The following is a 68593-nucleotide window of genomic DNA, read 5'->3' on the forward strand; positions in this document are numbered from 1 at the left end:
CGCCCCTCCGGCAGTAAATCTAAGTTGGTTCCTCATCTCACAACCTGGACAACGGCACATGGCCACCACCCAGGGGTCCCGGAAACAAACTTCCTCGTCGACTGAGGACGGGAGCCGTGTGCCCTGACCGGGCTCAAGCACGCCTCTTCTGCTCCGCCTGGCTGTGCACACACACCCACGCTCGGGCAGAACCCAGTGCACACCTGTCCTCCCCCGGTAAGGCGACCGTGCAGGAAGGAGGGTGGGAGCTGGCAGGAGCCAGGCTGAAAGAGCACTGGGGCAGGAGAGCGGGAGGGGGGTGTAACCCAGGGGACACCCACGGGTGCGGGCTCGAACATGGCTGCGGGGTGCACCGTGAGGTGGGAACCCCCGGGCGCCCGGTGCACCGGCCAGCACCACGGCCAGCAGCACTCCCTGGGGGCGGCCTGGGCACTTCCACTAAATGGCCATTTTCGGGGCCCCCCGTGGCTGTTCCCGTGGACCCGACGGCTCTGTGGTGTGAACACGCACCCTGGCCCGGGTCGGTCTGCACGGCTCGGATCTTCTTGAAGCGATGCCCACGTGGCCCGTGGGTGCGTGGACACCAGGCCACCTGAGGAACCTGAGGTCACCGGGATGCCCAGCCTGTGTGTGGCTGCATTCAGGGGCGGGGACACGGCAGTCCTCGCCTTAGAGTGAGGTGAGGGATGCGGAGACCCAGGGAGCGGCCACGGTGGGGGCTTCGGCTGAGGGAGCGGGGACGCTCACTGTCCTCGCCAGGATGGGGATGCCAGGATTCAGGCGTCTGCTGAGGGTCTCCTGGCTGAGGGCTTCCCGGGAGTGGCGGGGGTAGGGAGAGACCCCGCAAGTGTAACCCCGCCACCGGCCCTGACCCCCTGAAGACCTCACGCTTCCGGCCAGACTTGAAATACCTGGGTGCAAGTCTGTGCCTTTCTGTCAGCTGCTACCCTGCCCCTTGGTCCGACCCTGAGCGGGCCCGTCCCCCCGGCCCTCCCTCGTGCTGTGTCCCCAAGGCGCTCTCCCCCGGCACCAGGTCCCCCAGCTCCGGACAGTGATTTCTCAAGGGCTACTTTTAAATTACTTTTCCACTGAAACTTTGCGGCTGGTTTCATCAGGTAGAGGCAGAGAAACCCGAAGCCGGGAAGTTGTCATTGAAATGCAAATGACGGAGCCTGTGGCACATCCAATCAACTCTGTCGCTAATAGGAAATGGAGATGGGGCCACAAGCGGAAAGCAGGACTCCAGCCTCCTTCCGGGCTTCCGGGTTCCGCTCTGGCCACTCTGCACAATCCCCAGGCCACGGGTCGACTGGTTCCAGCCTGGCTGCCGGAGGGGGGGCCCCTCCCCGAGAGCTCACCCCATGCCTGCCCCCCTCAGCGGTGCCCCCCCCCAGACTCCGAGCCAGGTCTGGCCCCGGCGCTGGGGCAAAGCTCAGGAGCCCGGGAAGCAGCCCTCTGCTCAGATCCCCCGGGGGTGGGTCCGGGGCCCGGGGGGGCCACACGGAGGCGGGGAGGCAGGCACAGCCCCGAAGGGGGCCCTCTCCCTGTCTCCTGTGACCTGCATCAGACCCCAACAGGCCTGTCTGCTCAGTTCTCTCCAGAGCCCCACGCTGTGTGCCTGCCCCACAGACCCAGCCCCCACCTGCTCCAGCCCCTTGTCCCCAGGCTCCCGCGGCCCCTCCCAGGCCCCTGACCAACCATCCCGGCCACTTCCAGGGTCCAGGAGCCCCCTGCCGTCTCTCCCCGTGCAGAGCGGGACACCAGGTCACTGCTTGCAGCCCTGCCCCCTATGATGCTCCTGTGCCCATCGGGGACCCCTCCGGGACCCAGGCCCGTGTTTTCCTCCGTCATCAGCTAATCATCGAGGACCCCCCACCACGATGCCCCCAGTCTGAGTTGAGGGAGTGTTGTCGAGGTGACGGAGGCTAACGGGTCTGGGCCACCCATCCGTGTGACCTACGGGCGCCCTCCGGCTCTCGCAGGCCCGCCTGTAACTCCCAGTGTGGTGTCTCCTGGGTGCCAGGGCCACCAGGGCGACTTTACAAACAGGGAAGTTCCCCACCCGGGAGGCGTGTGCTGCCCAGGTGCTCCCGTGGAGCCTGCTGGAGACCCCCTGGCCACGGACGGCATCCACCGCGGGTACCTCGGCCGAGCCACCCGGCCCACGTGCGGGACGGCCGGCCCTGCAGCTGTCGCCCTAGCCCACAGATGACTTCCCAGGAGACCTCCAGGTCCGTTTGGCTTTTGCGGGGGCCGCAGGGTGAACCGAGCGGGGACAGGGTGGGGACCACCAGCCCTGCATCCCCCGAGTCTTCGGGGACCTTGCCTGTCCGTAACCACCCTGGGGTCTGGAACGGCTCCCGGCCAGGGTGGGCGGTTTTAGAAGCTCCCGCTGGTTTGTTTGGGGTTCACTCCACCAAAATGGCTTTTCCTGCACACGCCAGGGAACCCGTGAGCGCGCAACGCCAGCGGTAACATGCGGCCCAGGCGCATGCCAGGAGCTGGGGCTCTAACCTCACGGCAGGACGCACGTCCCTGGGCCTGCCGTCAGGAGGGCTTGTGGCCGGATGCACTTGTCCCGGCCCCCCTAAGCCTCACTGACCAAGGCAATGTCCGGTGCCCCTGAGATCGAGGCCCACCCGGGCCCTTTATCCGACAGACAGACAGGCTCTCCCCGCCGACCAGCCTGGGGAGGCTCTCGCCTGCACGCGGCGCCACCGGGGAGGGCAGCGCCCAGTGACGAGCACGCCCGGGCCGGGCGGGTGGTGGGCACCTCAGCCACTGCGCCCACCCGGCCAGCCCCGCCTGGTGCCCCAGCAGCCCCTGCAGGGGAGGGGTCAGCGGCTCTCTGACTGGCAGTGACTGGCCCCAGGTCACGCAGCCAGGAGAAGGGGGACGGGGGCGCCCCGGCCCTCTGGCCCCAGGGCCAGCTCTTTCTAACGTTCCGCACCAGATGTCCAGGCAGCGATGCAGCCTTGGCTGCGAGGGAGGTGCCGGCGGGCCCGCTACAAACCTTCACCCTGAGCTGCCTCCTCAGGCTCCCGTGCGGGGCAGTCTCCCTGCAAAGCCCAAGTCCTCGTCAGCCAGGGGGGCCAACCCTGGCTCCTACCCACCGGGCTCGGCGAAGGTCGACGGGGGCTCAGCTACGGGAGGGCTCAGCGAGGACGCGCCGCGAAGGTGCCCACACACGAGTGACGCGGAAGGCAGATCACGTGCAAAGACATCGGGGCACGTGTCACGGGTGTGAATACTCGGCCCCGGGGCCAGCCAGGGCCACGTGCCTGCAGTGGGCTCTCAGGGCCCCAAGACCGAGGACCAGAAGCCAGCCAGCGGCACCCCCAGGGCAGGAGCCAGGCCCACACCGGATGGCTCTGCGCCGGAAGCCCGCGCCCTGGGGCCGTGCGGTGCCCCCACAGCAGCCCGAACACAGCCCCTCGGCAGGCTGGGCCAGCGGCGAGGCCCCCCCACCTCCGCTCGCTGCCCCCGCCTCTGCAGCCAGCCCCGAGACCTTGCCGGAAAGCCAGCTGTGACAGGCAGATTTCCACGGCCCCTATCTCGGTTATGGCTTATGTACCGCCCCCCAGGCAGCTGGCTCGCGGGAGGGACCGGCTTTATAAATAAAATTTATCATTGTAATTATGGCTCCTGGAGAGAGCTGAGGACTTTTACAGCCTCTTGGAGGTCATGAATAATTTAGGAGATGGGAAAAGGGACCTCTTTTGTTAGTGCACAACGGGGCCCAGAGCCTCCCGTTATCACAGCTGTGGAGACAGATGACTGGGGCCCCACGTCCCACGGTTCCGACTGGAGCGGACCAGCCGCACGGTGACCCAGGGCCCCGCCAGGCTGGGGTGGGAGCACCACCCGGGCAGCCTGTCCTCCGAACAAGGGCTCCGGCTGGGTGGTAGGGTGGGCACGTGTGGCCCTAACCTCCCGAGCGTCCGTTTCCGTCCGAGAATGACAAGCCGTGGGCTCCAGAGGAAGGGGCGCTGACCTTGCACGGGGGCCTGTGACCCCACCAACATCTGCACTGGAAGAGAAGTCTTTCGCCGGCAGCTGTGCGTCAAGAGCGCCCTGGCGGGCACACGGGCCACAGGCTCACCGCTGCCCCCCTCCCTCCCTTGGTGCTGTCCCCACCCCAAGTGTCGTAGTGGAGTAGTGGACTCGTGCCGAGTCCTGGAGAGTCCCCAGAGGCACAAATCACCCTTTGCTTTCCTCCAGTAATGGGGGACTCACTACCTCACGGTCAGCTGTTCCTCCCTTGAACAGAACCCCCCCCCGCCCCACCCCACTGCCTCCCGCGAGGGGCAGCCTGTGCCCGGGGACCCCAGCCTGGTTCTTACCCAGAGCGCACACCAGCCCCTCCAGTGTGAAGCCTGTACTGCCCCCGCCCCCACCACCCCTCCGTTCTTTGCCCCTGAGCCCTCCCACTCTGGCTCTGCTCTCTCCAATCCACGGAAGAGCTCCGGCAAGTTCAGGGGGCTCTTCCCACTCCCCTCCTGGCCCTGCGGTGGCGCGGGGAGCCCTCTGCCTTCTCCCCACTGCCCAGCCCAGCCCCAGGCCCCCCAGGCCCCACACTCCTCTGAGCACCCGACTTCTCACACTGGAGGGGCCCGGGGCTCACCCTCGGGCTCGTCTCTGTGCCTCCGTCCTGGGTGCCCGGGGTCACTCCTCCAGCCCCGGGGCTTCGGCGCCCGCGCTGAGGCGTCCGGTCATTCGCTGCAGTTGCCATAACAAAGTGCCACAAACAGGATAGTCGAGCGGCAGGAAGCAACAGGAATGTATTCACTTACTCCCCGCAGGGGACGCAGCCCCGTGACCAAGGACGCCCGTGGGCTGTGCAGGGGTGAGTGGGGCAGTCTTCGGGCCAGTCTCCCCACGAGCCCGGCTGGGTGGCCTGCCCACGCTGGACCTGGCCCTGAGGCTGGGCCAAGGTGGGGGACCACACACGGGCCTCGGCTCCCACCTGCCCACCGCAGGGTCCCTCATCCAGCAGGACCTTGGTCCCAGGATGGCCCAGTAGTCGGAGTCAGTGCTGGGCCACAGGCAGGCGCCCGGGCGCTTGACAAAAGACGGAGGCCATCGCGACGCTCCCAGGCCATGCCGAGTCGCCGCGGTGGCTGCATTTCAGAGCCTCTGCGGTCCCCCCAGAACTCCAGGTGGAAACCAGCCCTGCGATGGCTCGTCTTACGCGTCAGCGTGGCTGTGCCGCAGGGGCCCGGCTATTTGGTGGAACGTTACGCCCGGCGTTTCTGGGTGAGACGGACATCTGACTCGGCGAACTGAGGGAAACGGAGGCCGCCCCGGTGTGGGTGGGCCTCGTCTGACCAGTTGGGGCCTGAAGACGAAGGCGGAGGGGGAGAACCCGTCCTCTCTGCCCGTCTTCCAGCTGGGACACGGGTCTCCTCCCGCCTTTGGGCTCAGAGCGGGACCCACGGCCAGCTCTCCTGGGTCTGGTCGTGGGGCCTTGTGGCCAGCACGAGCACGGGAGGACCTGTCCCTAGAGCGACAGCATGAGCACGGAGGGACCCGTCCCTAGAGTGACAGCACGAGCACGGGGGGACCTGTCCCTAGAGCGACAGCATGAGCACGGAGGGACCCGTCCCTAGAGTGACAGCACGAGCACGGGGGGACCTGTCCCTAGAGCGACAGCACGAGCATGGAGGGACCCGTCCCTAGAGTGACAGCACAAGCAGGGGGGGACCCATCTCTGAGAGTGACAGCACGAGCACGGGGGGACAAGCCCTGACAGTGAAAGCACAGGCACAGGGGGACCCGTCCCTAGAGTGACAGCACGAGCACGGGGGCACCCGTCCCTGAGAGTGACAGCATGAGCATGGGGGACAGGCCCTGAGAGTGACAGCACGAGCAGGGGGGGACCCGTCCCTAGAGTGAATCTCTTTCCACACGCACATGCTGTCGCTTCTGTTTCTCTGGAGAACCCCACTGATAAAGACACCTGTTCTCTCCCGGGCCTCACAGCTCTTGGGACCATAGGTACTGGGACATCCCGCCTTCCTGGGAAACGACAGGCAAAGGAGGGCACGGGGCCCGGCACGGGGCGAGGCTGCCGCGAAAGTCTGTGGAGGGAAAGCCGGCGGGTGTTCTGGTCCCAGTCGCTTGCAGCTCACGGGACGGTCTGGAGGCGTGTTGCCTCCCGTCCCCCGGCCACACCCGGGGCTCCGGGTCCCCCACAGCGCCTCCCCAGGGACACAGGGACCGAGGCCCCTCGAGGACTCCCCTAGCCTTAGCTCGCCCTGCAGACCCCAGGCAGGTACGAAACTCAGTCGGTGAAGGCACGTGGGGAGCGCGCAGCGTGTTGGATCAGATGAGACCAGGAAATACTACCAGGCTAGAGCGGAGCTCGGGCAGACCTCGTGCCGCGGGGCTTGGGCGCAGAAATCACCGGGGCGGTCTGCCGCAGAGACGTCGGCTTCCAGGACAGCCGGCTGGGCCAGCCCTGTCCCCGTCGGCAAGGGGCACGGAAGCAGCTGTCCCGGAGCCCGGGTCTGGGGGTGCAGCCCCGCCTCCCATGGATGGGGGCAGGCACCTGGGCAGGGGTGGGTGTCACCCGGCCACGCACAGCGGGAGGGGTCTCGTCTGGCTTCAGGACCTCAGGAGGCCAAGCGGAAGGCGGGACACCCTCTGCCCCCGGCCCTCTGCGGTGCTGTCCCTAGAGCAGTGGCCGCCCAGCTGCCTCCCTGGGCCGACCGGCCCAGCTGACTTTTACAAATGAGGGTGAAAAGGGCTTTACTGGAACAGAGCCATGCTCGACCACCGTCCGTCCCATCCACCGTCCGTCCCGACCACTGTCCGTCCCATCCACCGTCCGTCCCGACCACTGTCCGTCCCATCCACCGTCCGTCCCGACCATCATCCGTCCCGTCCACCGTCCGTCCCATCCAACCTCCATCCCGTCCACCGTCCATGCCCATCCACGGTCCATCCTGTGCACGGCTGCTTTGCCCTCTGAGGCAGAGCTGAGCATGACCAGAGACCCGAGTGCGTCTGCCATCAGACCCTTTGCAAGGACAGTCTGCTGCAGAGCGCGGAGATCGCCCACGGGCCCACCCCACACACACAGCACCTCACTGGCCTCTGTATACAGTGTGCACGAATGCTGCTTTCCAGGCCCCGTGGCTTGCGTGGCCCTCAGGGGACCCTGGGACATTCCTCGGCCCACACTGCCCCTCCCAGCCCCCATCCTCCCTGGACACCCTGGGGGCCCCGAAGCTTTGCCTGAGTTCCCGACAGAGACAGGAGGTGGGGGTGGTCTCTCCTCGGGCCTCACCCCTTCCGGGCGGCCATATGTGCCCGCAGATCAGGAGCCAGCTGGGGCGAGCTGGGGCGGCGGCGGGGGGGGAGGGGGGCGGCACTGAGACCCCGCCCGGCTGCCACCCCTGGGCTGTGTGGCTTTGGGCAAGTTGCCTCCCCTCCCTGAGTGGCACTTCCTCATCTGCTAATGTGGGACGGCTGCCGCTCAGACACAAGGAGCCCCCAGCCCAGAAGGACCCTGGGAAATGCAGGTGCCTTCACCCCTGCTGCCCCCCTCTGACCTGAACACCAGCCCCTCCTGCTGGGCCAATATGGGGCTCAGCCAGTGCACCCCAATGGCAGCATGGGGCCCATGCTTTGCCTGCTCTTCCCGGGACCCCAGAGCAGGATGCAGGGGCGCAGGGGTGAGAAGCAGGGTGGGCGCCCTCCGCCTCGGGGCCCCACTCTGGGGCAGGGTCAGGCAGGGGCCGGACTCTGTTCACCCCACCCTCCTGCCGTCCCCACCCCCACTCCGCCTCCGAGTCCAATCCACGTTCCCCAAGGGTTGCCAGGCTGGAGCCCGCATGTGGGCCAGCAGGGCAGGGCCGGGGCACCGACCCCATATCTTGTCCGTAGGCCTGTGTTCAGGGCCTGGGACACCAGTCCCTCCTCTTCTGCCAGCGGCCTATCCGCAGGGTCACTGCTATTCCTGCCAAAGGGGAGAGGTAATTATAGCTCAGGCGGCCTGACGCAGGCCGGCCACAGACCGCCCCGCAGCGGACCAGCAGCGGCACCAGGCCAGAGCGGCAAGAGGCTGGAGGGACTGGGTCTCTCTGGGGGAAGGTGGCGGGTGGGGGGGTGGGGGTGGGGGGGCGCTACGGCCAGGCCCGGGCCGGGACCACACTGACATCCCGTCACTGGAGACGTCACAGAGCCTGGCTTCACGGCCCCAGGGGGAGCCAGGTGAGATCCCAGCTCCGGGGGTGAGTAGAGGCTCACTTCCCATCTGGGAACGATGCTACTAGAGAAGATTCCCAACCAGAGAAGCAGGGGAGAACCTGCCGCGGGCAGGCGGGCAGGCGGGCAGGCGGGCAGGCGGGGAGGTGGACCAGCCCCCTCTGAGCCCCAAGTCTTGTCTGAAAAGTGCGGGCGGTGGGTGCTCTCACTCCCTGGCGCTCTGAGCCCCCCTCCTCCGTGGCCTGGCCTGACCCGAGGACCCCGGCCAGCCCTCCCTCTACACTCCTGCTTGAGGTGCAGCCGTCTGTGGGTCAAGTGGGGGACTTGGCCAGTTCCCACCACAAAGCTGGGGCACGGGGTCTCGATGAATCTCCCCCGGTGATGAGCCAAGCACAGTCCCTTCAGAAGCCACCCGTGGCCAGGAATCTTGTCATTTTGCAGGGGCAGCAGGCTCAGGCACAGACGCCTGCCCCAAAGGCCCCCGAGGGTGCTGCTGAGGGTAGGTCAACGTGGGCACAGCCAAGCTGAGCAGGGAATGGTCTCTTACTCGGGTCATCGAGCCCCAGCCCCAGCATTCGGGACCCTCAGGGAACCGGCCCTTTTCTGAGCTGATCCGATCAGAGGAAGTCCCCATCCTGGCCCACTGTGCACGTGGGTCACCCTCCAGCTCAGAACATGCCGTTCACTGGGCACCTACCCTGTGCAGGCATGTTATCTCCACCTTTACAACATGCTGGATGGCTTGCAAACGCCCACCATTGTACGGGGGCCTGGAACTCGGGCTGGGTGACCCCCCTGGGTCTCACTGTGGCCAGGGCTGGGGTCCACCTGCTCCCATGTGCCTGGGGCTCTCCAAGCCAAGGTCAGCCATTCCAGAGCACCCCACTGCACCCGGCAGGCACCCGGCCATCACCCTGAGCTGCTGTTGCCCCACGTCCTAATGTGCAGAGACTTGGGGGAGGGTCCTTGGGGACTGTCAGGACAGCTCCCGCTCCCCGTGCCCCCGACCCCAGGCAGGAGAGCCCAGTGAGCGAGAGGCCGGCCCAGGGGGCGTCCCCAGGGGTTCTCCCCTTGATCACATCAGAAGTGTGTGTTATCTGGGGATCTGCCAGACTGTTCCGCCCTGTGAGTGCTGGGCTGGGGGCGGCCGGCCGGGCCCGGGAGCCCCCGCCCTGCCGCGGGGAGGCCGGCCTCGGGGTGTCCGTGGCCTCCTGTCCGCTTCTCCGGCCGGAAGAAGGTGCAGCTCGCATCTTGTGCGCTCAGCCCCCCGCCCCCGCCGTTTGGCCACGCCGCTCGGGTGAGGGGGAGGGCACACGGCACCCACGGCCACCGAGCCCCGCTGTGATGGCCTCCTCGGCGGCCAGACCCTCCAGAGGCCACTGCCTGCTGCTGTAATGGAAACTTCTCAGCGGGCTCGTGAGCCGCGACAGCTCGGGTTCCCGCTCGGCTCCAGGCTCCGATCGGCCGCGGGTGGGGGGCCAGGCAGGTGGGCGAGTCACCCGGAGGTGCGGCGCCTGCAGGAGCCCAGGTGGGCATGTGTACGCGGTGTGGGCACGCACGGGGGTGTGGGGAGCTGTGCGTGTATGTGGTGTGCGAACGGGCGGGGGGGGGCTCGTGGCTCCGGCTTCTGCGCGGTGATGTCCTGCCACGGTTCTCCCACCTGCGCCAACCCCGGGGGCCCCTGGAGGAGGTGTCTGTCACCAGCCCCAGGTGAGCGGGGGAGCCCAGGCCTCTCACTGGAGATGGACCGGGGCACGAGGAGACCCTCGGCTTCCCCAGGGCTACGGGACCCGGCCAGGTCCTCCGTGGCCTGAACCCCAGGGTCCAGCATGTGGACAGGCACGGCGCGGGGTGGGAGCGGTGACAGGGAGCCGGCGTGGCTGCTGACCTGGCCGCCCGCCACAAGGTCAGAGCTGAGGAAGGCCCCTTCCCCACGCAGGACTGCACTACATGGGGGGTCTCAGAGGGACCCCCGGCGAGGACGGAGACCTCCTGCAGGCAGTGGGTGGTCAGTGGGCGTGGGGAGGAGTGGGGCACAGAGTGGGGCGCACGGCCCGGGCCCGGGTTGTGGGGGGAGGGAGTGACAAGCCTACCGGGTGGTCACAGAGCCACGGCAGGTCAGGTGGCCCAGCCCGGGGGGGCTCGGTGCCGTCGGAGGCGTTGGGCCAGGCTGGAGCTGGCCCGGCCCGCCTCACACACGCCCGGAGGTCGGCGGGAAAGGCGAGCCGGGGCCGGGTGCAGAGGCTCAGCCCCTGTGGGCCAACCCCCACCCTCTGCGGGACTTGATGCACAGCCTCGGCCAGACCTGCGCTCCTGCAAGGGAGGGTGGGAGGGCCTGAGGCTCCCGGCTCAGCACCCCGGGCCCACCTGGCCTGGAGCAGGAGATCTGGGGACTCAGCAGGAGATCAGAGACCTGCGGCCCACCTGTGCCCAGCCAGGCAGGCCCCCACCAGAGACAAGGCTCCAGCCACCGGCAGACCCCGTCCCAGTGGGGCTCTGAGACCTGGCAGGCCTCAGTTTCCCCACCCCCAGGGAGAAGCAAGTGTGGCCTCAAGAAGGTCAGAGGCTGTTGCCCGAGAAGGCCCGCCCTGAGGGGGGGGGAGGGGAGCGGCGGTGACACACTGCAGGCCCCAGGCCTGAGCTATTTTCCACCCTTTATCACCCATCTGTCACGAGCGGCCTCAGAGTGGAGAGCACTCGTGTTACACACTGTCGCTGCCAGAGGCCCGAGGGTGGGGGCCTGCCGGGCGGCTGGAGGAGGCCCGCGGGGGGGCAGGAGGGGGTACCAAGAGCAGTCTTCGCCTCCCCCTGTGCTACGGGGTAGGGAAACTGAGGCCCAGGGCAGTCACGCTGTTGAACGAGGTCACCGGGCCAAAGAAGGACAGAGCCCAGGACTCCCGCAAAGGCCCCCGCTTCCTCTCGGAGGAAATGACATTTAAGGGGGAGCCGGAGCCGGAACAAGACCACCCGTGGAGCGAGGCCGGCGGGGCAGGGGCAGCAGGCAGCCGGAGGGCAGGGGGACCGCCCAGCGGCAGACGGCGGCCCAGGCAAAGGCACTTGGCCAGAGAAGGCCCAGCGCCACCCCCCCCCCCCCCGAGAGCCACAGGGAAAGGGCACATCCCCCAGAAAGTCCTCACTGCCCTTGTGGGGGTGGGACGGCCCCGGAGGCAGGGACCCCCACCCCCGGTGTCCGCGTGGCCAGGGAAGCCCCGCGTCCATTTCCCCATATGTGCAATGAGGGGTGGGCCCGCCCCCGCCCCCGCCCCCGCCCCCAGCTCCCAGCTCCCTCAAAGGACTAATGCTCGATGCCCGGCTTCACCTGCACGGGTGCCTGGCGGGGTCTGTGCCCAGAGAAGGGCTGGGGAAGGTCTCAAAAGTCAAGAGCCCTTCAAAGTCTGCGAAAGAAAATCCACGCGAGAAGGGCCACAGGTAGGGACGACAGGTGCTTAGCAATCACAGGCTCACAGGTGGGAGCGGGGAGGCTCCCACCTGACACCTGATAAGTAAGTGAGTTAAACCTGGGACAGAGAGGGAGGGACAGAGAGGGAGGGAGACGGAGACAGAGTCTGTGCAGAACCAAGGGGCCGTCCCACCAGCCCGAACCCCTCAAGGAGGACGGGACCCTCCGGAGCAGCGCCCCCAGCCCCGCGGAACCCCAACAGTGCCGGCCCTTCGCTCACCCCCAGAGTCTCCCCCGTGAAAGGGGGAAGCAAGAGGTTTATTGCAACTTTACCCGAGGCCTCCGAACAGTGTGACAAGAATAAAATGCAAACTTCCTACCCACCCAGTATCCGAGGCCGGCTGTAAATTACGGACGGCAGCCTGTGGGACGTTAGGCAGCCGTGAAAACTGACGATGAGGGACCCTGTGGCCACCGGGGAGGGTGCAGCCGGTCTCCTTGTGGGCGGGGCTGACAGGAGGATCCCCTCCGGAATTCTACCCCTACCAGGGTCCCTTGTACAATAAGCAACGTCTTCGCTTGTCTTAGGACCATGCTCCGATAGATGAGGACTGCAGGGCAGACCTTGAGCCCCGACTCCCGGCCAGAGACGCGACATCAGACCAGAAAGAATGAAGAGGCCGCTCCGAGCTCGCCGCAGCCCGGGGCAGGGAGGGTAAGGCAGGGTCCCGGACAAGCCCCCATCCCAGGCTCAGCGGTCTGGGCTTCTGCTGGGGTGGGAAGGGGGAGCAGGGGCGGGAGGCTCGGTCCCTGCCCTTGCCCTGAGCTGTCCCCGGCGCCAGGGGAGGAATCACCGGGGTGGGGAGTTCTCCAAAGGTGTGGTCTGGCAGAGAGGGCTGGAGCCTCGCAGGGTGGGACACGGCAGAGGTGCACGGCCAGGGCGGAGGGCCGGCGTGCAGTCTGCAAGGGCAGGGAGGGCGGGCCGGGAGGTCTGCACCAGGAGAGACAGCGGAGGAGGCAGAGGAAGCAGGAGCCACGGAGAGCTCTGGAGCGAGGCAGCAGCAAGTCTGGATGCTTCCCTGGCAAGGTCCCCTCGCAGCCCAGGGAGGAAGGTGTACGAGTAGGGGAGGAGGGGGTGGAGAGAGGAGGGCCAGGGTGTCCTGTGAGGGTGCAGGTGCGGAAGCCCAGGCCAGGGCAAAGTGGGAACCAACTTCAGACCCGGGTCCTGACCTAATGTCGGTGCTCACCGCCAGGCCGGGAAGGCCGCAGGCACAGGCGTCCCAACCGAGGAGAGGGGACAGCCACGAGCTGGGCCAAACCCCAGGACTAGTGTGCCCCCCAGAAGGCCGGCAGCAGGCTCTGTGCCGCCAGGGCCCCCCAGCCGGGAGCCACTGAGCAAGGGGCCTGCCTGGGCTCAGAACGGCCCGTTGTGGCCAGTTTACAGATGGAAACACTGAGGCTCAGAGCAGTCCGGTAACTCTACTTTCCAAACTCATTGTGGGTGGGAGGGTGGCCCCTGGGCGGGCCCCTGTGTCCAGGCTCCGTCCGTCCCCAGCCCCCGTCTCATGCTCAGATCCGTCACCCCGTCCACGGGGGAGTGACAGAGGCCCGCTGTGTGACCCACGCCAGGTACTGACCTCGAACAGGCCCGGCTCGGGGCAGGGGGACAGCGGCGGGCATGAGCGTGCTGGGACTCAGGGAGGTTTTGTGTGGGCGGCTCGGCCGTGAAGACAGGCCTCGGTGGATATTCAGTTACCGTCGTCCTCATCACGACCGACCCGTAAAAGTTGTTACAGACACCATCGGGACTGGTGACCAGGGGACACGGGCCTGTGCGGCCACGGACCGCAGCCGTGGCACCGCTAAAGCCGCCGTCCTTTGGGCCGGCCCCGATGGCTTTGTTCCAGGCCCCACCAGTCACCCGGGGGGCTGGGGCTGGGGCTGCAGGTGGGGCGGTCCACGGGGGGCACCTCGTCTCCCGCGCCCCGGGGGCTCACGGCTCCCCTCTGCGTCCCCCCCCAGGAGGGCTACAAGAGGTGTCCCCCCTCCATCCTGAGGCAGAGCCGGCCGGAGCGCCGCAGCCGCGGGGCCGAGCCACAGAAGACCGCCAGGCACGTGCGGTTCCGGGAGCCCCCGGAGGTGGCCGTCCACTGTAAGGGCAGAACGCGGCCGGCAGGCCCGGGGACAGGTGGGGCAGGGGGACACGTGTCCTGGGACCCGCAGGAGGCCCTCTGAAGGGACCCCGATGACCCCAACGAAACCCGGGCCCACGGGTCAGTCTGCACACAGAGTAACAGTCAACAGATCAGCAACCGGCAGGAAAACAGTAAATCCACAGCTGCCCAAATCGCCACCGTCCTCCCGAGGGAAGGCCGGCGGGCGGGCGTCCCCGGCGGCCCGCCCACTCCTCCCTGCAGCGCCCCTCAGCTGCTCCCACCACCGTCCACCTCCCGGCCCCAGCCCCAGAGCCCCTCACCGCCGCCGCCCTCCCCGCCCCCGGCCCACCTCACGCCTGCTCCGGCCCTTCCCTTGGGACCGGCCCCTGTATCCGCTGGCTACACCGGGTGACCACGGACTTAGAGGCTTCGAGCAAGCCACAGTGATCATTGCAGTGACCCCACGGGTCAGGGGCGTGGACCCGGTGCAGCCTGTGCTCTGCTCAGGCCTGGCTCTCCAGGCTGCCGTCCAGGTGTGGCCCGGGACTGCCTCTCACCTGAGGCCTGCGTCCGTTCCAAGCTCCCTTGCCGTTTGCAGAAGTCAGTTCCTGGCAGCTCTACAAGTCAGCAGCTGCACCTCTGAGAGCAGCAGCAGGCCCTCCCTCCGCTCCTGATTAGGTCGGGCCCACCCAAGATCATCTCCCTTTGGAGGGGACTCCAAGTCAGCTGACCGGGGCCTGCATCTCAGCTGCAGAATCCTTTCCCCTTCGCTGTATTCTCTTGGGTAGAAGCAAGTCACGGGCCCCACACCGGGGAGGGGACGACACAAAAACGGGGACACTAGGGAGCTAGGAATCACGGGGGCGTCTTACGTTCTGCCCACCACAGCCCCCCCGGCAAGACCTCACTTCCTGAGACCTGCCGAGCTGCGGATGAAACTCTCTGCCCAACACGTGTTAGGGTCTCCCTGGATGGCCCGTCACGAGCATCCCGGCCCGGTCCCACTCCTCTCCCGATGCCGGCGGGGGGGGGGGGGGGGGGGGGGCTCTTGCAAGACTCCTCCTGCCTGCTCTTCGCGCCCAGCCCCCTGGCCTCCGCGCTCACCCCCAGGAGCCTCCCAACAGCTCTCTATGGATGGGGCACCGGGGCGCAGGCGGTCCGGGGGTGGTCGGGGCCCCCCCAGGAGACTGTGCAGGATGGGAGTGAGGGTCCTCTACAGGCTCCCCCCCCAGGTACCCGTGGGGTCACCACACCCCACACCGCACAGGCCATGAGAACAGCGCCCAGCCTCTCGGGGTCCCCAATCCCGGCAGCTTGAACCTGGGGCAGCGAGGCTGGGACAGACCCTGGAGGGCCCTGCACCTTCCTCTTGTGAAACGGGGTGGCTGTGTCCGACCCGGCCCTTCTCGGGCTCCTTTGGGGGGTGGGCGTGGCACACGAGGCCCTGAGGGCGCGGGGCAGGCTGAGGTCGGGTGCGCCCCCAAGCCGGGGCCTGCCCGCCCAACCGCGTCTCCATTCTCCTCCGCAGACATCGCCAGCAGGGAGTCCACCACGGCCACCAAGGGTGAGTCTGAGCCCCCCCACACCCCCACACCCCGTGCCCAGGCCACGCTCACCACACCCCCGGTGGCTCCAGCAGGTCCCCCCACCTCAGCCCCTGACACACACGGTTGGCAACAGCACCCCTCTGGGGTCCTGCCCCCTTACTCCTGTCCCAAGGGAGGGTGCCAGAGGCAGGCCCAACAGAGGCCCCAGGCAGGGGTGGGAGACGGACGGCAGGGGAAGGGGGGGGCTCCACGCCCCATGGGGACCACGGGGGGCACCCGGGGACCCACCACCCTCCCTGCAGCCTCCCCGCCAGCCCCGCAGGAGCAGGGAGCCCCAGGCTCACCCGGGGCCCCCTCCGCCCCCAGCGCTCGGCCGGCCCAGGTCCCGCGGCGGCTCCCTGCTCCTGCGGCTGTCCGTATGTCTCCTGCTGGTGCTCATGCTGGGTCTGTACTGCGGCCGGGCGGAGCGGGTGACACTGGCCCTCGAGGACCTCCGGGCCCGGCTCCTCGCGCTTGCCCTGCGCCTGAGGCACACGGCCGTCACCTGCTGGCACAGCCTGCTGCAGCTGTGACCGCGGCCGGATGCTCGCCCCCACCCCCCACGGCCCCCGTCGTGCAGGGCGGGAGCCCCCGCTGGGGTCTGGGGGCTCCCGGGGCGGGGGGAGGGGCCCGGAGCCCTGGCTCTGGAGCAGCAGGCGGCCCACCCATCCAGTCAGGGCCCTGCTTGTATGTGTGGGGGTCCACCGTGAGGTTCTACCAGAAAACCGATTCCTCTGCCTGCTTCGGGCCCCGGAGAGCCCTCACCCCAGTGGGAACTCTCCGTATCCTTGGGCCAGGCCCGGAGGCGGACGCGTGGGGCCCCTTGAAGACAGGGACACCGGCCCTGTGCCCGCGAGACCCCTCGGAAGTAAAACTGGACCTTGCTGCTTGGGGCTTGCGGGGCCTGGACCTCAAAACCCCGCGGAGGCACACGGGTCTGGCTGTTGGCGTGGGGCCCTCCCCACTGCGGCCGCGAGCGTGCAGGGCGGGGCCTGGCATCTCCCCTTGGTGCTGGTGGTGGGGCCCCAGCCTCTGGGCCCAGGTCTGACCCCGAGGCCTCAGGGGCCCTCTCGTGCCCCGGGGGAAACATGTGCCTCCCGCGACCTCCGCTGTCCACCCGGAGCGGCCGAGAGGCAGCCCGCTCTGCCCGGACCCCCACCGCCCCCGGAGCACGGCGCGTGCGCCCGGACCCCAGGTGGTGCCACACGCCAGCCACAGTGCCTCCGAGTCCCGTGACCCCGTGCAGACACCGTGCCATCGCCGGTGCTGCAAGGCCATGGGGACCCGTGTGGTCCGGACCCCTGCCTGGAGGGGGGCCTGGAAAAAAGCGGGGAGGCCCGTGGTCAGACACCAGGAGGGACTGCCAGGAAGACGCCATCTCCCGCAGCAACCCGCAGACAAGCGTCCACGGGACGGCCAGTGCCGTGCTGCTCCTTCCCGGGGTGACGCTCTACGTGCCTGTCCCCATTACCAAAGTGGGGACACACTGGTTTTCTATTAAAACGCACTGCCACCTCTTTTATTAGTCTGGGGGTTTTTACCCAAAGGAGCGAAACAGGGTCCATTTGCTACGGAATTGGCTTCATCGGCTAAAGCAGACGTGGGGGCAGCGGGGAAGCCTTTTCTGCCGGGCCTCAGGGGCTGGGGCGGTGGTTACAGGGTTCGGGATTCAGGGGGCCCGGGGGGAGAGGAGGGGCCGGTCTCCAGAAGCAGGAGCCGACAGGGGCCGTGGTGGGGGGAGGACCCCAGCCCTCAGGGACCATCCAGGGTCACAGCTGGTTCTAGCATGACCAGGGTGGTTACCACCTCCCGCAGCAGCCCAGCCCTCCTCCCAGGACCCCACCTCGCCTCACCCCACCCCCCGAAGAGGACGGGCAGATTACTACCCATATTCCAGATGGGGAAACTGAGGCTCAGAGAGGTAGGTCACATGTCCAAGCCCGTGGGGCCGGCACAAGCCTCAGGCTCAACCCCTCCAGCCCTGGTCCCGCCCTGGGGCAGTCCCGCCATGAGGTGTGAGGCAGCCCCCTCCTCACAGCCGCTGCTCTCGGCCAAGAGCCCGTGACGGCAAAGACATCCCGGGTCCGGAGGGTCCACAGGCCGTGAGCACCTGCTTTGGGGAGAACACTGCTCAGGCTGTGCACGCCCTGAGAGGTCCGAAATCCCGCATCCAGCCGTGCGCCCCGGGAAGCCCCGGAGCCCGTGCGGACGCGAAGGTCCGAACCCGGAGAGGCCAGGCCCTCATCCCGGCAAGGTTCTGAAGCGACAGGAACAAACACAAGGCAGTTTTTACACCGTAGGAGCGGACGAAACACCGGAAGCCAGGACGCTGAAGGTGGATGGAGGTTGGGGCCGGGGGCGCAGAGGCTCCATTGTCCACAACAAGGCTCAGGACTTTGTGTTTATTTGGACGTTGAACAACAGACACACCAGGCTTAGGAATCATTACTTTCGGTTTTCGTCAGGAGTGGAGTTAAGACAAAGATGTCTGTTATCCACACGCAGCTGGGAGAAGCAGAAGCGATCGGGGGGGCCCTTCCTGCCCAGCCCTGGGAGACCCAGCTGTCCCCTCCCTGGAAGCCCCCCGCTGGCCTGACACGGGTCTGTGCCAGCGACAACCCCGCTGCACCAGTGACACCTGCAGGTAAGTGGGCGCGCGTCTCCCCTAGCCTGACCGAGGAGGGGAGGCCCCAGACCCAGCCGGGCGCTCCAGGAGCGGCAGCCACCACAGGCGGGCCCAAACCTGCCGTGGACCCTGGGGCTCCAGGAGGCCGCGTCCCGCCCCTGCTCCTCTGCCCCGGGGCCTGGCTGTTGCTGGGAGCAGAGCGGAGCGCTCAGGGGCTGGAGAGGGTCCCCTCGGCTCGTGCACGAGGGCTGAGCTGAGACCAGATCGGCTTGGGGGCCTCGGTTCTCCCAAAACAGCTCCCCCCAGCAACCCAGCTGCTCTGTCTGACATTCTCGGCCGGGCCCTGGGGCCAGAGCGCCTCTGAGATGGCAGGAGGTGACGGGCGGCCTCCCTTCCCTGGCCCAGGCTGCCCGCCCCACTCGGCACCTCGCCCCGGACCCGCATCCGTGGCCTCGGGAGATCCGTGCCCCCATGTGGGAGACCAAACCAGCCCCTGGCAGCGCGAGGCACGGATGCGGGGAGCCGGGCGTCTCCTTCCCTGGAGGGTGGGGAGCAGCAGGAGGGTCAGCCCGGGAGACGAGAATGGGGTGCCCCACTCCTGCAGAGGAGCACGGCGTGCAAGATGTGGAAGCTGGGGAGCCCCGCGAGGAGGGGGGTCCACAGCCCAGCAGCCCAGGTGGCTCATCACTGAGCTCTGGGGTCACGGGTCCCCCCGGCTCCTCCACCTGCCCCCGTGTGGACGGGGTCATGCCCTCTGGCGGCCTCAGTGCTCCAGGCTCCGTCCATCAGATGAGAAGGCAGCCCCTCCACCGGGGGCGGGGGGGGGGGGGGCAGGGGCACAGGGGCGTCCCGGTGGATGAAGGCCAGAGGAGCCGCTGTGTCCTCACCAGCTCTGATGTCTGCTCACACCTTGCGGCACGCACGCACTCATGCTCACAGTTGGGCACACACATTCCCATCCATGCTCACACACTCGTGTGTGCACATGCACGTGCTCACATTCCTGCGCACACTCACTCACACTTGTGAATGTGAGCTCACGTAGAGCTACACGCTCACACACTCACACCTTCCCGTGCACTTACATGCGTGTGCACACACTCGTGTCACACACGCACTAATATCACACAGACACATCCACACGCTCACATGCACTCACACGCTCACCCAGACGCCTCCAGTGGCACCTGCCCCACCCCATCCTCCCTAGGGGGCGCTGTGCCCCTCAGCCCGTGTCCCCGCCTCCCCCACCTCCCCACCCTGTGACACAAACATTGGGGCCCGGGGAGCCTCCAGGCAGGGCCACCCGGGGCTCCCCCGGCAAGTCCCATGGCAGAGGACGAGGGGCACCGGGCGCGGGCCCCCAGTCCTGACACCACGGCCACTTTCCAGGACACCCACACAGCCACCACCTGACTCAGGGCAACACCACTGCCCTATGCTTTTGACGCTGAGACCAGGCCTGGCCACCTGGGCACCACGAAGCAGGAGCACAGGGAACCGGGCCCTGCGGCAGGGGCGGGGGGTGCAGGGCCAGAAGGTGGGGAACACACTGCCAGAGAGCTCCCTCCTGCACCCACCCCCCAGCTCCCAGGCCACAGAAGTCTTGGCCCACGCACTGCTCGGGAGCAAGGGACAAGAGCGACGCGGGGCCCTCGTGGGCTGGGGTCACTCTGGGGACGCAGGCTGCCCGACAGAATCGCACACAGAATCACACCCGGGCCAGCCGGCAAGGTGACGGAGACGGCACCCAGCCGTGGCGTGCAGGCGAGCCCTACGGCAGGGGTGCCCTAGAGTCTGGACCCCCGCTCAGCAGGCTTGCCCGGCCAGCGCCCCCGGAAAGGCCGGCCGTGCAAGCACGGAGCCCGGAGGAGGCCCCTGCGTGGCCCCGTCTGAGGGCCGGCGCCCACCCCGGGCAGCCGCCACGCTCGGGGTGGGGGTGGGGGGCTCGGGGAGCGGGCTCGCTCACTTTGCACGGTGCCGAGGGGGGACATGCAAGGAGGGGCGGGTGGGGCCAGGCAGGGCCGCCCGCTGCTCCCCCAGGTGGGGCTGTGAGCCCCGGGGCGAGGCGGGGGTGGAGGGGGGGCGTCTGGGGGCCGGGCTCCCCCGCCCGCGCCTAGATGACCGCGCTCTTCCCCTCCGGGAAGGAGGTGCGGGGGGTCGGCCTGGCCAGCAGCAGCTCCTTCTCGTGGACCAGGCTGTCCAACAGGTCCTCCTGGCGGTGGTTGTGGTAGACTTTCAGGAAAGCCAGGATGGTGACGGCCAGCCAGGCCAGCCACGAGGCCCAGAGGCCGAACTACACAGAGGGCAGAGGCAGGGTCAGGAGGCCGGCCGGCCCGCAACCCCCCTGCCCCGGGGTCCTCCCCCACACGCCCATCCCTCCCTGGCATCTGGCGGCCTGCCCTCTGAACCCCGAGCTGCACGATGCTTTTGGGGGTCTGCCCACCCTCGCCCCCAGGCAGCCCAGCCCGCCCGGCCCCAAGGAGAGCCCGCCCGTGACAGAGCCACCTCCAGCTGCCGGGGTGAATTGACCTTTATCGGCTTCTCCCAAACAGCTGAAGGAGAAACAATTTAACGGAACCAGGCTGAGCCACACGCAACAGATCCTCGTGTCAGGTTGTCACCAGACTCAGCTCGCGCCTTCCTAATCTAATTGGCGCAAGTAGCCCCGAAGCATTTTCCATTCCATCTTCGTGAAGGAGTCTCTGGTGCTTTCAGCTCATGTCAGCAAAGAACCTTGGACCCACCAGATGTGCAGCCCCCCAGCGGGCTCCTCTCCAAAGGAAGAGTCCTCAGATCAGCCACGGGCCCATGTGAGCCCTGAGAGGCCAGTCTGGGGTCCAAACATGGACCTGGATGCCAGCAAGCCCCGCCCAGGGCGGGAAGAAGCCAACCCCACCTGCGGACCCCGCAGCAGTGTCGTCTGCCTAGACACAAATGTGGACTCAGACACAGGCCCTCACTGACCTCTGACAAGCCCCGACACACCTGTATCCCAGCCAATGGGCCCCCAGAGAGGCACCGGGTCTCCTGGAGGCCAGGCAGGGAGAGGGTCTCTGCCCCCCCACACCGTTCCTCAGACATGGCATCTGCTTCCCCTGGCCAGGCAGTAACCACAAGCCCCCAGCATCTATCGGAGGGTCCCCGCTCCAAGCGCCCTGCCCCGGACTGCAGACCAGGGATCTGATGCCTGGTTTCCTTTCTTGGCACAGAGCCACTTCCTCACCCCCTGAACCTCACTTCCGCAGTTAGCTCACGCTGGCCTCTCCTCCTAGGAGCCCAATGCCTCACCCCTCTCCACATCCACCTGCGAGAACCCTCACTCAGTCTCTGAGATCCAGCTCTTCCAACCCCTCCTCCAGGAAGCCTTCCCGACTATACCACTCACTCAGCTGTATCTCCTTTGCTTGGCCCCATCCTCGACCTCCCCTGGATGAGAGCGAGAGCGTTTGGAGACAGTCTGTGTATCCGGTGTATTCAGCAGTGAATGGAATCCTCCCCAACGATGCATGCTTCCCTGCCTAGCAGAACAGCCCCGCCTACCCGGCACCCCCTCCCACCAGAACAGCCCCGCCTACCTGGCAGCCCCTCCTACCCGAACATCCCCGCCTACCCGGCAGCCCCGCCTACCAAAACAGCCCCGCCTACCTGGCAACCAGTCTCTCCTACCTGAACCCCGCCTACCAGAACAGCCCCGCCTACCCGGCAGCCCCACCTACCAGGACAGCCTCGCCTGCCTGAACAGCCCTGCCTACCAGAACAGCCCGCCTACCCGGCAGCCCCGCCTACCAGAATAGCCCCCGCCTACCCAGAAGCCCCTCCTACCTGAACAACCCCGTCTACTCAGCAGTCCCACTTACATGAACAGCCCCGCCTACCCAGTAGCCCCACCTACCAGAACAGCCCCGCCTACCAGAACAGCCCGCCTACCCGGGAGCCCCGCCTACCCAGAAGCCCCTCCTACCTGAACAACCCCGCCTACCGGGACAGGCCCGCCTACCCGGCAGCCCCACCTACCTGGGCGATGGCAAACTGGTCGTAGAAGGCAGAGTTGTCCACGTTAAGCTCCAAGTTGATGTCCTGGAGCTCTTCGCAGCTGAAACAGCAAGGCGCGGGGTGGCAGGTGACGCCAGGACACGGGGCATGGGGAGCGGCATGCAGCACCCCCAAACGGTGAGGCAACTGTCCTAGCCCCAAAGGCTTCATCCCTGACCCCCTCCAACCAGAAGCTTCTGCTCCCGCTCCTCCCCATCCCTATCGCTGTCTTCCAAACCCTCCACGACCCAATCCGGCCCAGCACTCAGCCCAGGCCTCTGCCCATGAGGGCAGCACAGGGCGGGATCTCCAGGGCCTGTGCTGTGTAGCCATATCCGGCCCTCCAGGGTCGAGTGCGCTGGGCCTACGTACCCCCTCCCCCACACACATTCGGCTTGGATCCACCCCCAGGATGTGGGAGGTGCCCTACTTTCACTGAAGGGGGTGTTAAGGCCAAGGTCCCGGGAAGTCCCTGGCCAGGTGTGCACGGGGCGGGGGGGGGGGGGGGGGGGGGGGGGGGGGGGGGGGGGGGGGGGGGGGGGGGGAGTCACAGGCAGGAAGGACAAAACCCCGAGCTCAGAATGGGATTCATGCGCCAAGACGTCGGCTGGAGGCAGTGGGGGTGGGGCAGGGCCCAGGCGCACCTGTGGGACACGGTGCCCTTCTCGGTGATGGCATCGCACCACATGGTGAAGCCCACGCTCACAATGGTGCTGGCGATGAAGACGAGAAAGACCACAGAGGCGCTGACCAGAAGGTTCAGGAAGGCGTAGAGGAAGGAGCTTCAGCAAAGGACGGGAGGGGACAGTCACCGCGCGCCACCACCGGGGTCCCCCTGACACCCCAGCAGTGCCAGGAGACAGCTGGCGTGTGGGCCCGATAGGGTGACGGGGCCCTGTGGGGCCGCCAGGGCCACCTTCCCATCCCTCACTGTCCCTCACCCCGAAGTCCCATGCTGACCCCAGGCTGCCCAGCCCAACCTCCCGGAGACCCAGCGTGGGGACACGTGTCAGCACCGCCTTCCGGAGGAGGCAGAGCCAAGACTGAACCCCAGGACGTTTGGTCCCAGAGCGTCAGGACCAGCGCGTGCTGACAAAGCAGGACGCCCTTCCCAGGCCGTTCCTGACGCGGCTGCCCTGAGGCCACGTGCCCACGTGGCCATCAACGGCGCTGGCCTGCACCTGCGTCAGGGGCTTGTGGTGTGACCCCGCCCTCATCTCCCCACTGCACCCTAAGGCCCAGCTGTGCCCGGGGAGGGGGTGGGGGACGCAGGAGGCAGGGCCAGGAGGACAGAGCTCACTCGGGGTCCACACGACACGGCCCCACCAGGGTGCCTACAAGGACATCAGCATTTGCTCTCCGGCCGAGGGGGGCGTGTGGCTGGGGCACGGCAGCCCACCCCGCCAGACGCCCCTGCCCCACCACCCGCCATCTCCAAATCGCCCCCTGGAGACTCAGAGTCCCGGGTCTGGCTGAGCCTGGGGACCTGTAGGGTGGGGGGACAGGGACGCCCTCAGGGGGGACGGCAGCCCCGGCCACACCTACCGCGTGGACATCTGTCCATCGACACATGGAGTCTGAGGGGCGAGATCGACCCAAACTGGCTTCACAGAGAACACATCCTGGAGGTCTCGGCCGGGGCCCCAGCCAGGAAATCGTGAAAGCTGCTGTCGGATGCGGTGGCTTCCCCCCGGGACGAAGGGGGATGCACGCAGCATCCGTTTTGCGTTTGTCCCCGCCTGCACCCGCCACGCACTGACTGAGCACCCCCTCACCCTGTGCTGGGCCCTGAGGACAAAGAAATAACCATGCCCCGGTCCTGGCCCCGGGAGGCACCCCAGCCTTGGGCGGGCGATCAACCGCGGCCAGCAGCACGGCCAGTAGGGCCAGGGCTGGGGGCGTGAACAGGAGGCCGGAGGCCCGAGGCTGCAGTCCCAGAATCATAGCCAGCGGGTCTGCGCCCACGTTCACACGGATGCGCGGCACGTCAGCACCACTCCCAGCTGACTGGGGCCATCGTCAGGGCCGTGACCGGACAGCTCAGTGTCCAGGTCACGCGTGTTTGCGGCGCAAACCTCCCTGTGTCCGACTCCCCGTCGAGGCCTGAGCCGGCCGGGCGTTTCGTCGTGGGTGGGTGGGCTCCGTGCCCCCTGCCCACTGCAGACGGCCCGAGGGCTGCTGAGTTCCCCAACCCTGCAGATCATTGCCTCTCCATCCTCTGCCCAGGGGGCTGACCCAAGTAGACCACGGCAATGACCCCTCTCCCCGGCTCCTGGTTGAGCCCAGCCAGTGGGAACTGGGCAGGGGGTGGAAGGAAAGGCAGTGAGTGCTCATCCCCAGGCCCCTGCTGGGGGGGACGTGGGGAGGGGGGATGCCCGCTGGGTGGCCGTCCCTCCACTGAAGGTCACCACGTCTCTTCCGGTGCCTGCAGCCAGAGGAGGTGACAGGGCCGTCGCAGGGCCCACGCCTGGCCCACATCCTCGTCTCTGCCGACCGCCCTCCTCAGGTTACCCTCACGTGCGTGAGCCTGAGCATCTGTTCCCAGCTGGGACCCCGACAGACAGCTCCAGACCGCAAAATCCACCTGGCCCTGGGCGCTCTGAATAAGAGGCCCAGAGTTACAAAGAGGGGTACGTTGGGGACAACCCCGCCTCCGAGGCTGTCACTGGGGACAGCAGCGTGTCAGCTCCAGCCACCTCTTTGCCAGAGGGGTGACCTTCAGCAAGTCACTTTCTGCGCCTCAATTTCTCCCTCTGTAAATTGGGCAGCAAGAGCCCCCCACTGGGTCATTTTGGAAACTGAGGGAGCCTGCGTGGGCAGGGGGCTTCCTCCTGAGCATGAGCACCCCCTCCCTCCCCAGGACAAGCCTCCACCCGCCGCCAGAGCCCTGGGCTGGCGCACCTGCAGCCCTGCGCGTGGGGCTCGGCCTGTGGCCGCGGAGACGGAAGCATGGGAGCAGCATCAGCCACCAGATGCAAGGAGCCGGTGGCTGGGGGCCAGCTGTGCCCCCTGTGGACCGCGTGGGGCTGAGCAGGGCTCGGAGAGTCCACGGGGGGCCCTCCTTCCCGGGAGCGAATGCTCCAAGGAAAGCAGAGGCTACCCAGAGCCTACACCCCGGCTTTGGATGGCCACTCCGCTCCAGCCCAGGAGAATGAACGGGTCCCGGGGGACCAGGACCGAGTGTCCACAGTTGGAGCAAAGAAGCCGCCCGCCTTGGGCACGAAGGCCGGCTCCCTAGGTGCCCACCACCTGCCAGCAGCCTTTCACCATCACACCAGGCACCCTGCCCTGCAGGTGCCCGGCATCCCAGATGAGCCGGCTGCTGCCCTCAGCAGGACTTCCTGGAAGAGGGGGGTATGACCAGGGTGCAGAGGATGGGTTTGCTGGGCAGTCCCCAACCTCAAGTCCTGCTCCCCCTCATGGTGGGGGGGGGCGGCATCCCCCATGTCCGGCACCAAATTCTAGAGAGGCACACCGGCTCGATGCTCCCTGTGTGGCCAAAACCACCCCCAGGGAAGCCTGCTCAGCCTGAGACACAGCTCCCACTCCCTGGGGGGCGGGAACAACATAACCTTCCGTAGCCAGAAACTTCCAGCCGCAACCGTGCTAAACAGGCACAACTGGGGGCTCTCCTCCCGTGACAGGAACACGGAGTCCCCGAGCCATCAGACAGGGGAGGGTGTGGGGCTGCGGTCATCCCAACAGCCTCCTCCTACTCCCCAAGTCCATCTCTGGCTCGTACCATGGAACCTGTCTGGGCTGCAGAGTTCTGAAGAACTGAGTCTGTCCAGAGCCTCATTCGACTCGGCCCTCAGAGTCCACAGTGCCCCCCCCGCCCCGCCCTGCTCCCCAAGGACCCATCAGCCTGCCGCCCTAAACAGGAAGCTCGGCACACACAGGGTTAAGTCCATCTTTCTCCCGCCACCACCACCACCACCACCACCACCACGCCTCTCAGGGTGCCAGGCCGGATGTGCTGTCTCCATGGTGACAGTTATCCGGAAAGCCCTGGGAGCGACTGCAGGCTGGGGGACAAGTGTGAGCAGGCAGATGGGTTGTTCTGACCCAGCACTCCCCAGCTGTGGATCACAAACCGAGGCCACCTGTACCCTCCACTGCCCTGGGCCCCCCCCCCAGGCCTGTGACCCACCCAGGCCTCGCCCAGTGTCCCCAGCCAGCAAGCACCCGAGGAAGCCCCAGGGGCCTCCGTTTCACAGGCCCATTCCTTCAGCCACAACCAGGATGAAGCCTCCTGCAAGCTGTCCCCACCCTTAGCCCTTTATTCTCCTGGGCACAAGCTGTCCAGGGCCCCACTCTGTCCAGGGACATACCTTAGTGAGGGGAGAGCTGGCACCATGGACAGGGTCTAGCCCAGGCGCCAGGGACCCGGCCCCAGCCCTTTCACACAGCCCAAAGGGCGGGGCTGTGCCCTGGGTCTCAGCAGGGTCCTGGCTGGTCTCTGAACGTGGACTCAAGAGAATTAGTGTGCACACAACCCTGAAGCAGACCCCAAGGCTGACAGCAGCAGTGATGTCCTTGATGAGCTGGACACCCTGAGGGCCTTCATCACCCCACGAGCTCACTCTAACCACCCTTCCCAGCCTCCTGTCTGTCCCGAGTCCCCTACTGTCCCAGCACCCGCTCGCCTGCTCTACACGGCTAGACCGACACCTGAGCCGGGACCGGCTTCTCCAGGCCCCCATCTTGCCTGCCCATGAGGCAGGCCCAACCTTTCTGGGGGCCCAGGACTCGGCACGGCAGGCCTGCAGGGCTGACCCCTCGGCCAGACTATGGATCTGAAGACCCCAGGGCTGGGGGAGTGGCTGCGAGGGAGCAGACCTCACACGCAGGCCTCCTTTCCGTCTTCATTCAACAAACCTAATCTGTGACTCCCAAGGTCAACCCTGAGCACACAGAACCTGCCTTGGCTTCATCCAGCCCGGGGGCCCCTCAGACGGAGCCACTCCTGGGTATCCATCAGGGAGAGCTCTGGCCTCGTCCTACCACCAGACCCGGATGAAGGCTTGGCCCTTGGACAGATGTCACAGCGGGCTGGCTGCCGAGGGCCCCTCGTCCCTATAAGACAAATGGCCTAAAGGTGTTCAGGGTCTAGCCGGTGAGGGCCTGCAAGCAGGCAGGGCCCAGCCTCTGGGGCTCACAGCAATGTGGGGTTCCAGAGCCCCAGGGACCCCCAGAGACTGGGAGCAGGGCGGGGAGGGCTGAGAGCCCCAGAGCCTGTGGGAAAGAAATCTCGGTCACTCAGACGGGGCAGCAAATCTAGGGACAGCAGTAACAGCAGCTTCTGTCCTTTGTCAACTCACAGCTGTAACGGGGGGGTCTCGTGAGGGTGCTTGTCTTACAGGGACGAGGTGGGACGATGGGCCTGTGCCCACTGCCCCCAGCCTCCCGGACGGCAGGGACCTCGGCTCCCCTACCCTGCTGGCCGTCCTCTCCTCCTCAGACCCTGTCTCATATGCAGAGAGGCTTCCCCTGTCCCCATCTGCACAGGGACACTGACTACGGTAACACCCAAGGTCGGCAACATGCACGCACGTGACACCTGAAATCCCTCCTGGGGACACCAGCCATCGAGTGGGTTGAGGGAAGTAAGAGGCCTGTGGCAGGGCAGGATGGCCCCCTGGACCGGCCTGGGCTCACCGGGGCAGAGTCCCAGCCCCACAGCACGCCCCCCCCCACCCCCCACCGCCCCCAGAGGCCTGCCCAGGCTGACACGGGGCTTCCCGCAGACCCTGAATCCAGAAACAGTGATGCGCTGAGCTGTGCCCTGACAACGTATGTCCAAGTCTTCGCCTCAGGACAGGTGCCTGTGACCTTAACTGGAGACGGGGTCTTTGCACGTGTCATTCAGCTAAAGACCTCAGGGTGAGGTGCACCTTAAATCCAATGACTGGTGTCTTTATAAGAAGAGGGGAAGAAACAGAGAGAGAAAAGAGGCCATGTGAAGACAGAGACGGCGACAGGAGCGGCAAAGCCCCAGCCAAGGAATGTCAAGGGTTGTGGGCAGGCACCAGAAGCTGGCCTGGAAAGGATCCTCCCTCCAGAGGGAGCCTACCCTGCCAGCCCCTTGATCTCCGACCCTCGGCCTCCAGACCCGTGGGGGAATAAATTGTTTGCGGCCTCAGTGTCTGTGATCTTTGCTGCACCAGCCCCGGAGACCCACACGTGTGTGTGTTGCTGGACCTCACCCTCCTCCGAGTGTGTCAGCCCCCACGCTGGGCTCTGCCTCGGCTGCTCGGGTCCTCTTTACCCTGCCACCCTGTCATTCCTCCCTGGCCCCTCTGAGGGCTCTCCAGAGTCCCTGCTTGAGCCTTCTACCCGCTCGGCCTCTCAGAGCAACAGCTTCTCTCTCACGTCCCCGAAAGAAGAGAAAAGCCCCCCAAACTGCCAAAGAGTGATGTGTGGAGGCCAGTGGGGGGGGGGGGGCAGAGTTTGGGAGAAGGCCCGTATCTCCCCTGTGGATGTGAGGGCAGGCAAGGGGCAGGAGTGGCCTCCTGGGAGCACAGCACAGCAGTCCGTGGCAAGGGGCGTGGTGGGTCCACAGAGGGTCCCACAGGCTGGAGGTGCCTGGAACGCTACTGGCTGAGGACCCCAGGTGAACCACATCCCACTCTCTCACAGAATTGTGCCAGGGCAGGGAAAGGTGAAGGGGGGTGCAGAGGCCAGGAGGGAGGGAGGCCGCAGGGACCTGAGGCTCCCGTCTTACAACCCCAGCCAAGGTCCGAGCGCTGGCCGTAGACCCAGAGAGGGTTCCCTCTGGCCTTTGCCCCACCACCATCCTTCCCAGGAGGATGGGGGTGAGGGGAGGACTGCCCCGTCTGCCTGATCAACCACCAGCCTGGCCTGCTCCCTCCCCTCCACCAGAGGAGCACCCAGGCCCAGACCCGCTAGGGGCTGTCGCAAAGCACTGACGGGTGTGGGCCCGGCTGAGCCAGCAAGCCAGGGAGGGCCCAGGGCTGCTCCGAGATGACAAGGCAACATTTGCGCCCCAGGGGCAGGGGCGGTAAATGCCCAGAGCGAGAGGTGACGCACACTCGCACACTCGGGGAGGGAAGCACCGGCCTTGTGCCTTGTACGGAGCGCGAGTGACCCTCGGGGTCCCGGGTTCTGCGCAGACAAAGGGCAGTTGGCACGGAGGCGGGGAGCTCCGAGGGCTGACATTTTAGGGCCTGGGAGCTCCCGGGAAGAGGGAGGGGCCGTGGCTCCTCCTCGAGGGGGGAGGGCCTGGGGGGCGCTGCGGGCACCGCAGGGACGCCGTGCGGGGCTGAGGGCTGCGTCCGCCAGGCCCCCACTTACCCCTCGTGTCCCTTGCACAGGAAGAAGAGCGTGCGCCAGGCGTGCGCGGCGGCGAGCAGCAGCGAGAGGAGGCTGGCGAGCAGGCTGAAGCGGCAGGCGGCCGGCGGGCCCCACTCCTGCACCGTGAAGCGCTCGCGCTCCTGCACCGTCAGGTTGGCGCTCAGCCACATGCCCTCGGTGAACAGCAGGCAGCGGCCGCGGAAGTCGTGGCCGTTCTCGGACAGCGGCACCACCACCACGAAGCTGAAGAGGAAGGCCAGGAAGTAGCAGACGCACTGCGCGAAGAGGAAATTGTTGAGCGCCATGGCTGGCCCGGGCGCGCCCAGGAAGCGGCCGGCGGAGGCCGCGGGGCCGGGCAGGCGGCGCGGGGCGCGGGGCGCGGGGCGCGGGCCGGGCCGGGGCCGCGCGGGAGACTGCGCAGTGGCGGCGCCGGCGGGTCCCGCGCGCCCCGCCCGGGACGCGTGCGCAGCGGCCGGGCGCGGGCGGCGCCTGCGGTCAGCACCACGGACAGCTCCGGGCGGCCCGCGGGCCCGGGGGACCGCGCGGGGCGTGTGCGGACGCAGGGATGCGGGCGCGGGGACGCTGGCGCAGGGATGCGGGCGCGGAGCGGAAACGCAGGGGGGACCGGGCGTGTTGCTAGGTCCGCGTACGGGAGGCTGGACTCTGCCATTACTGGCACCAGGAGCTACCTGGGTGGGCCTCACATGGGCTGCCTGTGTCCCCAGTCCCCCGTGAGCCTTAAGGAAAGAAGGCTGAGAGGTCCAGGAGGGATGTGTCCGAGATGCCCACAGTGCTGGGTGGGAGTCAGGTTGCAGTCCAGGCCGGAATGATTTTTTTTTTTTTTTTTTTTTTTTTTTTTTTGGCTCCAGGGTCCTGGAGTGACAGAGGTCATCTGCGGAGAGGTGGGGGATGGTGAGGCCTGGGTGTAGGGAGGAGGGAGCAGTCTGTGAGCTATATTTGCGTTTCTCCAGCACCTCACCCTCAGAGGGCACATCTGTTATACCACCTGACACAAGTAGGGCCCTGAGTTGATATTTGTAGGATAAATAATGAATGCCCCGAGCACCTCATTAACACAGCCTTTGCTGAGACGGAATCTGCTGATGCATTAATTAATAGAATTAATGCCTTGTCTGCTTCCCTTAAAGACTAAGTCACGTTTAGTCCAATTCCCAGAGTGAGGGAGCTCTACTCTTGCTCTTTCTAAAAGGAATTGCCAAATGGTTTAAATTACATCAGCATTTTTGTTGCAAGCTCTAAAAAAAATCTCTTTTATTGCCAAAGTAATATGTGCCTTTTTTTTAAGTCAAGCAATATAGATATAAATTAAGTAAGAAGATAAAGTGTCCTCATTCCCCCGTCCCACCCTTTCACACTACCAGGAGTAACCACATTTCTAGAGATTTTGCTAGGCAACTAAACGCACACGAACACACACAATTTACACACATGCTTCATAGTATACATGCCATTCTGCAGGCCAACCCTTTTAGTCCACAATACATCATGGACATTATTCCCTGCTTGCACATAAAGATCTATTTTATTCTTCTTAATAACTGCATAGCCCTCTATAATAATGATGATTCCACAATTTGCTTAACTATTCCTCTTTGAATGGGTGTTTAATTCGCCAATATCTGCCATTTCAAATGCTGCTGAGTGAACATTCTTACGTATATAGGCTCGCGTACTTGTGCAGGTATTTCTCATAAAGGAAACTCCTGGAAGAGGAATGGCTACATCACAGGGTATGCACATGTTAAGTGTCGACAGAAATTGCCAAACTGGTCTCTGAAAATGTTGTGCGAATTTACTCTCATGTCCGTGTCCTAGACACCTTCTCTAAAACTGAGAAATACCAGTTGTTTTAAAATTCTGTCAGTGTTACGTGGAAAACAATATCTCATTGATTGTACATAAACTTGGATTCTCCTTATCGTCATGAGGTTGAACATCCTTTCTTATGCTTGCCACCATTTGTAACAAGTCTTCTGTGAATTGCACGTTCCGTTTGCATTCACTTTAATTTTTTTTAAGCTCATTTATTTATTTTGTGAGAGGGGGAAGGGCAGAGAGAGAGGGAGAGAGAGAATCCCAATCAGGCTCTGTGCTGTCAGCATAGAGCCCGATACGGGTCTCGAGCCCATAGACCATGAGATTATGAAACCAAGAGCCAGACGCTTAACCGACTGAGCCACCCAGGCATCCCTATTTACGGTCACTTTACAGCATACATTGAAGACCAGCCATGAGCTGTGACAGCAACCCTTTTCCTGGAGAATTCACTCAGGGTTTCTGCTATGATGGAGCACCCCAATCCAAGCAAAGGGAACCCACTTAGGAAATTCAGCTCCCACACACCCACACGCACCTGGGGCAAGAGTAGAAATCCCATCCATCTGTTATCTGGTGGGTTGACAGATTTGAACATATCTGTTACACTTGAGGGTTTGGCCAAAACAAATGAGACCATGACAATGAAGAAGGAAATGGCCAGTGGGAAAACTCTAGGCTAAATTGGAAAGATTATTAAGTTTCTACATTTTAAAAGGTACAAGACCCTGGCATTTTTAGAGATGAGTTCTATTTAACTTTCAAAAGTCAAGGAATTCTCTTGTTATTGAAATAATTTGAAGCTATAAAAAATACAGAAAACTCATTTTTTTTTTAAATTCACTTCTTAAAAGTTGGCATTACATTAATGCTAAAGCATCATTAGAAGAGTGAGCCAAAGAAAGTAGCAAGAAATTTTAATTTTTTTTTCAACGTTTTTTATTTATTTTTGGGACAAAGAGAGACAGAGCATGAACGGGGGAGGGGCAGAGAGAGAGGGAGACACAGAATCGGAAACAGGCTCCAGGCTCCGAGCCATCAGCCCAGAGCCCGACGTGGGGCTCGAACTCACGGACCGCGAGATCGTGACCTGGCTGAAGTCGGACGCTTAACCGACTGCGCCACCCAGGCGCCCCAAGAAATTTTAAAATATTGGCATATTGAATACAACTCGACAGGGCAAGAAAATTTTAAACACGAACCAGTTACATTTATCACAAACGCAAGAATAGCTTGGCTTTATGAAAACTATCCACAGTTTATCACATCAACAAATAAAGGAGAAAAACCCAGGGTTTTTTTGTTTTGTTTTGGTTTGGTTTGGTTTGGTTTGGTTTGGTTTTTTTTTTTTTTTTTGTCAAGAGATACCTAAAAGGCATTTCATACAATGGAATGGCTATTCATTATTTAAAAAAAAAAAAAAACAACAACTGTGTAAGACAAGAAGAAAATTGCCTAAATATGATAAAGACTACCTTAAAATAGTATCAAAAATCTGCAGCTACTTTAATAAGGAAAGAGGATGAGAATTCTCACTATTACAACCATTACTGACAATTTGCTTGGCAATTCTACCTAATGAAACAAGTCAAGAAATTAAAATATGCAGTCTATCTAAGGGGTGCCTGGGTGGTGCAGTCAGAGCATCCGACTCTTGATTTCAACTCAGGTAATGATCTCACAGTTGTGAGTTCAAACCCCACATCAGGCTCTGTACTGACAGTGTGGAGCCTGCTTGAGATTCTCTCTCTCTCTCTCTCTCTCTCTCTCTCTCTCTCCCTCTCTCTGACCCTTCCTATGCAATCTCTCTCTCAAAATAAATGAACAAACTTAAAAAAAAAATTTAAAGATACTCTCCAAAGAATATTAGAATTTGCAATTTTATACAATGACTAGATATAAGATAAACATACAAAATTCAACCCCGGGGTGCCTGGGTGGCTCAATTGGTTAAGTGTCCGACTTCGGCTCAGGTCATGATCTCATGTGTCGTGGCTCCGAGCCCCATGTCGGGCTCTGTGCTGACAGCTCGGAGCCTGGAGCCTGCTTTGGATTGTGTCTCCCTCTCTCTCTCTGCCTTTCTCTCTCTCTCTCTCTCTATCTCTCTCTCTCTCAAAAATAAATAAACATTAAAAAAATTCAACCCCCTTTCTCTGGTATCTTAGGTCAGGTTCTCTGGGAAATTGACTCTGCGACTCTGAAATTTACATGCAGCAACACACGTGATGAAGCAGGTCACAGACCCGGGCGCAGGGAGCAGCTGTACCAGAGGCCTCAGCCACCACCACGGGAAGTTCTGAGAGTCAGACGGTCCCTGGGAAAGGTCCCAAACTGAGGCAAGGAGACCATGTCTATTCTCTCACATTTTCCGGTGAAGGGATGTGGCCTTGGGGAGGATGAGTTCTGTTGGGTGAAGCGGCTGTCTTTGGCAGAGGGCAATTTCTAGAGGGAGTTGTGGTTGTAGGCAGATGGCGGCCAACATCTCTGGGGGCCGGGGAGTAAGTGCCTCTGTCCTGAAGGGGGGGCTAGTGACACACCGCGGCATTCAGTCCTCGGGCAGCCCAGGTCTAGAGCGGCATGTAGGAAGTTCCCCTGGTTTGGGAACAGCTTCTCTCAAGCTCTACTCTTTGGGAACGTTTCCCGTCGCCTCCCCTTGGGGGCCAGAATCAGAGGTGGGGCTCTGCTCCCACAAGCCTTTCTCTTGTGACTTTTCTCAGGTAAAGGCCAGCAGAATCCTGCTCCCGCGGCTCACCTGTCACTTTCTGCTGTGACTGTTCCTGACCCACTTCTCTGTTCTCACTGGCGGCCATGAGCTTGTGCTTTACTGGGTCAGACCCGCGGTGAGGCGCATGCCCGTACAGGGCACGCTGGCCAGCCGGGAGCTGTTGCGTAGGTGACATTCAATTCTCCTCTGTAGCCGCCAGGGTCTTGCTCCAGAACCCTAGTGTCTACACTGTGATGATCCCATTGGCTTTATCTTCAACTCCACACGGCATCTTCCCCACTATAAACACCTCTAATACCGTAGGCATAAGATCTGCCCGTTTGTATGTCCCAAGGGCTGTTTGTACCATAGCTTTGCATTTCTACAGGGTCTTGTCCTGCTCTGGGACCCGGTCTGGGACTCTGGCAGCCCTCCGTGTCACTCAGATACCGAGAGGTGGAAGAAGCAGGCTTCAGAGCCCAAAGAGCTCTCTTCCTTCTTGGTGATGGCAGGTGCAGAATGCAGTAATTTGTGCTTTTCTTCAGAGACAGTGTCCCAGCATGCTAGCGACCTGAAAGATGCCGGTGTGGTGGGATCCTGAGTCCTGTAGAGCTCACGCATCTTAACACGGCCTCCAACATACTTGCCACTTCTCGTCCCGTCCGCTCAGATTAGAATGCTGTCACTGATACGGTGGCCGGTGTGACGGTGTGAAGCATGCCCAGATGGCTGTGTCCTTTCAAGTACATCATGACAGGACAGGAGAGTTAACACAGCCCTGGGGCGGGACTGAGTGAATGCTGTTGTTCCTCCCACACGAAAGCAAACCGTTTCTGGTGGGGGTGGAAATGAACATGTGCCGGGTCGACCACCGAATGTCGTGTATGGGGGCGGGGGGGGTACGTTATTCTGCTCTGCAAAGACAGCACATCTGGAAAGGAGGCTGCATTCAGACTTCTGCTTGGCTGTGCTTGTGGGCATCCCCCTGTCCCCCTGTAGAATGTGCCCAGTTCACGCAGGCACCAGGCTGGTGACGCTGGTGACTCAGGTGGGGATGCGGGGACCACCCCCTGCCCCCTCTCGGTCTTCAAAGTGGCTCTCGGCTCTGCCCCTCCCTCCAGGATTTGAGATTGCTTCTGGTTTACTCTCTCGGTGGGTGCGGGGGTGACTTCCAGACGCTTGGCTGGCCTTGCCCTCCAGGAAACAAAGTGCAGTTTCTTCCAACTACGTGTGTCCATTTCCAACCATTTATACTCTCGAGAACCTAGTAAATGACCACAGGTGACTCAGAGCCCAGAAGTCTCTCTACCACCTGGGCGTCTCAAGATGACACTGTGCCCCGCGGGCATTAGTCTCAACCCAAAGCCTGTGCCAAACCGTCCTCGAAATGTGTGGCCATGTCCTTTCCCCCTCGAAGGTGCCTGAGCAAACGGCTGAGATACTGTCAGGAAAGGACGGGGAGTCGGCACCCAAACGTGGGTCTCAGTGTGGCCGGCCCCGTCCTGCTCCAGCCAGTGGGTTCTGCTCTGTAACCTGGCTCAGGTCTGGAAAAGGGACCTTTCCTGCAGCGGAACGTGACGTCATGTGGGGGAGGGGCTGCCTCGGGCTCATCCGCTGTCACTTCCCCGGAGGCCGTCCGTCCCCGGGGACACCAGACAGATCACCTATCTCTGTGGCTCTCTGCCACCGGGACACGGCTGCCCTCGCCCACACACACCCCATCCCACACCGGTGCGTCTTCTCTGAGAGCCGCGGGTCCCCAGGGCACGCTTGCTCTGCACAGCAGTCCCACTGCCCGCAGGGGGAGTGCGGCAGACCCCCTCTCAGAGGCCGTGTGCCCCTGCAAGGCAGGATTGCCACACCACCTCAAAGCAAGACGCTAAGGGCTGAACCAAAGATGTAGTGCAGTCCTGAGCCCCTGGGCCCTCAAAACGTGACTTTGTGTAGAAATAGGGATGGCCTGGGGCGCCTGGGTGGCGCAGTCGGTTAAGCGTCCGACTTCAGCAAGGTCACAATCTCGCGGTCCGTGAGTTCGAGCCCCGCGTCGGGCTCTGGGCTGATGGCTCGGAGCCTGGAGCCTGTTTCCGATTCTGTGTCTCCCTCTCTCTCTGCCCCTCCCCCGTTCATGCTCTGTCTCTCTCTGTCCCCCAAAAAATAAATAAACGTTGAAAAAAAAATTAAAAAAAAAAAAGAAATAGGGATGGCCTTTACGGAGGTGATCAATCAAAATGAGGTCACCAGGGTGGGCCCTCGCTATCAGGACCGGTGTCTCGTCAAAGGTAGGAACTGCAGACAGGCCCGCGCGCAGGGAGCCGCCTTGGGAAGACAGAGGCAGAGGTCACCTCGGTGCGGCCTGGAACAGCCCTGCCCACACCCTGGCCTCCGACTTCCTGCCTCCAGAAGTGGGAGCCCGTAAACGCCTGCTGTTTACGCCTGCTCTTTGCGCCCGCTGTGGGGGACTTTGCTTCGGCGGCCCCGGGATGCTGATCCCCCAGGGAGGTGCCGGCCTTTAACGGGTGGGGGGCACTTCCGTGGGGTCGCAAGGACCTGGGGCTGCGGTCTCTGAGCTGGCGCAGGTCTGGCCCCCAGGGAAGCGGTTTGGGCCGGGTCCCTGCAGGGAGGGCTGCGGGCGCTGTGCTCAGTGGCTGGGAAAGGAAAGGAGGAAAGCAAGACGGGCAGCGGGGTGGCGACCTCCAGTGACCCTGCGAGCCTCTGGCCTTCATGGCCACGTGCTGACCAGTCATAGAAGCGGCCACCCTGGGACGGGGGCTTGGCCTCGGTTAGGGGCCTGAGGAGAGGGCAATGCCCGGGGCCACTAGAGGAATGAGTACTTCCCTTCTGAGGCACGGCTGCTACCGAACCGGATGCTGGGGGTGGGGGGGCTTGCCAAGGCCGAGACCCGTCTCCTCCGGAACTCTGCTGCCCTCAGAATCAAGGCCTGGGCCTGGACCCCGCTGTCTCTGCTCTCTTCTCCTAGGCTGCCGAGAAGACCCTCTGGCTGTCACGCCCGTCACACACATGCTCTGCGTGCACGTCCTTCTCCGAGAGCACCTGCCCCGCACCAGCATCTGGTCCCACCCTCCGTACTTCCTGTGCCCCCCACCTGTCCAGCTCCCAAGTTGGGGCACCAACCAGTGCTTTCCCTTCCCCTGGTGCCCACCTGATGCGGTGGGGCTGTCACCTCTCCACCAGCCACCAAGATGGAGACGCTGGCAACCAGCCCACCGGTGGCCCACGGCCAGAATCCCACGTTCGGTCTGCATCCCAGGACACCCCCCACCCAGGTCAAATTCTGGGAAACAGAAGCTGGGCTTTGAGCTCCACGGGCAGGAGGACGGAGGGCAGGGGGAGGGTCCTCTTGGAACAGCACCTGTGAAGTGACCAAGAACAGCAAGACAGAGCCAACTGATGACACAGCAGCGGCAGAGAACTGATCCCACGGCGACGACCCTTCCAGATCGTCCCAAACTGGGGCCTGGATCTTTGTATTCCCAAGTTGGCTGCCTCCCCTGGGAGGAGTCAAAGCCTGAGAGGAGGTAGTTATCTCCCGGAATCGCCAAGGGGGCTGCAGCTGGCGGCCAGCAGCGGGGGAGGGAGTGGGCACCTGGGTCCTGCCGGGGCTCCGCATGGGTCTGCCCAGCATCCCCGGCAACAAACCCCCACAGGAGGCGCAACCCACTCACTCTGGCCGCAAGACCCGTGAACCGGAGAGGATCGCACGTGACAGGCAGCCAGCACTCCAGATGGAAGGGACACAGGGTCACTGGGGCACATAGAGCAAGACAGCACGTGGTGAGAAACCCAAGGTCGGGGTGACGTGTCTGGGTGACGTGTCTAACTGCCACCGAAGCCCCAATCTTTTCCAAAGGAAACCAGCCAAGTCCTGTTTTTAATGACCAGATGTAACTATTTTAAGGTCTAGTCATAAAAGTGAATGCACAATGATTGCTGGAAATTTTTTTTTTCAACGTTTATTTATTTTTGGGACAGAGAGAGACAGAGCACGAACAGGGGAGGGGCAGAGAGAGAGGGAGACACAGAATCAGAAACAGGCTCCAGGCTCTGAGCCATCAGCCCAGAGCCCGACGCGGGGCTTGAACTCACAGACCGCGAGATCGCGACCTGGCTGAAGTCGGACGCTTAACCGACTGCACCACCCAGGCGCCCCGATTGCTGGAAATTTTTGCAAAATGTTAAGGTTCACCATGAAGCCATGCTGGCTAGCAAAGACGTGGTGAACAGGAGATAGCAGCAGAATGGACCAAAACCCAGTTCAAGTGCACATGGGAACTGGTCTGGGACAAGTGGCCTCTCTGTCCTGAAGGAGGGAGGGCTCCCCTCACAAGGCTGGGGTGCAGCAGACCCACCATCGGACAGAAAACACCTTTAGCCCGTACCTCAAACGGTACAAAAATAAACTCATCATGTTTTAAAAGGCCAGGAAGCGAAACAAACAAAAAAATTAAGAGAAAAAAAATGTAAGAGTGTAGTTGCATAACTTTAGGTAAGGGTGACCTTTCTAAGCAAGACAGGGAGCCCAGTAACAATAAAGGAAAAGACAGAAAGACCAGACCATATACAATCGTAAATCCTCAACGGCAAATAAACTATGTGAGTGTCAGAGTCACAAGACAAACAGTAGATAGGACGAAAACATTTGCAGCCCACGTAAACGGGCACGCTTTAATCCCCCAAAAGTACAAATGAGCTCTGGCAAATTGACACATAAAGGGAGAGGGATGATTCACGAAAGTGGAAACGCAGGCATGAATATCAAAGATGCTCTGTCTCTGTGGCAGAAGCAAATCGAAACGGAAATGAAACGCGGAAGCTTCACAAGGTTGGTCACGTGTGCTCCTGGCCGGGAGGCGCCGTGGTGGCTGGGCCGGGGACCTCGCTGTCCCTCCGGAGGGCAAACCGTGAGCCCCGGGACACGTCCCCTGACCCCGCTCTGACACTTCTCAGAAGCTGTGGTTCAGCAGAAAATCTTCCTTCGTGGGGACATACGTACACGAGTGCTTATTACGAAGACCTGTGCATGCAAAAAATGGAAATAACCAGCACATTTATAAACCTGGGAGAGGAGTGGCTGGGTGGCTCCGTGGGTGAAGCGTCCAACTCTTAGTTTCGGCTCAGGTTCCTGAGATCACGCCCCACATCGGGCTCCGCACTGACCGCACAGAGCCTGCTTGGGACTCTCTCTCTGCGTCTCTCCCGCTCGTGCTCTCCCTCTCTCTCTCAAAATAAATAAACAAACAAAACTTTTAAAAAATTACTATAAATCAGGGAGAGGTTGAAGAAATTCTAGTAGCTCCTTAGGAGATGGGAGATCACACACCATCAAACAGGAGGCAGGGCTGTGGGTACTGGCTTGAAAGATTGTCACGAGTTAAACTGAAAAGCAAAGTGCAGAGTAACGTGTGTAGTATTATCCCTTTTTGTACACAAAAAGTATGGCTATGTGCTTGAATGCATGTGCAAGAGCCCAGACAGAGAGAGAAGAGCCACTTGCTGCCCCTGGGGGACAGCAGAGACAGCGGCTGCCCGTGTCCAGTTTGTTTCCACGACTTTGGCCCACAGCTACCCAATACTGCTGTGATTTGAAAGAAGGCTGTGGAAGTTAGAGACGGTCAGCATGGCGTTTATGTCAGCAGCTGGACTCCCGCAGCAGCGGCCCAGGCACCGCGAGGACAGGGCCAGGACGCTGTGTGGCGTGCACAAAAGTCCGAGAGCCCAGCCTCATCCTGGCCCGGTGGCCGACTGCCGGGAGCACTCACCTCGCTGGGCCTTGGCTTCCTCATCTGCAAACTGGGACGATAACAACCCCCACACTGGGCCAGGCGTCCACCGGGGGCTGCTGCAGAGCTGTTCTGAGGTGATAGGAGGTACAGGGGCTCCTCCGTCTCCCTCCCGTGGGCCATCCCCACACGGCTGCTCCATTACAGGCCCTGAGCCAGGCACGGGTCCTGCCCTCCAGGACCCCCAGGACTTCCAGCTACACGAAGGCCATGGGAGCCGCAGGTACTGATGGCAGAGGCAGCAGAGACTCCGAAAACAAGCCCAGACCATCACGCGTCTGCTTCGTGCCATTTTCTCTGCTGGTATTGAGGATGCACATAAGAAAGGGTCATATAGGAAAGAAGATGTCTTTCCTCCTGAAAGGTTGCTGAGGACACAGTGCTTATTCATCATCCCACTCACTGTGTAGCAGCTGAGTACTACCTGACAGACACCTCTCAGCATAGGGAGGGAAACAAGTGTATCACTCTGGAAGGGCTGCTGACATGGTAGATGGATGGAGGGGCGCGGGGGCGGGGGCATAAGGAGCCATCCAGTTTTACATGGATGAAATGAACTGATGCATCAGTAGGTGGTTTGACAAATGGACCAGAGGGTGGGCAGATTGGTCAGTGGATGGATGGATGGATGGATGGATGGATGGATGGATGAGTGAATGGATGGATGATTGGATGGATGGATGGATGGATGGATGAGTGAATGGATGGATGATTGGATGGATGGATGGATGGATGGATGGATGGATGGATGGATGGGTAATTGACTGGTTGGATGACTGGATGGATGGATGGGTGGATGGGTTGATGAGTGAATGGATGGATGGATGGACGGATGGATGGTAGATAGGTAGGTGGATAGGTGGATGGATGGATGGACAGATGGACAGGTAGATGGATGGGTGGATAGATGGATGGATGGATGGATAATTGGTTGGATGGATGGATGAATGGATGGGTTGGTGAGTGAATGGATGGATAGGTGGATGGATGGATGGACAGATGGACAGGTAGATGGATGAGTGGATGGATGGATGGATGGATGGATGGATGGATGGATAATTGATTGGTTGGATGACTGGATGGATAGATGGGTGGATGGGTTGATGAGTGAATGGATGGATAGATGGATGGATGGATGGATGGATGGAAGATAGGTAGGTGGATAGGTGGATGGATGGATGGACAGATGGACAGGTAGATGGATGGGTAGATGGATGGATGGATGGATGGATGGATGGTAGATAGGTAGGTGGATAGGTGGATAGGTGGATGGATAGATGGATGGGTAGATGGATGGATGGATGGATGGATAATTGGATGGATGGATGGATGGATGGATGGATGGATGGATGGGTTGATGAGTGAATGGATGGATGGATGGATGGATGGATGGTAGATAGGTAGGTGGATAGGTGGATGGATGGATGGATGGATGGATGGATGGATGGGTGGATGGATGGATAATTGGATGGATGGATGGATGGATGGATGGATGGATGGATGGGTTGATGAGTGAATGGATGGATAGGTGGATGGATGGATGGACAGATGGACAGGTAGATGGATGGGTGGATGGATGGATGGATGGATGGATGGATGGATAATTGATTGGTTGGATGACTGGATGGATAGATGGGTGGATGGGTTGATGAGTGAATGGATGGATGGATGGATGGATGGATGGATGGATGGATGGTAGACAGGTAGGTGGATAGGTGGATGGATGGATGGACAGATGGACAGGTAGATGGATGGGTGGATGGATGGATGGATGGATGAATAATTGGTTGGATGGATGGATGAATGGATGGGTTGGTGAGTGAATGGATGGATGGATGGATGGATGGATGGATGGATGGTAGATAGGTAGGTGGATAGGTGGATGGATGGATGGACAGATAGACGGGTAGATGGATGGGTTGATGAGTGAATGGATGGATGGATGGATGGTAGATAGGTAGGTGGATAGGTGGATGGATGGATGGATGGATGGATGGATGGATAATTGATTGGTTGGATGGATAGATGGATGGATGGATAATTGATTGGTTGGATGGATGGATGGATGGATGGATGGATGGATAATTGGTTGGACCATTGGATGGATGGAAGGATGGATGGTTGGGGGATGAAAGTGGATAGGAGAATGGCAGGAAGAATGAAGGATGAACAAAAGTATTGAACGAGCAGTAGGGGTGGATGGATGGGTGGGTGTGTGAATAGGCAGGTGGATGAGACTGCAGATGAAGAATGAGTAAAAAAATTTGGGCGGCCACACTTTGGTTCTGAAGAGCTCTCACAGAATGATACTCATGGCCTTTTGAGTTTGCTATTTTGGGGTGTGGACTTCAGCACTGCCAGCTCAGAAACACATATCTGTGGGTTCACCATGAGTGGGGCCAGTAACCACACCATAACCAGATTCAGATGGCTGACATAGTAAACCAGAGTGTCAATGTACGAATATACCCAGACAGGGGACTGTCAGCAGGACGAGAACACCAGGCATCTGTCCGCAAAGGGCGCTGGCTCCCAGTCAGCAATCCCACAGGAGAAGGCGTCTTCAGAAGGCATCTTGTAGAGCATGGACTCCGATGGGGAGTGAGATCACCGGCGTGATCATGAGCTCGGGCTAAAAGGGGCTGATGCCTGCGTGTCCCAGTAGTATCCACCTGCCCAGGTGACTGGAACATTCGAGCCCAAAATGGGGCTGCAGGGGTGCTCGCTCGCCCTCGACCATGCCGGGAAAGGCACAGCCGACGTGAACCTCTAGGTCTGCTTCTGTGGCTCCAGCTGCCTTTCTGCTAACACTTTACTTCTCTGAGCCCGTGTTGTTCTTTTGCTGGCTCTGCCCGTTAAGAATCTTAACCCATCGACTTTCGGTTTTAAAAAATGACCTCAGCCTGTCCATTTTCCTCTTGGTAACACTTTTAGAGCCCATTCGCTTCTTTGATTTCTGGGGGGCATCTCCTATCACGACTACGAATTTATAAGTTTCTCTTGGCTTCGCGTATGTTTTCATCCTGTTTCACTCCATGACCCGTGTGCCTTCTTTATGAGCTGTTCTGTTTGGCAAGTTGAAACCCCCGGTGCTTTTCATCCCTTTTAAATATTTTGCCTTGAATTTTATTTTGTACGACGTAAATGTAATGAGGACTGCTGACTCTGTGGTGGCATTTTTCACAGATTTTATTCAGCCTTTTAGTTTGTAATATCCTAGCTTCCTTTAACAGTTTCACAATATTTTGTTTGGCATTTGACATTTATTTCCCTTGAATCTGAAAGCCTAACCCATCGGCACGTATCATCATTACTGGTAAAAGGAAATCTTACTCTGTATTTTCTATTTTATCTGTTTCCAGTCCCCTTTCCCACATTATTTTAGAGAAAAGGTTCATCTTATTCCATCTTTGGCTTAACTGGCTTTGAAATATTTACATCCCGTTTCCAATCTTCTCTTGGTTGCCGACAGGCTCACCAAACACAGACTTCAGCTTGTGTTTTCCTGATGGTGTCAAGCCTCAGTCAGGATGTCCTTCCAACGAGACGATCACATACCCTCCTTCCTTCCGGTCCTGGAATGTCCCTCAAGCCCCCCACGTTCCTCCCACCAGGGCGTCGGTTCCAGGGTGTGAACCATCTTTCACGAGCGATGCTGGTGCTTACACTTCCGCACCTGCACGACTGGAGGCACAGCCCTGCCACAGCCCTGCCACCAGAGGGTCCACGGAGAGAGCCCGCAGACAGCACGTCACAGGTCCCAGTGATGACATTGTCACTGTCACCGCCAGCTCCCGGCTCCCCTCTCTTCCTCCCAGGGAGCGTCTTCCAGGGACCGTGGGAGCTAAGTGTCTTCACTTTCCGTTCACACATAAATCACAGGTTGTCTGAGGATTTCACCTCTGAACTGGGAAGATTCTGCTGTCCTGATGTGTCCCCGCCCCCCAACACTGGTTAGACAGGTATCCATCTGGTCCCTGTTCCTTTTCAATAATCTGGGTGTGCCCTCCCCACCCAGCCCACATCAGAAGCCCTCGGATCTTCTCTGTAGCTGGGATGATCCACGTTGCGCTCTGATGGGTCAGGGGGCCAGTCTGGGTTCTGCTGGTTTGTATTTATCTGCATGGCATCCGGTGGGGCCAGAGTCTGTGTTTAGCCCCAGAAACGTCCATAAAGCCTTCCCGTACCTCCCCCTGGAATCCGAGTAGATGGGTACAGGGACTTCGGGGTCTGTCCTCACACCTCCGGGGCACCTGTGCCTCCCCACTCCTCCCTGCATGCCATTCCCAGCTCACCGCCCCCCCCCCCACCGCCATGGCATGTCCGTCCTCCATGAGCCCATCTGGGAAGACATTAGATTCCTAGACCTCTCCTTGTTTCTCTGGAACGCTGGCTGCCTCACTCCTCTTGAGGATGCCGGCTCCTTCGGTCCTGATTCACTCTCTCTCCTGGTGGGGATCGTCCCGGAAACTGGGTGACTCCTGGCTGTGACACCAGCTTTGCAGCCGTGCTGCCTCGGGAGGGCACCTGCTGTGTCTGTTTGCCATGACCCTTGGGGGTGACAAGGACCCCTCCTTGACCGAACTTGAGTCGGCCTCCTCCAAACCCAAGCCTCGTCCTTGGCCAGCTGAGTCCAGTTTCACAAAGACTAAACCCGTGTCTCAAGAATCCCCCACCCCAGGTGCCCGTCAGGCCCTTCTTCCTCCCGGCAGTGCTCCACTCATCCCCTCCCCCGCCGGTCTCTGTCTCGGCAGAGTCCAGCCCTCTCTCCCCTGCCGCAACAGTCTTGAACAAAGTCTTCCCTGGCTCTTTCACAGTGTCCAGTGCCAAGTTACAAGGGGCAGGCGACACTTTTGGCTAAGACTTAACTTCCTTGTGTCTTTGCTCAGTAGGAGAGCAGGCCAGGCCTGGCCGGCACTCTTTCCTTCCGGCTAGGGAGGGCTGTTCCTGCCCCCAGGGCCACCGGAAGCCAGGACAGGCCCTGTGTCTTTGAACTAAGACCAGGCCAGGGAGGAGAGGCAGGTGGAGAGCGGCCCAATGGGCCGGCACTGCAGGGGTTCTGTGCCCCTTCTGCACCCACAGTGCCCCACACCCAGGGACGGCCGGCTCCCTGTCCCGGGGACCAGATGTCCCCACTCGCCCTTGGTACCCGCAGCCACAGAAGGGGTGTGGAACCCCTCTCCCAGCTCCAGCTGGGGGGGCCTCTGGCCCCAGGGAGGGGGTGGGTACAGGGCTGAGGGCAGGGATAAAGCAAGTTCGGGGAACTTCTGCCTTTCATCCGGCACTTCCGTTTTTAGAAGAGACATGTTATTGTCTCAGGAAAGCAACAGAGGAACCAAAACTAACAAATTATCACGCCCTACTATGCGAAGGCCTCGAAGGCAGGCCGGTTGCAAGGCAGCAAATCTGTGCACACAGGCAAAGAAATTGTTCCCGAAAAAACGTGCCAATTGCTACGTGGCTGCATGTAAATGAACCGCTAATTGCTTTCTGCAAACAATATTTATGCAAATGGCCCCACACTCCGCAAAGCTGCACGCGCATTTACATTTGTCACCACCCTGCTTTCATCAGGACCGCGCACCAGCCCAGCGAGGGGAGCCCCGCCCCACATGTTCACACCTTGCCCTCTGCGCCCCCTCCTGGGGCCTCCGCCTGTGGCAGCGCCCTCCCCTGCGAGGAGAGCTCGGGTCGAGTCCCGCCTCCCGCCGGAAGGCCCCGTTCTGTCCGCTGGCCCTGCAGTCAGAGCTGGCCACACGGCCCCATCAGCGAATTCAGTAGACGACCGCGGACTTGGGGAAAGTCTGGCGTGTCTGGATTTTTCTAAGATGTAAGGGCGTTCTGAGAATCGGGAAGAGAAGGAGGCCCGCAGGTAGCAGAGGAAAACTCACAAGCAAGATGAACAGTCACAGAAAACACGATGGGCTGATTCCGACGCATGTGAGAGGGAGCTTGAAATCACTCGTAGTGAAGAAACACACGTGGAATCGGCCCTAAGGAGCCCTCTGGGCACCCAGGGAGGGGGGAACCTGCCTGGGCCTGCGTCACCCGTCGCCCGAGTCACCCGAGCGGCCGCCAGAACCGTGCTGAACAAGAGGGACAAAGAAAGCCACACGGAAGCAGATCCGTCTGCATAATCAGAAGACGGGGAATGCCCGACTTCAAAGCAAGGGTAAGAGAGGAAAGAACAGAAAAAAGATGAACATCCCAGCAGGTGGTGCCTCACACTCGGAGGAGCCCAGGAATCATCACTAATTCCGAGAAACAGGGGGGGAGGGGGGAGCTGCTGGGCAGGACAGCTGCCTGCGTCCTCGTCCTCGTCCTCGTCCTCAGGGATCGGGGCACTAACCACACACACGCTTAGGAGCATGTGCAACTTTCCGTGGAATCTTGCAAAGGCAGAGCGTCCAGAGGAGTAGGACCGAGGACAAGGCAGAGGCGCTTTTCTAGAGGGATTGGGGGCAAAGGCAAAAAGGGGTGAAAAGGGAGAGTTGCAGGTCCTGTTAGGAAAAAAGGAACCACAGATCTGGAGGACGCACAACCCCTCCCACTCCCGCCGCCAGAAAACACATCCCCACGGGACCCACTGTAGAAACCAGGCCTCGCTACACACATGAACCACAAGTCCCATAAAAGCACCCAAATCCGCAAAGTGAACAGAAGGAAATTAGGCCTAAGTCACCACAAAAATCAGAATGTGAAAATCAACACAGCCCACACAAAGCCCCTTCCTCCACAACAAAAAAGCGGGGCATTAAAACCTGTGAGACGCTGGGGGGCGCCTGGGTGACTCAGTCTGATGAGCTTCCGGCTCTTGATTTCAGCTCAGGTCGTGATCCCAGGGCTGTGGGATCGAGCCCCGTGTCGGGCTCCAAGTTGAGCGTGGAAACTGCCTGAGATTCTTTCTCTCTCCCTCTGCCCCTCCCCCTGCCAGCCCTCTGTCTCTCTAAAATAACATTTTTTTCTTTGAAAAAATAAAAAGTGTAAGAACGGAGGGAATCATGATTGTAAAACTACAAATACTTTAAGAAAAATAGGGGTGCCTGGGTGGCGCAGTCGGTTAAGCGTCCGACTTCAGCCAGGTCACGATCTCGCGGTCCGGGAGTTCGAGCCCCGCGTCAGGCTCTGGGCTGATGGCTCAGAGCCTGGAGCCTGTTTCCCATTCTGTGTCTCCCTCTCTCTCTGCCCCTCCCCCGTTCATGCTCTGTCTCTCTCTGTCCCAAAAATAAATAAAAACGTTGAAAAAAAAATTTTTTTTAATAAAAAAAATTTAAAAAAAATAAATAAATGAAATAAAAAAATAAAAAATAAAAATAAATAAATAAATAAATAATAAAAAAATAAAAAAAAATAAAAAATAAATTTAAAAAAAATAAAATAAAAAAATGCAGATATCTGGGTCCCACCCGGGACCTATTCCTCAAAATCCTAGGGGTGGGTGTGAAACCAGGGAATCTGTTAAAAAAAAAAAAAAAGAAAAAAAGAAAAACAGCAAAAACAAAAGCGCAAAGAACACGCATCGCATAGCAAACATTACAACACGCACATAATTGAGGGCTTTTTCATGCGAGAAGACACGATTCCCAACAAAAACAAAAGTCACAAATCAAATAACACAGGGACCACCTTATGAGGCAAAAACTCGCACCTTACAAGGAGTCTGGAAGCATGCTGATCACAGAGACGGTGCCCCCCACCCCCGGGGCCGGACAGACCGAGGGAACGAGGGAAAAAGGACCGCACCAGCACGGGTCCCCCAAAAGGAGCAGGAGTTGGAGTCAGGACCACAGGAGGCTTACTGGGGGCCACTGTCAAGGACGAAGGGAGGGACACAGGATTGGACAGGAAGAGCCTCAGACTGGGAGATGCACGTCAGACAGACTCCACCAGCCCCCGGGGGGGCGGGGGGGGTTGAAGCCCACACATCCGGGATCCCATGTGGGGCAAAGCTGGCCAGGTGCTGGTGCCCCCCACCCCAGCACTGTCATCGTCAGGGACGCCCAGGAGCGACGTGCCCTCGGTGCAAACGTGTGCGGGTCCCACAGGTGCTGCAGCTGGTCCATCGGCCAACTGCTGTCTTCACAGCCCAGCAGGTTCTTCCTTTGAGCGACACGCCGCAGGGCCACCAAAGGAGGGTAGAGAAGAGCCACACACATGGCCGGTAGGTGGAGCTTAAGGACATAGCTGATATTTGCACACACACCGCTTTAAGCCTGGAGGACTCCAGAGGCACCTTCTCTTTTTTGTTTTCAACATTTATTCATTTTTAAAATTTTTTTTCAACGTTTATTTATTTTTGGGACAGAGAGAGACAGAGCATGAACGGGGGAGGGGCAGAGAGAGAGGGAGACACAGAATCGGAAACAGGCTGCAGGCTCTGAGCCATCAGCCCAGAGCCTGACGCGGGGCTCGAACTCCTGGACCGCGAGATCGTGACCTGGCTGAAGTCGGACGCTTAACCGACTGCGCCACCCAGGCGCCCCATCATTTATTCATTTTTGAGAGAGAGAGAGAGACAGGGCATGAGCGGGAGAGGAGCAGGGAGAGAGGGAGACACAGAATCTGAAGCAGGCTCCAGGCTCCAAGCTGTCAGCACAGAGCCGGACGCAGGGCCTGAACTCATGAGCTGTGAGATCATGTACTGAGTTGAAGTTGGAACTTAACAGACTGAGCCCCCCAGGCGCCCCCAGGCGCCCCCAGATGCACCTTCTCAAGCATTTGTGGAACATTCACAAAAAACTGATCTTGTACAAATTGATCCAAAAATCGGTAAGTTTCATAAGGTAGAAACATTACACTCAATTGTCTCCAATCACCATCCAATAAAACCAGAAATTGTTGACAAAATGAAAAACAAAAAGGCCTTTCCAGTTGGAAAGAAAAAAATTTTTTTTAATCTATGAAACCATTCTTGGGTGAAAATGGAAAACACACGGAGACAACCTACTTTAAAAAAATAATGATAGTGAAGATATGTAACATTGGCTCTGTGGGATATACTTAAAGCAGTGATCAAAGGCAAATTCACAACTATGAACACTTTTATCAATAAACATGAAAGAATGAAAAAAGGAATAAAATTCCCAGCTCACGCAAGTAGGAATGGAACCACAGAATAAACCAAAAGAAAGCTCAAGGAATTAAATGGAAAGATAAAAGTAGAAATTAATGAGATAGAGGAACAGAAAAGCACTCAACCTAATTAATAAATCAAAAGCGTAATTTCTTTAATTAACAAAATAGGCAACCCACTAACTAACCTTATCATAAAAAAAAAAAAGGAGAAAACTCAAACACACAAAATAAGAAATGACAAGAGGAAGCAACCAATAGAGAAGAAGAAATTCTTAAAAGTCATGGGACTAGTTTGCACACTTCTCTGCAAATAAATTTGAAAACATTGTTGTTATGGGTTGAATTGTGTCCCCTGTCCAAAAAAAAAGATATATTGAAGTCCTACCCCCAGCTCCTCAGGACATGACCTTATTTGGAAATGGAGTTGTCGTCAGTACAATTGGTTAAGGTGAAGTCACCTCAACTCACCTTAACTCCTTGGTGAGAGTGAGCCCCTAACCCAATATAACTGGTGTTTGGTGAGAAGAGGGGCCTCTGGGGCAACAGAGAAGGAAGATGCCGTGTGAATACAGACAGAGAGGGGAGGGATGCATCCATGAGCCAAGAAATGCCAAAGATTGCCACCAACACCAGACGCTAAGAAGAGGCCAGGAAGGGCTCCTACAGGTTTCAGAGGGAGGTGGCCCACCTGATATCTTGTTTCAGACTCCTGGCCTCCAGATGGTGAGACAATAAATCTTTGTTGTTTTACGCCCTCCAGTTTGTAGCACTTTGTCACAGAAGTCCTAGGAAACCAACACACATGATAAAAGAGATAAATGCCCACAGAAATACCTATTACCAAAACTGACCTAAGTGGAGACAGGAAACATAAACAGAATAATTTCCAGAGAAAAAACGGAGAAATTGTCAAGGAACTTCCCCACGAGGAAAGCACCAGGCCCAGATGATTTCACAGGGAAGTGCTACCAAATTTTCAAAGACCAAATAGTTCCAATATCTCGTAAATGGATCCAGATCACTGAAAAAGAAGGAGAACGTGAAAATATAACATTGAAACCTCAATCTTATAAAAGCAGTATAAACAAAAAGAAAACTACAGAACAATATCATTTATAAATATAAATGCAAAAGTTCTAAGGGAAGTATTAGCAAACAGTGTGCAATACCACATAAAGAAAATAATGTATCATGACCAAGTGAAATTTATTCCAGGGATGCAAAGTTGATTCGCTGTTAATAAATATGTGCACCGTGGTGCACGTGTACAGGGAAGACTCCATGTGAAGACATCTATATACGTATCTTGTCCTAAAGCCTGTATCTCACTAAATGTAGAAATAGTAAGGAATTTCCTCTCAGATTAAGAAGAAGGCAGGTATATCTACTATCTCTGCTGCTATTCAACATTGTACCATAAGTATTAGCCAATGCAATTAGATAAGAAAAATAAAATCGAAGCATAAGTATTAGAAAAGAACTAAAACTCTGTCAATTTACAAGTGATATACTAGTATTTCTTGAACACTGTTAAGAACCAATGATAAAACTAACTCATACCATAAAATGTTCCAGTAAAGTAGCGGAGAAACCAATAGCCTTCTTATACATAAAACACTGACCAGTTAGAGGACATAACGGGTACAGAAAACCCCAATTACAATAGCAACAAGGAAGATTAAGTAGTTAGAGATAAACTCAACAACGACAACAACAACAAAAAAATGTGTGAAAACCTATGTGAAGAAAACTTTAAAATGTTCCGGAAGGGCTGAAGCTAAAGGAAAGACAACCCTGTTCTTAGATAAAATGGCTCGTCACAAAGATATCAGTTCCCTTTCAGTTAATTGATAAATTTATTGGAATCCCAATAAAATACAAACAAGGTTTATTATGGAGCTAGAAGAGTTAATACTGAAGTTGTTATGTAAAAAAATATATACAAATAGTGCCAGGAAAACTCTGGAAAAGGAAAGAAAGCTATGTGGCAAGACTCTCCGCACCAGATCTTCAAGCATACTACAAAGCCGCTTGCGGAATGGAATTGAACGTCCAGAAAGAAACACATGCATATACGAAAATTTAATATATCATAAAGATGACGGTCAATTCACAGGGACAAAGATGGAGTCTGTGTGTGTGTGTGGCAGTTCTGTGCTCTTCCTCACATGTTCCATGCACATGCCCATCTGCGACCACAATCACTCTATAGCCCCCCAACCCCTCTACCTCCAAACCCTAACCCCTGACAACCACTAATCTGCTCTCCACCCTTCTTACTGCATTGTTCCAAGAATATTTTATAAATGGACTCGTATAGTTGCCTACCTTTTGAGATTTTCACTCGGCCTAATTCCCAGTTATTATGTGTTATCAATAGCTTGTTCCTTCTTATAACTGAGCAGTACTCCCTGGTTTGGCTGAACCAGTCTGTTCAACCATTCACCTGCTGAAGACCATTTGGGGGGTTTCTAATTTGGGGGTATTAAAAACATGGCGGCTGTGAGCTCTCATGCACAGGCTGTTGCACGAACTTAAGTTTTCATTTCTCTGACATAAAAGCCAAAGCAATTGTTGGGTCAGAGTAAGTGCGTCCTTAGTTTTAAGAAGATGTTGCCAAAAAATTGATAAACTGGACATCATCAAAATTTAAACCTTTTTCTCCAAAAAATCCTGTTGAGAGAATGATAAGCCAAATACAGACAGGAAGAAAGTACTGGCAACCACATATTTGACTAAAGGCTTGTATCTGGAATTTGTAAAGAACTGTCAAAACTAGGGGTGCCTGGGGGGCTCAGTCGGTTAAGCATCTGACTTCAGCTCGGGTCACAATCTCACAATTCCTGGGTTCCGGCCCCATGTCCGGCTCTGTGCTGACAGCTCAGAGCCAGGAACCTACTTCGGATTCCGTGTCTTCCCCTCTCTCTGCCCCTCCCCCCGCTCATGCTCTCTCTCTCTCTCTCTCTCTCTCTCTCTCAAAAATAAATAAACATTAAAAAAAATTTTTTTTAAAAACTGTCAAAACTAAAAGGTAAAAAAATAATTCTAGTCCAATTTAAAAATGGGCAAAAGACACAGACATGTCACAGAAAAAGACACACGGACAGCAGACAGGAATGCAGGAAGTTGTTCAATACAATTAGTAGTTAGGAAATTGCAAATCACAACCACAAGTTGCTGAGACTGCACACCTATCAAAATGGCTAAAATAAAAAAAACTTGATAACACCAAGTGCTGACAATGTTATTGGATCCCTCATACAGACATTGCTGGTGGGAATGCAAGCTGGTGCAGCCACTCTGGAAAACAGTATGGAGGTTCCTCAAAAAACTAAAAATAGAACTACCCTATGACCCAGCAACTGCACTACTAGGCATTTATCCACGGGATGCAGGTGTGCTGTTTCGAAGGGACACATGCACCCCCATGTTTATAGCAGCCATATCGACAATAGCCAAAGGATGGAAAGAGCCCAAATGTCCATCGATGGATGAATGGATAAAGAAGATGTGGTATAAAAACACGATGGAGTATTGGTCAACAATCAAAAAGAATGAAATCTGGCCATTTGCAGCTACGTGGATGGAACTGGAGGGTATTATGCTAAGTGAAATGAGTCAGTCAGAGAAAGACAAAAATCATATGACTTCACTCATATGTGGAACTTAAGATACAAAACAGATGAACATAAGGGAAGGGAAGAAAAAATAATATAAAAACAGGGAGGGGGACAAAACATCAGAGACTCTTAAATACAAAGAACAAACTGAGGGTTGCTGGAGGGGAGGTGGGTGGGGGGATGGGCTAAATGGACAAGGGGCATTGAGGAGGACACTTGTTGGGATGGGCACTGGGTGTTATATGTAGGGGATGAATCACCGGAATCTACTCCTGAAATCACTGTTGCATCATATGCTAACTAACAGGGATATAAATTAACTTTAAAAAATACACAAAAGGGGCGCCTGGGTGGCTCAGTTGGTTGAGCGACCGACTTCGGCTCAGGTCATGATCTCACACTTTGCGAGTTTGAGGCCCGCAATGGGCTGTGTGCTGATGGCTCGGAGCCCGGAGCCTGCTTCAGATTCTGTGTTTCCCCCTCTCTCTGCCCCTCCCCTGCTCATGCTCTGTGTCTCTCTGTCTCTCAATAATAAATAAACGTTAAAAAAAAATTTTGATAAAAAATAAATAAAAGACGGACTCTTTTACGAAAGGTTGAAGCAACAGGGCAGCCATTTAGGAAAGACAATGAGGTCCTTCCCTCACACCACACACCTGCCTGAGGTCCACATGGCTCAGGGATCTACATGTAAAACTCAAACCACACTAGTGCCAGAAGTAAATAGGGGTGAATCCTTGTAACTTGGGTGCAGGGAAAGGATTCCTAACTATGACTCGATATTCAGAGACAAAAAAAGACTGATAAATTTTATAAACTTAAAATTTTACATGGAAAAAAACACTGTAAAGTCAAAAGATGACAGGAAAATTGGTAAAGAAAAGAATATTTACAATTCATAGCATAGACAAAAGGTTAATATTCCTAACACTAAAAATTCTTAAATATTGAAGATGGAAGAACCCACTAGAAAAATGGAGAAAAGACATGAACAGGCAATTCCCCAAAAGAGGTAAAAATGGCCCTAAACACATGGAATGATGTTCAACCTCACACACGACCCTCAAATGAGAGAATTAGAATACAAATCACCAAAGAACGCGACTTAAAACAACACCAAAACCCACAGATTCAAAAAGAAAGGACATTCTGACATTGGCTACGACGTGGAGGAAGCTTGAGGACATGATGCTCAGTGACATAAGCCCATCACAGGGGACAACGACTGTGTGATTCCACTCTTACGTGGGACCTAGCGGAGTCACCTCCACAGAGCCAGACAGGAGATGGATGCGCCAGGGGCCGGGGAGGGGGACGTGCGTGTTTGGTGGGGACAGAACTTAGGTTTGCGGAAGAGGAGAAGGTTCTGGAGATGGACGGTGGTGACACTGCACAACAATGTGAATGTGCTTCATGCTGCTGAGTCAAAGGGGCGCCTGGGGGGCTCAGTCGATTAAGCGTCCAACTCCAGCTCAGGTCATGATCTCAAGGTTCGTGGATTCGAGCCCCACATCGGGCTCTGTGCTGACAGCTGGGAGCCCGGAGCCTGCTTCAGATTCTGTGTCTCCCTCTCTCTCTCTCTCTGCCCCTCCCCCGCTCACGCTCTGTCTCTCTCGCTCTCAAAAATAAATGAACATTTTAAAAAAATTTTTGTTTTTTAAAGTCAATACAAGGGTCCAGGGCTTCTTGGAGAAATGGCCGGGAAGAGAAAAAACAAAATAATCCTGGAAATACAGAAGGGGTCAAAGAACAATGGAGACAGGTCAAAAGAACACAGCAGATAACTCCAAGGAGGCCCCACCCCCGCCCATGGCAAAAGTGTTGCGTTAAAGCAGATAAAGTAAGAATTCATGAGTTTATACTGATATCCATATGCAATATTTATAAAATCGGAATTATAATACTGATATAAATCAATAATTTAACAAGTGCGTGTATATATCATTAAACGATTACAAATAAAGCCATTAAAATCAACAATCTTTAAATCGATGAATAGATTCACCAGGAGTTCAGACACAGCTGGAGAGAAAACCGTTATCCATGTCCCCAGAACACAGAGCGGAGGAAACAAGTTTTCCCACCATGAAGGAGTCAGGAAGGTTCTACCGTGCTCTCACGGAGGCTCCGGAAGGGGACTAGAACGGGGGTGGCATCTGCGGGGTCCCCGGGCCCACCCCCAGTTTCGGCGGCTTACCAGGAGGACCCACAGGACTCAGGACGTAGCCGTGCTCACGGCTGGGATTTGCCGCCGTGAGAGGACGCAGGGCTGTGTGGGACGAAGTCTGAGGGCACCAGGCACCAGCTTCCAAGAGTCCTTCCCCGGCGGGGCCACGTGGGACTCGGGAGCGAAGACCCAAGGAGAAACCATAAACCCCAAACCGGTTTCTGCCCAGTGGGGGCTCCAGTGCTGCCTCCCAGGGTTCCCGAGCGGTCACCGTGCACATGGAAGCCGTGCCTGTCCCCCTAATCTCTCCTCTGGGGACAGATCACTTAGAAGGGCTTTTCATTTCAAAACTATGGGTTTTGTGACTTGTTGATTTCTACGCTGACCCCGGTGGGATCAGAGAACACGGCCCGCGGCACCCACGACTAGGCATTTGGAAATGTGGTTGGTCCGAGACGCCACGGCCTCCGGGGGCACTTGACAAGGAGGCACGGCCTCTAATGGAGCCCAGCCACCACCTGTACCCGCGCAATTAAACGGCTTGTTTCTCCCGGCTTTCCTGTCCTTGCTCATTTTTATAATTGTTTGCCAGTCACAAGTGACCATCAAGCACTTGAAATATGGCCAGTCCAACAGGCCTGAGAAACCGAGTTTTGCATTTTATTCGATGTTAATTAGTTTAAATTTAAGCAGAGACACCATCGTGTTGCGTGGGGATACAGGTTAGTTTGTTTAACAAATGACACGGGGTGGGGCGAGCACCTGGGTGGCTCAGTCGGTTAAGCATCTGACTTCAACTCAGGTCATGATCTCACGGCTCATGAGTTCAGGCCCCGCGTCCGGCTCTGTGCCGACAGCTCGGAGCCTGGAACCTGCTTTGGATTCTGTGTCTCCCTCTTTCTCTCCTCCTCCCCCACTCACACTCTGTCTCTCTCTCTCAAAAATAAATAAACATCAAAAAAAATTTTTTTTAACATTTTTTTTAACGTTTATTTATTTTTGAGACAGAGAGAGACAGAGCATGAACAGGGGAGGGGCAGAGAGAGAGGGAGACACAGAATCGGAAGCAGGCTCCAGGCTCTGAGCCGTCAGCCCAGAGCCCGACGTGGGGCTCAAACTCACGGACCGCGAGATCGTGACCTGAGCTGAAGCCGGACGCTTAACCGACTGAGCCACCTAGGCGCCCCCCCAAAATTTTTTTTAAATAACACCGGAACGTTTGCTTTCCACGCAGGAAGGTCTCAGCTCGGTTTCGAACACATTAAATTCCAGATGGATGAAAGGCAGAGAGTGAACAGCGAAGATGTGAAACCTTTAGGAGAAAACAGGCAGAATATGCCGTTGGGGGAGCAACAGACCCCCAGCCTCACAAAACAAACACACGATAAAGGAACGTGTTGATAGGCTTGCCCGGCTTCACGGTATAACCTCTGAATGTCAAGAACAGACCACAGAGGAAGCCAGCGCGGGCTTGGAGCCCGACCTTCGCCGGGCCCCTGACTGACGAATTATTAGAATCCGAAATATATAAAGAGCTCCTATGAACAGCGACTTGAGAGAAAAACAGACATGCATCCCAGCTGAAAAGTGAGCCGAGGATGTGGCTAAGGGGCCCTGGTGTCTGTCGCCTTCGGTTCCTACTCATGGATCCTTGCTGGGACAGGCGACTCGGCCCTCACCTGAGCCCCCGCCCTAGCCGTCACCCCCTCAGTGGCCAGCCGCACACCGGCTGTCACTCACTCACTCACTCACCGGGCACTCAAACCCTCCGCCCGGTTCCTGACAAACTCAGTCCAATCCGCCTTCCCTCCCGGCGGGAGGTTAGAGGCGCCCGGGACACTGGCCCTGATGAAACGCCTCTAATGGCCAACTTCCATCTGCCTTGAGTTCTGCAAGAGCGAGGTGGCTGCGGGCCCAGGGTCCGCCAGCCCGGACGGGACCCCGGCCCCAGGCCGCCCCTGGCCGGAGGTCTCCTCAGGTCTCCACAGACGGAGGGGGATGAGCAGGGCCAGCTCGGAGACTGCCCAGGCAGACCGCGGCCAAGTCCACACGGATCCACGCTGCGGGGAATGGCTTGGCCCCGTGGGGCGACAGGGACCCTCCCTTCCTCTCCGCTCCTGGGTCCCTCCCCGACACAGTCCAGCCAAAGGCAGCCAGGACTGGGGCCTGCCCTGTTTTCTGAGCAGCCGGCGGGACCCTCCCGTGCAAGGACCAAGGCCAGCACCCTTCTGAGCTCATTAACCATAATTACTTCCCATCTCCAAATACAGCCACACCGGGGGTTAGGCTTCAACAGAGACACCCGCGGGGACACAATTCAGCCCTCAGCATCCTCCCAGCCCGTCTCCCGACGCCTCTGTAGGGCTCCCTGCCTGGTCCTGGGGGTGGCTCAGCCGCCCAGCTCCTGCTGGCAGGAAAGCAGGGCGGGCACCCCCGGGATGGTGCCTGTGGCCCAAGCGCACCCGGTGACAGAACTGAGGCCGTGATGATGCTCACCCCTTGTTGTGGGGCCAGGGAGCACCCCTTCTGAGCCTGCGTCCCCACCCCTCCGGACAGCCAGGGCCGCCCGACCTACCTACCGCCTCTGATCCCACGGCTACGTCAATATCGTGTACACATTCCAGACCCCAGCAGTGGTGGCCGGGCAGGAAAGCGGAAACTGCCGGGCGCCCACGCCTCCGAGCCAGTGCTGCGCCCCCTCCCGCAGACCTGCATTCCCAAGCCGGAAGCTAACTTGCCGGCCTTCGGGACAGACCGGGCTCGTGGCTCTTCTAGGCCGATCAATAAAAAGCCTGTTGCGGTTCATTTAAGTCACCGAGTAACTAACCAGGCTGGGCCCATCCCCATTCTCTGCAAAGCCCTGGAAGTGGAGGGGCCCGGGCTCAGGGTCAGCAGCGGCCAGGCAGCCACCCCAAGCCCACCGAGCGGGCGGTCCCACCCGCGGCCTGGGTCACACTGGGATGGGCGGTGGCTCTTCTGGGCAGGGCGTCCGGGGGGCAGGGGTCCAGGGAGCTCTGCCTCCTCACCCTGCAACGTGCCCTGTGGGACCACCCTCCTCCGGGATGGGGGCCAACAATGACCTGAGCCAGCCCCATTATGACCCCTGACCTTGACCCAGAATGACCCCCCCTGGGTCTCAGATCAGCACAGAAAGGAGGGGTGTGGCAGAGGGCTTGCCCACGAGTCAAGACCCCCACAAGGCCCATTAGAGCGCCACCCCTCCACCTTTCACCCCTGCGCCCCTCCACCCTCCACTCTCCACCCGCCACCCCTGCGCCCCTCCACCCTCCACTCCTCACCCCTCTACCCTTCACCCTCACCTTCCACCCTCTACCCCTACACCCCCTACCCTGCACCCTATACACCCTTGCCCCCCACCCCGACCCCACAGCACCTACTCTACAGGGGAGACACCCAGGCAGCCCCAGACACCAAGTGGTCCCAGCTGAGGGAGGCTGGACTGCTCCTGCGGCATTTCCCTCCACCGTGAACTTGGAGCTGTCGTCCTCAGGAGGGTTCCGGGACCCACGGCCAGGCCAGCTCCCTCCTCACCCCTGCCCCCACAGACCTGGATCCAGCTCCAACCTCCCCCTGTACCCACAGACCCAGGCCCAGCTCCCTCCTCACCCCTGCCCCCACAGACCCTCGCCCAGCTCCAACCTCCCCCTGCCCTCACAGACCCTCACGCCCGCACCCTGCACCCACACACCGCCAAGGGTTCTAGCGCTCTCCTGCTTTGCAGATCAGACTCCAGGCAGAGAGCCACTAAGCGGCCAGTGGGAGCCTCCAGGCCTCAGCTCAGAGCCCGCTCTGCACATTCCTGTTGAGGAGGGAGGTGGGGGGGCGAGGGCCGTGGCCTGCCGGTGACCTCCCCCCTCCAGGCAGGGGAACAGCAGAAGCACCGGCAGCGGTGTGGGCGTGCGTGGCCTGTCCCCATGGTGGACACACCCTAGGTGTTTGGGGCATCTTGGGGAGAGGAGGTTGGAGAGGGCACCCGGGACCAGAAGGAGGGCCTTGTCCCCAATCCACTCCAGCCTCCACAGCACCACAGACAAGGCGCCTAAACACAGACACCACAGTTCCGAAGGTGCAGGTCTGAGATCAAGGTGCAGGTGACGAGTGCCCCGTCTCCTCGCACAAGGGCACTGACCCCCCACAGGGGCCCCACCCTCCTGACGCATGTAACCCCACCACCCCCACGGGCCCACCTCCAAAGCCCATCACACCAGGGGTACGGCCTCCACGTGTGGATCTGGGGACACATTCAGGCCACACCGGGCTGAGCAGTCACCCCGCCTGCCTCGTCTCAGGGCCCAGAGCAACACGGCAGGCACAGGTGCGGACCTCCCCTTAGGAAATCCCCCGCCAGAAAAGACAAGGGGGTGCAGCCGTCTCCCCACTCCTTGCTGCTTCCCCCGGGCTGACCAGCCTGGGGGCCACAGCCTAGTGGGGCTGACCCCACCCCCGTGTCACCAGCCGGACCCCAAGACCTGAGTTTTACTGCCCGCCTGCCTGTACCCGCCGACCTTGGCCTAAGCTCTTCTCCCCCAGCTTATTTCTTTTTTTCTTTTTTTAATTTTTTTTCAACGTTTATTTATTTTTGGGACAGAGAGAGACAGAGCATGAACGGGGGAGGGGCAGAGAGAGAGGGAGACACAGAATCGGAAGCAGGCTCCAGGCTCCGAGCCATCAGCCCAGAGCCTGACGTGGGGCTCGAACTCACGGACCGCGAGATCGTGACCTGGCTGAAGTCGGACGCTTCACCGACTGCGCCACCCAGGCGCCCCTCCCCCAGCTTATTTCTTAACTCAGGCAAAGGACCGGAAGGGCGTCACATCCCCGGCGAAACAGAAACTACTGCCTGAAGCTCTGCGGCCGCCAGACTCCGGCGAGCTCAACCCCCTCACGCCTGCGCAGACGCCCACAGAGTGGCTCACCGAGTGACCCTCATTATAAAGTGAACCCCCCCCCCCCGGGAGGGGCACAGGAATGCACCTGCAGGCGTGTTTCCTTCAGGACACGACTTTGGGCCGCCTCTCCAGACGGGGACCAGGCTCCCTTTCTGGATGCTCGTCCTAACCCTGAATGAAAAGAATCCGCCCACCCTGGTTCGGGGAGTCACGGTTTTGTGAGCTCTTCTCCCGGATCCCATTTGCTGCAAATAAAGTTTCCCCTGTGCCACCTCTCACCTGGCGTGCTTTCTCTCCGTGACTCGCCAAGGAGCGAACTGGCCTTGCCTCCGACACACCCGTACGGCCCACCTGCTTCCGCGGGACGCACGGGCCTGGGGGCCTGCTCGGCATCCCTCGGGCCCCGCAGGCCTGTGAGCTGCCTGGCCCACGGACGGTGCCCACGGAGCACGGGCTCCCCCTCCCTCCCCCGGGGGGCTCTGGGCGCACCTGCCAGCATCATGCGGTCGTCCAGGACGGCTCCCCGTTCCACACACCCCTCCCTGTGCCCCGGCCCCGCCCTCGGTGCCCAGCTCCTCCCGTCAGCTCGCCCACAGTCAAGGGAAAGACGCTGGTTCTGCCATTCAGCTTTGAACAGCGCTGGTCCCGGAATAAAGGGAGGTCACCTGAACCCAAGAGCACGCCCCCGCCCGCCTCCACGCCCAGCTGCGCCCGCCGCTCCCGCTGCAGGGTAGCGAAGGGTCCGTCTACCGGTGGTCAGGCTCCTGGAGGGGCTTCTAAAACCCCGGGAGTCCCTGCGGACAGGGGTGTCTTTGGAATTCAGGAGACCTCCGACCCCACCTGCGCTCACGCGAGGGGCCGGCCACCAGAGAGAGCACGGGGGGCAGAGGGCGGCCTACAGAGGGGAGGCTTGGGGACACTTCAGTAGCACAGCCAGTGATCCAGTCAATCAGGCCCACGTAACGAGACCCCAAGGAAAGCTGGGCGCCGGGCTTGGGTGCACCTGCCCGAGGTGGACGCAGGAGCGTGCTGGGGGGGCCCCTTCCTGGAGTCCACAGGGACAGGCCACAGACGCTCAGGGCTGGCCCGTGTGTCTCCTCACGGAGGAGGAGACTGCCCCCGGCCCGCGTCCCTCCTGATAACACCTCGGGGCTCGGTGAGTCTGTCCCTCGGATTACAAAACCGGGTGTGGGGCGGGAGGAGCGCACGGGCTCCCCGGCTCGGTAGCCAGTTGGTCAGAAGCGCAGTGGCTCCGCGTCCCTCACAGGTGGCTGGAGGAGTGTGTGAGGAGGTGACACTGCCGTTGGGGACCTGCCCCTTCACCCAGTGGGGTGTGCACCACCTGCAGGAGGTCAGTGAGGAACCGGGCTCAGTACCCCGGCTGGGGGGGCAGGACGAGGCGGCTTCCTTCCGGGGCGGGACGGGCCCGCACAGGGGACGGACGCGCGCAGGAAGCAAGGACACGGAAGGGCCCGAGTCAGAGAGCGACTCGGAGCGGCCCTTTCTGAGAGCGAGGGCACGTCAGGACCAGCGAACTCACCTACCCCGCTTTTATTTTCTTCTGTACACATGCAGAGAGTGCGCTGTGACCAAATGCTGTGATGAAAGGGGTCCAGGGAGCCCCCGTGTGAACGTGAAACACAACTTCTACACGACAAGGCGCGGGCATAGTTTCACACGCAGCGTTCCGTCTTCCCTAGAGGCGCCTAAAGTAGCGGTGACAAAATGTGGGTGCAGACAACACGGTCCAGAGAGACGCTCGCCCTGGACAGTCCGCGGGGGCCTCCTGGGCCTCCCGAAGGGACCAGAGGAGCAGAGCCCCCCCCGGGAATGGCCTCGACAGACACCGGGAGGGACTGCGGAAAGTTCCACTCCTTTCACAGTTTCTGAAAACTCTCAGAGAACCTCCTCCACTGGTAAAATCTATTTCTGGGGCGCCTGGGTGGCTCCGACCCTTGAGGTTGGCTCGGGTCATGATGCCAGGGTCGTGGGACTGAGCCCCAGGTCAGGGTCCGCCCTGAGTGCGGAGCCTGCTTAGGATTCTCTCTCCGTCTCTGCCCCACTCATACTCTCTCTCTCTAAAATAAAATATTTGTTTTCTCCAAAAACTCTCTCGAAATATCAGACGTAAGAGAGAAATCCAAGACTCGATCTCTCCAGGATCAGCTGCAAGTCAGGATGTCCCTAGTCGCACTGGTTAACGGAACCCTCAAAGTCCCAGAAACGTGCAAGCCAAAAGCACGATGAAGTGACAGGTGTCAGGGTTGGGAAGGAGGAAATGAGACTGCCACTGCCTGTGGCTGACGAGGCCGCCCTCGTGGTCCTCGTGGGTCCTCGTGGCAGACGTAACCGGATCAAACGACTCCTAGAACTAGTAAGAGTTACAAGATAAACCTACCGGAATCAGTACCAAGACTCCGCCGGCAGAAGCCGCCCAGAAAATCAGACACCGCTCCCAGCAGCCACCGGGACCACGGAGCGGCTCGGCATCCGATGACACAGAGCGCCTGGAACCCCAGCGCCACCGCCAGACGTGCGTGACTCACCACAGACGGCTGTCCCCAGGTCGGTCTCCAGATCCACATCACGAAGATCGCGGTTCCCGCAAGCTTTTTAAAGACACTCGGAACCCGCCCCCTGAAGTCACCGAGGAAGATCGAGGCCCAGGAGCAGGGGCGCCAGGCGCAGGAAGAGCGAAGAGGCGAGGGCCGCGGCCCCCGCGTGAGCACGGACGGGAAGGCCAGGACCAGCACGGATGAGTCGATGAGGAGCCGGTGACGAGCAAGCTGGCCCTGGACAGGCCTGCGGCCTCGCGGCCTCACAAGGGCAGAGGGGCCGCGGTGCAGGGGGAAGAGGGCTCGTCACCCGGGAGCTGTGCCCGGATTCCTACGTTACACCCTATAAAAAGCCGGCTCCAGATGGGCTGGAGGCAGAAACGGGAAGCGTGTGAGAGGAGCCGCGGGGGCGGCCGCGTGTGGGGAAGAGTCCCTTCCAACGGCCCACGGAAGACAGCCCGAGCCAGCAGCTCAGAAAATACCCGTGGCAACCTGAGCTCCCACCGCCGCCCACCGGCCGGGCCAAGCCGAGGGGTCGGACACGTGGAGGGTCTGCACGCGCCGGGCAGGAGGGGTCGTGTGGCATCACCACCTCAGGGCGAGGGCACCTGTGCCCCACGGCCCGGCCGTCCGGAGGGGCAGATCCAGCAGGGCCCCACCCCCTGGGCTCAGAGGGCACCGCGGGACCCCGCCACGGTAAGGAGTCCGGGCCGCCCCAGGGAGCCCCGCGCGAGAGCCCTACCCCTGGGGCTGGACGCGAACGCCCACCGAGCCCCTCCCCCGCCTTGAAGGGGGTCCAACCCAGGCGAGAGGGGACACGGAGAAGGGGGTCACGTGGACAGCCTGCTGGAGCCCGGGCCCTGAGGACCGCCAGTTACTGCCCCCCTGGACTGGCCCCCTGAAACCAAGAACAGAAAAGACAGAGTGGAGGACGATGGGAGGGCAGCCTGGAGACCCCTGCCACTGTCCCCTGGAGTCTGCCACCGCCAGTGGGAGGTCATCGCCAGCCTGGGCCTGAAGGGGGACCCCCCCCAAAAAAGCGCCTGACCTCAGCCCACTCTTGGCACTCCTGTGCCAAGTAAATCTTACTGGCGTGTACATGACTGATAGATTTCAGGGGGCAACACCAGCTCAAGACATCAATTTTGCGGCCTGATTTCAGCGCCCGGACCGTGGGGGTCTTGCCAGTGTCCGGAGCAGTCCGCCGGGGCCGCTCTGTGAGGCTGGGCCTGGCGGCAGGTGCTGGCTGGGCCCCGCTGTCACCGGGAGGCCCCTCTGCAGCAAGCCCAGGTCACTGCCTCCAGCCCCCAGGCCCTCCCCGGAGACCCCGCTGCCCACACCTAGCACAGCCCCGACTTCAAACAGGTTCCTTGAGGGGGAGGAGAACCAACCGCCTTCATATAAATGTTTAATTGCGAATTAATATTTATGAGGCTCTTGAATGACGGGGCTGAGGGCTTCATAAATATTAACAAGGGATGCGTCTCTCCCCCACCCCGCGTTAATACCTCTGTTTGCGCGGCATCCATTACGCACGCGTCCCTCAGCTTCTGCCCCGGGAACAGAGTGGGACCGGCCCCCTCCCGCGGGGCTCCCGGGGGAGGAGCGCGGCCTCGGGCCTGGCCCACGGTCGCCGGCCCTCCGCGGGTGGGGTGAGCGCTGACCGCGGAAGCCGCATCCCAGCCCCGCCCCAGCTCCGCGCAGCCTGCTCCCCGAGATGCTGCCTCCCCCAGGAAGCCCCCCGGGCCTGCGCGGATGAGCAGCGCGTCCCCTGCTCGCCGTGCTCCTCCCCGGAGGCCGGTGGAGCCAGGCCCACAGCCCCCCAACCCCCGGACCCGGGAGCGGCCCGCCCCAGCAGGTCAGAGCGCCCCCCCCCCCCCCCCCCCGCCCAGGGTCCCGGGTTTCCCGATTGGATGCGGCCGGGGAAGGGGGTCCCCGAGGCCGGGACTGTGGGTGGAGCTCGGGCGCCCTCGCGTGGCTACCGGTGAGGACACCATCGGAGACCCGGGGGTCGCGCCCGGGGCGGAGGAGGACCCCGTGGTGACCCCGGGACCTGAGACAGCCGCCCCTGCCCGGGCTTTCCTCCCCGGCCCTGCTCAGGGACCCCCGCCTCCAGCTGTCTACGGACGCCCCTGCAGGGACGGGAGACGGAGCCCAGCGCCCCTGCCCGCATGCCACCGAGGTAGCCCCACCGGGCAGCCCGCCGCCCCCGCCCTACCTCCCCAGCGCAGACGCGTCTGTGGGGTCCCCGCGCCTGGGGGCCCGCTTCCATCAATCCTCTGCGGGTTCTCACCACCGGCAGGTCCTGGGCCCTGCCGCCCCCCACCCCCGCCTTGCACTTGGGTCTGGGCACTTCCATGGTAGATACAGGGCACAGCCCCAGCGCCGCGCCCCTCCTCTGCATGCCCCCAGTTAGCTTGCGCCGCCAGTGCCTTGGAGGAGGAGGCAGGCAGACACCCCTTCCAGAGCCGGGAGGGAGGGGTGCAAAACCAGCCCCTTGTAGTGTTACCCGCTCGGTGGTGGCTGGGGCTTGAGGGAGAGGGCTCTTCTGCGTGGGCACCGCCCTGTGCTCACCTGGCCCAAGCCGCCCATCCCGCCTGACTCTCAGGGCCGCCTCCCTGCCCCACCCACCGTCTCCTCTCCCCTGATCCCCATGTGGCACACCTGCCCCCTCCTGCAACACAGGCAGCAGGAGGGACCTTCTTAAATGCCAACTTGACCCTGGCAGCACCCTGCTTAACACCCACCTCTGCCTTCCTGCTCTCCGGAGAGACACCACCCTGCCCTGCCCAGCCTGGCCCCTTACTTACCCCTCCAGCTCTCCCGCAGGTCCTCAAAGCAAGTCCGTCTCTGGCCTCAGGGCTTCCTCACTTGCCGTTCCCTGCCTGGAACCGTCTCCCGCCCTCCCTTTACCTACATTTCCCTTGCTTCCATTGTAGCCTGTGGTCTTCCTCGGCCAGCTGGACGCCCGGCCGTGTGACCACTGAGCATCGGGCAGGAATAACAATGCAAAGAAACGGAAGGTCACGGACCCGACGCGTTGCGGGTGACCGTTCTGAGTGGAAGGAGAACAGCTGTGGGAACAAACAGGTGGCCCGTGAGCCCCCGGGTCCCCGGGGCGAGAGGACCCGGGGCCGGCTGGGGCACCACCCTGCCGCACCGCTGCCTGGTCCTGCCTTTCCGCTGGCGGTAGGAGTCGGGGACCCCGATTTTGTTTGCTAGAGCGCTGCAGGAACAGGGCCCCACACGGCCTCGCGGGAAATTAAATTTGGAAATGAGGTACCAGGTTTGGCAGGGACCGCAGCGGAGCCCCCCCAGAGCCCCGCTGACAGTCCGTGGAGCCCACATCACAGCTATTAACCTTTTGCCCCAAAACACGTGGAGGAGAGCTGCCAGAAACCTGGGAGGATTTGCCTAAGTGACAGTCACCGCGGGAGGCCAGCCCACCTTGCACAGCGATTGCCAGATCGAAACGATGAGTGAGGGAAAAGGGAGTATTAATGGAACAGGTAACCACCGTGAATTAATAGATACACAGGGCCCGGCGTTCAACAAAGAACGTGTGTGAGGACCCCCGGAAAACCTCAGCAGGTTCCTAAAAGGGGAAACGGAGGGGCGCCTGGGGGCTCAGTCAGTTAAGCGGCGGACTCCTGATTTCGGTTCAGCTCATGACGTCACAGTTCGTGAGTTCAAGCCCCGCGTGGGGCTCTGCGCAGACAGTCCGGAGCCTGCTTGGGGTTCTCTCTCTCTCCCTCTCCTTCTGCCCCTCCTCTGCTCGCTCTCTCTCTGTTTCAAAATGAATAAATGAATTTCTGAAAGGAGGGGGGGCCGGTGCAGGCCGTGCTCCCTGGCCCCGTGCAGGAACACAGAGCCAACAGCAGGTAAGGTCTCTCCAAGCGGACCCCCCCGCGGACCGCACCCCACCGGCCCCGCACGGCCCTGCTGCCTCGAGCGCAGGGCCAGGTCCTCTGTGTCCTGGAGGCTGAACGTGACAAAGCGTTCACAGACGCCCCTCACGGGCGGCGCTCCGGTCCCGTCAGCTGCCACGGCCAGGGCCCCACGCGGCTCACACGGTCTTCTGAGCTGAAGAGGAAATGCAACATGAAACGTCACATCACAGACCCTTGGTCAGTTTGGGGACGAGGGCGCTGATGCCAAAAACCCCGACGTGGCCCAGGAGACCGTGGATCGCCGCGACTCTGACCCGGGTGACAGGGCGTGAGACTACGTGTTCCTTTAAGAGGCCGGACGCGGAAAAACACCCCATCCAGAGCCAGGCCCCGGTCCCCCCTCCCCCCCACTGCCTGTGAGTGACACTTGTCACCGCGCAGCCTGGGTTCTCCTTGGGAACACGTGACTTCTAAAGCATAGGGGAGCAGAACACACTGTGCATGCGGGGAGGGAACGCCAGGCATCCACAGCCCCAGCTGGACTCCACTGGCCACCGTCGCCTCCTCAAGGTCAGGGACACGGAGGGACAGCCGGCCGGTGCCCACAGCGCAGGGCTCCTTCCACAGGACGCTTCAAACACGTCCTCCCACGGCAAAGCGGACCCCAGTGCCCACCCTCCCGAGTCGGCCACCCCGCGTTGTCCAGATGGGCCCCCCGCCCCGTCAGCTGTCTGTCCCTCGGATGCACACCTCCGCCCAGTCTCTGAAAGCTCTCCAGCAGACAGACGGTTAACTAACTAGACTTCGGAAGTTGTTTACGGTTCTCTATTTCTTTCCAGGAAAGCTGTAGACGCGGCCCACCGTACTCAGCGGCAGAAGGGGGTGCATGCTGACGCCCGCGGCGTGATGACCCTGAAACCCCATGCGCAGGGGAAGAAGCCAGGCGGGAAGGGCCCCCGCCACGCGATTCCACTCACGTGAAATGTCCCGGGTGGGGGCGCCGGCGGAGATGGAGGGGGCTCAGGGCTGCGGGCCCATCAGCCGAGTGCACCACGAGTGCCTTCTAACAGAAGCCACTCCGGAACATTCTTCCTGCCGCTCCCCTAAGTCCCCGTCCCCACCCCCAGGGGCAAACCTGATTGTGCCCCATCCCCAACTCCCCACGAGAGCAATCACACAGCAGAGGCCTGTGCACGCGCCTTCCACGCAGGGTTTCTGGGGTCACGGCACGTGCTAGAGGTTCACACGGGCGGTCTGAAAGCAAGCGGCGGCTCAGACTTCCAGATACTTCCAACAAAACCACAATATCATGATGGAATCCTCACCATCGTCACCTTGAGAGAGACAGTTCTTTTTTTCTTTTTTTTTTTTAACGTTTACTTATTGTTGAGACACAGAGAGACAGAGCACGAGCAGGGCAGGGGCAGAGAGAGAGGGAGACACAGAATCTGAAGCAGGCCCCAGGCTCCAAGCTGTCAGCACAGAGCCTGATGCGGGGCTCGAACTCACAAACCGCGAGATCAGACCCAAGCCGAAGTCAGACGCTTAACCTACTGAGCCACCCAGGTGTCCCCCCCTCTTTTTTTTTTTAATGGGGATTGTTTTAATCCCTACTTCCACAGTGAGTATTCCTCGCTGTGAGAAAGTTAGTATCGAGAGCCAAACTTCTGCTACGTCTCAAAGACTTAGCTCTAAGCACCTTTGTTCACCCAAGGACACTGGGGACAAAAGAAGTCTTGTTTCCGTAGTTACAAATAGCACATTGATTCACTCTCCGGGATCACGGAGGCGGCGGGGTGTGGCGGGCGCCCGCGCAAGTCCGGGCGCTGGACCTCACTCCCCCCAAAACTGCCAGCCCCTGCTCGCCCAGGAAGTCTTTGGGGACTCCCCACATCCCACCCCCGCCCCCCCCCCAATCCCAGACCTGATTCAGGGCCACTGGTCCCCGAAAACAAAGGAGGGTGATGCCGCCTCCGGCCACCAGATGGCGCTCCTCTCACCCAACTAGCCGGGGCCAGCGGCAGGTGGTTCCCAGCACCTGCCAGAGGGAGGGCTCCCTGCACCTGCGGAATTGGTGGGGTCACTGGGAGCCGCCATCCTGGGTGCTAGCTCAGCCCCCCGCCCCCGGCCAGCCCCCTCCTCTCGCTGGCCCCCACCCTGGGGCAGAGGCACTGGATGTGACAGGACTGGGGACATGATGCCCTGGAGCTCTGGCACGATGTGAAGGATCCCACAGCTGGGTGGACCCCCACCCCCACAAAGGCAGGCGGGGCCCCTGCTGGGACCCAGGCTTGGCCACGAAGGTCCTGAAGGTGGCTGGGTGTCGGGGACCCCTGTTCTGTCTTCTGGCCCCCTGCAGAGCTCCGGAGTCCCAGCTCCAGGGAAGGTGGTCCCGTGCCCCTTCAGAGAATGACCGCGCGCGGCCCGCTGGAGGGAGGACCTGTGCCCAGGGCCACCCGGAGCCAGCCCTGACTCGTCCAGCTGAGAGCTGTGTGACCTGGCCGTGGTCACTGCCTGTGGGGCTGAGCTTGGCATGTCCTGAGTCTGGGGTGGTGACTCCTGTCAGCGACCGAATCTGCAGTGGGCCCCTCCCCCGGAGGATGTGTCCTCAGCGCCTGCAGAGCTCTTGTGGCGTCCCCTGGCCCCTGTGTGGTCCGTGCCATCCGCCCACACATCCCGTGGTCCCGTCCACCTGGGTGGGCGTTTTCCC

General features: G+C 60.0%; 2 protein-coding genes and 4 long non-coding RNA genes across 14 annotated transcripts in view; 4 read left to right on the forward strand and 2 right to left on the reverse strand.

Moving 5' to 3' along the window:
- The first annotated feature begins 8072 nt into the window (after nt 1-8072).
- On the forward strand, nt 8073-16870 carry CB3H14orf180 (chromosome B3 C14orf180 homolog). 8 transcript variants are annotated; one of them, XM_003988046.6, is made up of 5 exons: nt 8073-8217; nt 12200-12326; nt 13634-13763; nt 15296-15331; nt 15681-16020. In XM_003988046.6, the coding sequence occupies exons 2-5, from the start codon at nt 12216-12218 to the stop codon at nt 15884-15886; spliced, it is 483 nt and encodes a 160-aa protein (XP_003988095.3). In that variant the 5' UTR covers nt 8073-8217; nt 12200-12215; the 3' UTR covers nt 15887-16020. The 8 variants fall into 8 exon arrangements, with proteins under 8 accessions (XP_003988095.3, XP_019689269.3, XP_044916555.1 ...); XM_045060621.1 differs by having other exon boundaries at nt 8217-8237; XM_019833713.3 differs by lacking the exon at nt 8073-8217 and adding an exon at nt 9331-9739.
- Nucleotides 16871-17741: 871 nt separating this feature from the next.
- On the reverse strand, nt 17742-29709 carry TMEM179 (transmembrane protein 179). The gene is made up of 4 exons (XM_019833717.3): nt 29329-29709; nt 22659-22796; nt 21997-22075; nt 17742-20275 (listed from the first exon to the last, which is right to left on the reverse strand). Exons 1-4 carry the CDS (start codon nt 29631-29633, stop codon nt 20096-20098), a joined length of 702 nt encoding a protein of 233 aa, XP_019689276.2. The 5' UTR covers nt 29634-29709; the 3' UTR covers nt 17742-20095.
- On the forward strand, nt 22795-27255 carry LOC109501058. The gene is made up of 2 exons (XR_002159060.3): nt 22795-24644; nt 24875-27255. It is a non-coding gene; the product is annotated as an uncharacterized LOC109501058 (long non-coding RNA).
- A 31265-nt stretch (nt 29710-60974) lies between the features above and the next one.
- On the reverse strand, nt 60975-62115 carry LOC123386221. The gene is made up of 2 exons (XR_006600044.1): nt 61985-62115; nt 60975-61809 (listed from the first exon to the last, which is right to left on the reverse strand). It is a non-coding gene; the product is annotated as an uncharacterized LOC123386221 (long non-coding RNA).
- Nucleotides 62116-63725: 1610 nt separating this feature from the next.
- LOC123386220 lies at nt 63726-67275 on the forward strand. Its single transcript, XR_006600043.1, has 2 exons — nt 63726-63851; nt 64933-67275. It is a non-coding gene; the product is annotated as an uncharacterized LOC123386220 (long non-coding RNA).
- Nucleotides 67276-67359: 84 nt separating this feature from the next.
- LOC109501060 overlaps nt 67360-68593 on the forward strand; it is a 4715-nt gene continuing 3481 nt past the window's right edge. For both annotated transcript variants that reach the window (XR_002159062.3, XR_002159063.3), the window contains exon 1: nt 67360-68593. This exon is cut by the window's right edge and continues 1456 nt beyond it. This is a non-coding gene — a long non-coding RNA (uncharacterized LOC109501060).

The sequence above is a fragment of the Felis catus genome, chromosome B3 (assembly GCF_018350175.1).
Source record: "Felis catus isolate Fca126 chromosome B3, F.catus_Fca126_mat1.0, whole genome shotgun sequence".
In the NCBI taxonomy this organism is placed as follows: Eukaryota; Metazoa; Chordata; class Mammalia; order Carnivora; family Felidae; genus Felis; species Felis catus.

Bases quoted from the DNA above. Each gene is read 5' to 3' on its own strand.
- CB3H14orf180 (XM_019833710.3), top strand. From the start codon at position 12,283: ATGAAGAGGCCGCTCCGAGCTCGCCGCAGCCCGGGGCAGGGAGG. The intron at 12,327-15,295 runs GTAAGGCAGGGT...TCTCCTCCGCAG, and splicing joins CGCAGCCCGGGGCAGGGAGG to ACATCGCCAGCAGGGAGTCC. The intron at 15,332-15,680 runs GTGAGTCTGAGC...CTCCGCCCCCAG, and splicing joins GTCCACCACGGCCACCAAGG to CGCTCGGCCGGCCCAGGTCC.
- TMEM179 (XM_019833717.3), bottom strand. From the start codon at position 29,633: ATGGCGCTCAACAATTTCCTCTTCGCGCAGTGCGTCTGCTACTTCCTG. The intron at 22,797-29,328 runs GTAAGTGGGGGC...CCTTTGCTGAAG, and splicing joins CTGTGCAAGGGACACGAGGG to CTCCTTCCTCTACGCCTTCC. The intron at 20,276-21,996 runs GTAGGTGGGGCT...CCCTCTGTGTAG, and splicing joins ACCAGTTTGCCATCGCCCAG to TTCGGCCTCTGGGCCTCGTG.